At 41.6% G+C, this 72,089-nt stretch overlaps 1 protein-coding gene across 1 annotated transcript; it reads left to right on the top strand.

Annotated features, from left to right (window-relative positions):
* The first annotated feature begins 16,808 nt into the window (after positions 1-16,808).
* On the top strand, positions 16,809-70,454 carry PRXL2A (peroxiredoxin like 2A). The gene is made up of 6 exons (XM_072130448.1): positions 16,809-16,967; positions 50,334-50,513; positions 59,123-59,214; positions 61,775-61,915; positions 65,262-65,426; positions 69,710-70,454. The coding sequence occupies exons 2-6, from the start codon at positions 50,336-50,338 to the stop codon at positions 69,812-69,814; spliced, it is 681 nt and encodes a 226-aa protein (XP_071986549.1). The 5' UTR covers positions 16,809-16,967; positions 50,334-50,335; the 3' UTR covers positions 69,815-70,454.
* The last annotated feature ends 1,635 nt before the right edge of the window (positions 70,455-72,089 follow it).

Below are 72,089 nucleotides of genomic sequence, written 5' to 3'. Positions count from 1 at the left end.
TTGTGTTTTATATACTTTATTTGCATTTTATGTGTATGTGGGGAGATTATGGGACTTTTATTTTATTTATTTATTTAATTATTATTATAAAATGACTTAATCTTTTTTTACTTTTCTACATTTCCCACCTTTTGGCTTGAACAAGCGTTCATCCGAATCCTTGTTCAAGCCTTTACACTGCAATACACTTGTATTGCAGTGTATAGTGTAAGTAACTGAGCATGCCGCGCATGCTCAGTTGCATACAGCCGGGTCCTGCCAGGAGGCGGAACCCGGCGGGGAGAGAAGCTAGCAACCTCGGGGCACTCGCCGGAACCCGGGGCTGCAACAGGAGGGATTGGATCCTCTGGTAAGCACACTCATGCTTGACCGTGGTGTGTAAGGGGTTAAACACACGGAAGTTTTTTCGATACCGGGTGTTAGCGCCGGGTCTGGGCTGTGATATCACAGCCCAACACCGGCACCAGACTGACCTCATGTCCCAAAATCTTCTTCTGACGCGCCGCCATAGAAAGGCTTCGTGTCAGAAGAAGTACCCTTAAAAAGCCGATAGGGCGGTCATTAAGGGGTTAAGGTTCAAGTATGTCTCAACTATTTTGTGTCGTCTAACAAGAGATCGAGAGTATCTAGAGACATACTGTATGCTTCATATGACTGGGGAAGAGCAGGCCTTATCAAGGTTTATAATTAAGCCTGCTTGTTAGACCCAATTAAAAAAATATGGAATGAGAGTAGAAAAGAGAACTGGGTACTTATTGAAGATAATATATAAAAAATATAAAGACCAAGCAAAGAATTGATAGTAGGAAGCTGGCTGTCACGGGTGCTCCTGCGACCCATGTTCCGGGTTGCAGGCGCACCTGTGTGCCTCAGTGTGCCCCCTCACGCCAGCAGCCTCACTTACCTAGCCACACTCCAGTGATGTTCTCCTTGCTTTAGCGTGCGCGTCCCCACCTCCTAGGATGCACGCGCCAGCTGTCTGAAATTTAAAGGGCCAGCGCACCACTGATTGCTGATGGTCACCTGACAACCCATAAGTGCTCAGCCTCTTCCTGGGACCTCTGCCGGATCTTTGTACTTGTATATACCAAAGACAAATCTTTGCTCCACGCCTTTTGTGATTATCCTGATTTCCCGTTGTGACGTTGATTCCGTTCATGACTCCGATACCGTGCTGCCTGTCCTGACCTGTCCCTGACTCTGATCCTGTGCTGCCTGTCTTGATCTCCTGCCTCTCACTGACCACGAGTCCGCGGTGGTCCAGTGGGTCCACTACCACTGGCTAGATGTAAAGGCCTCATTATTCAAGTACAACAAAAAAGCTGATTGAAGTCTGGAAAAATTATTGCAGAGAAGTCCAAGGCACCATTCTCTCCCATTTCCTTTTCTGTGTTTTTTTCTTTTTCCTTTTTTCTTTTCTTTTTCCAATCTAATTATGTAGTAGAGGATATGTGTAACAGCAGGACACAAAACAAGGACAGTGATTCCTGGCACTGAGACCCCAAATCTGTCCCTACCTACTTATTGGGTCCCCCCTAAATGGAGGCCAGTAACTGGTCGATGTTCCCTCCCTTGGTAAGGCGTGAACACAAAACAATACACAATAAGGCGAGGTATACAATCCGGATCTGCAACCCCGGGGAATAACAATAACCAAATCGCAATCCAAATAGAAAAGTCAAGATACAGGCAAGAAACCGGAAACTAGAGAATACAAAAGAAGAGCTAGTCAACACAGCAAGATAGCATAACTGGCTTAAATGGCAACATTTATGGAAACTAGGCCCTGCCACCGTCGGAAGGAGCAAACAATTACAGGTCCACAGTGTTAACTATTGCAAGACAGAATCTAGAGTGAGGGGTGTGGCAGACAGAGTTTTTTTTGTCATCCTGCAGTCTGAACTGATGTCTCCTAATCCTGCCAGCAAGGATGGAGGAGACAGCAGGCGCAGATGTAACAATGTGCAATGTATGGTACAATTGACTTTGTTTCGAATTTTACAAGAAAAAAAAAAGTACAAAAGCAACAAATCTTATTAAAAAAAAAAAAGGAGAAGGCAGAAGCGTTAAAAAAACCCTTTTGCCTTCTCTCACAGTCAGAGACCCTTCTCCTGCGAAGAATGTGGGAGCAGGAGAAACTGCAGCAATCATAATAATAGTTATTTATATAGCGCACAGAGATTATGCAGTGCTACACAGCACTTGCAAAATCAGTCCCCATCTCCAATGGGGTTAACAATCTAACCAACCTACTAGTATGTTTTGAAGCGTGGGAGGAAGGCGGAGGACTTGGAGGAAACCCATCCAAACACAGAGAGAACATGCAAACTGTTTGCAGATGTTGACCTGGATGGAATTTGAAACCAGGACCCCAGTGTTGCAAGGCTGTAGTGCTAACCACTGAGCCACTGTGCTGCCCCATGTCAAAAGATTGTCTTTTGTCAGTTGGTATATGGGTCAAGTTAATAGCTGGGTGCATAAGCTTCCAAAGATATGTTTAGGGTCATTAGACCAATGATTTAGCTGTATGATATGTTACCATCTGAGTAATCTCCAATGTACTTTATTATAGAAGTAAAACAATAAAAATTACAACAGTGCTGGATCTGTTACATGAAAGGGACCGGTGCTCAATGGACCCATTAAAGTTTTCTATCATAGGTTTCTAACATACCGTTCATCTTTTCAACTAACACAAACATTCCAGGCCTTATGCCATATTGTCAAATATTTTTTCAAATTTTTGAAGGAAGCTCAAACACAGATGCGAACACCCTCCTATATATGTATAATTATTACCAATTATCCGCACATACTTAGCCATGATGTTGCATTGTAACCTTTGTCCAGTAACTTCTGAAGGGAGCACATATTTGGGACAAGAGTGAACTTGCTGAAGATAGGATAGACAGTGGTTGTCATGCAATATTTCAAACTGATAAAGATGAAAGTTTTTTTCCAACAATGTGTTACCATGCATTAGTCACTCAACAGATAAATATTGAACAAGGTTTCTTATGAAGTGTAGAAAAACACAAAATATGTACAAATGTTTTTCTTCTCCTGGGGACAGAATTCGTCCGTCACGCTAACTGAAGACCAGGTGGCACATACCTTTCTAAAATTGTCAAGTGACGCAAGAAAAAGGCATTTTTCAAAACCTCCTCATTGGTTTTTATCTAGACAGGTCGATGTAGCATCATCTTTCCTACAAAAACCCATTACTGCAGTTCTCCTTGACTTCAATAATATTTACATTTCGTATTATTGGTTTCTAGGCAATTCACCCAACAGGGTGTATCTAAGGAAAAAGCTCCCCTCATTAAAATATATACAAAGTCCTAAAAATGAGTATAACAATGGCAACCCCCCAATTGATCCACATTAAATACAGTGCTTTCATTTGAATTACAGTGAATGCAGATCGATTCTCTATTGTATGCAGTACTCCATCACCAATTAATTTTAGCATATACACCGACGGTTCATTTAGCTGTAGAAGGCCTCCTTTGAATATATTATAAATACAGCAACAGCACATAAATTCCCTTACCCCTTTTCTCCCCATAGTGGATTTACATATATATAATGCCCCTTTGTAAAATTATAAAGCCATTTACCTTTCCTGACGCCCCCCCTCCTCCATGGCGTACTTCTACTGCCAATTCCAGCCTGGTACTTATAGACTGCAATAGCAAGGGAGCTAAGCGAAGGAGTCTAGCTGAGGTACTTTTGGAATCAGTAGAACACACATCTTAAAGACCTGGATACTATTGATTAAAACACAGACATTATCACATAGTCAAGTGCATAAAGGCAGGGTGAAGTGAGTTTTTGTGGAGGAACCTGCCATAAACCATACATTCACATTAATAGTCAAAAATCTTATAGATAGAATAGTGGTTGCTTTAGCTGCAAAATTGGGCCAACTCCATATTAATGCCTAATATTAACGATTACAATGGGACAAGTGAGATGACATCATGCGAGAGGCATGAATTCAGGCCTCCTGCGTGATAGATACCTCCTTCTCTTGTGTTGGAGAGAGGGGCAACATCATTGCATCACTGCGCTCCAGCCTGCTTTTCATTAAGTCTTTTTTTTATCTGATAAAGATCAGCAAAGACAAGCACCAGGATCGATAGGAAGAAGAGAGTAGGGGGAGTATCTGTAGTGTTTTTTACTAGTACACACATCCAAGGATAACAGTCTTCATAATATATATATATATATATTATATATATATATATATATGTATAATATTGACAATGAAGTAGCCATGGCTAGGGTGACGGATAGAGACAGGACAGGAATCACCTGAGCGTGATTATTGACAGGTGCTAAGGTGGCTAGCCTAGTTAATAACTTTATAAGTGTAAAGAGGATGGGTGTGGAATTTAATAGGCAAGAGATAGACACAACTATCCATTTCAACACACAATACACTGATGTTACATGCACTGTCATGACATGCAGCTCAGCTGAGCCAACGTGCATGTTCTTGGATCAATCAGGGCTGAAAACTGTAGGATAACATTTACTGAATGACACAATGACCTTGACATTTAGGAAATTGTATGTTGTTGTCTAATTTTGATCTCCAGTGTACTGTTTACCTGAGTGCTGTATAACGTGCCTTTACCTTATGATAGGATAGCACTGCATTAGATATTTTGGTGGATTGTTATATTATTCATTATCATTGTACTGGAGCCTTTTGTGTCTTACCCTACAAGGAACCTGGTGAGGTGTGTATCTGGCTCATTACACCAGAACCCCGTGGCAACATTTTTTAAAATAGTTTGTTTTTAGAGTATACAAAATAAATATCCGATCTTTACATATGATTGTTTGGGCTTTGTTCTGTTGTTTTTCATTCTCATCATGGTGTTTACCAGTTTATTTATTTGGGAAATTTCTGGACTAGCCACTTTATATATTAAATGTTACAAACGAATGAGAAAGCCAGCTCACCAATTCGCCCTTCCTCGCAGTCCTCCAGGTGCACGGGTATGCGTGTAAGCCCACACGAACATCGGTAATTCAAATAGCACAGGATTCCAGCACTTTCACAGAGGACGCTTGTAGTATTTCAAAGTCTTTATTGCATCGATAAAAAGTCACAACAAGTGCAGCATGTAGACACGAAAAGATCTACGCGTTTCGTCCGGTTAGGACTTAGTCATGACTAAGTCCTAACCGGACGAAACGCGTAGATCTTTTCGTGTCTACATGCTGAACTTGTTGTGACTTTTTATCGATGCAATAAAGACTTTGAAATACTACAAGCGTCCTCTGTGAAAGTGCTGGAATCCTGTGCTATTTGAGCCACTTTATATAGTTATTGTCAGACCACAAGACATAATCAAAAAATTAAAACTGATTTGACAAGCTCCGTGCAGCACTATGTAATCTGTGTGTGCTATATAAATAATGGAATTATTATTAGAGGACATAAACCATCAGATTAGCTGATGATAGAGGATTACAACTCAGCTCCCCGTCCTGTCACTGGGTGCACTAATCTTCTGTTATTTTTAATCCACAGAAAACAGTACATACATACATAGTATGTATAGTATCTAAGGATGGAAAAAGACCTTCTCATAGTATGAAGGGTGGTCTTGCAGGACCCCAATAATTGAACATAACCAGCATCAAGTTATAACAGATGAATAAGCTGCAGGAATGTTCTGATGTGAAGAACAAAATTGTAGCATGTTGTAGGGATTTCCCTCACCCATTCCAATGGCAAGATAGCATACTAAAGACAGACAGGGGGAGACAAACAAGACAAGACAAACCAAACCAGACAAGACGAGGACAGGGAAGGAGGGGCAGGTAGGGGGCGGGGGTTTAAAGTGGCTTCCAAGTCATCTTTCAGGCGTACTGAGCCAACTGAGCGTAACCATACTTCCCAGTAATTTTAGGTAAAGAGATCCTGAAAGGCTGGGGTTAACTGATATTCCTCCCAAGGGGCCCAGGCCATAGTTGTTTTGCCCGGATCTAGTGAGTCATCGGCCACCAGCTCCTCCATTCTGCATGTAAAACATAGCTCACATATCCACTTAACTGTTTAGGGTGGTTGGGGGCTCTTCCAGTGTTGAGGGATCACCGTCCTCACTGCTGTGATGAAGTGGTGAAATGGAGCCTGGCAACACTGAGAGAAGAGCAATATGTGGGCTGAACTGTACAGTCTTACCAGAAACCCTGTTGTAGGTTTCAAACACCATTTGACAAAAGACCTATATCACCTAGCAACTCCACCAGACATGCAAAATGGCTCCCACCTTCCATACCTCCAGCAAATTTCCGAGCCTCCTGGATATATCCTGTGAAGGGGCACCTGTACCATCTTGAAAGTATCTTAGTTTTTTTTTTACTGCAGGGTAGGGGTAGTTTGTGGGAGAATAAGAAGGCTTTTTCCCACACTGCTTTGGTGAGGGTAGCCGACAGTTCTGTCTCCCAGGCCACCACAAACCCTGGGTTACCACTAGAGGATTCAGTGGGCAGGATACAGCTGGGATAGCACGTGGGCAAGGGGGAGCCTGAGGAGGGCCTCTAGGACAGCAGGGGATGCCCCAAATCTAGAATCAGATTTCTTATAACGCTAGCTGTTGGTATTCCAACCATGACAGAGGGGTGTTTGGTTTGGAGACTCGCAAGGTGTCCCAGGCGGTCAGGGTATCTACTCTTACCACCTGTCCCATATATTCCATCCATTCCCCATTATCCTTCCATTCCCCAGCATAGAAATCTCCTACTCCTTATCCCCAGGGGAAAAGCTGGGTTATTAAATAAAGGGGGTAAGAGGCGGTGAAGTGTAGAGCACATTTGCTCATTTAACTTTATAAAATATGCAAATTTCTCCTTGCCGTTGCAAGTTATAACATAAGATCAGTGCACCTGGGGACAGGACGGGGAGGTAAATTGTAATCATTTGCCATCAGCTAATCTGAAGGTAGATGTCCTTTTACCCCCTCCGACGCGCGCCATAATAGTACAGCAGGCGACGGGTGCGTGTACATGGAGAGGGCTCACGGCCTGACTGCATATTGCAGCAAAGACTTACCGGTAACACCAATAATCAGTGCCAGCAGCTTTGCATGGGAGCGACCATCTTGGCGGTCGTCGCTCCCCGTGACATCATCGGGGAGCAGCGATCAGTTACCATGACAGCCTCGGGTCTTCCAAAGGCTGTCTCATTTTAACCCATTTATTAAAATACGCAATTTGCACATTTTATTGATTGAGGTGGAAAATCCCCATATACTGTAGTATACTGTGGTATGGCAGTATATGGTAGGATCAATCTAGGGTTAAAGTACCCTAGAGCGGCTAAAAATAGTGAACACATTAAGTATCACAACATTTAAAAATGCCTGATCTATCAAAATATAATAACATTTTTTCTATGCATTTAACCCTGTAAAGGAAAATAGCGGCCACAGTTGAAAATACTTTTTGCAATTTTTAAAAATATAAAAAACGGTTTTACAGTCCTAAAAATGGAAGCATTAAAAACTTCATCAAACGTAACACAAAATGGCACCCTTCACAGTTCCATACACCAAAGTATAAAAAAGTTAGCAAAAGATAGCAAAATAAAAAAATAACTTTTTTGTACAGGAGGTTTTAATTTATGTAAATGTATGAAAACATTATAAAACCTATACAAATTTAGTAGCCCGGCGATCATAGCGGCCCAAAGGATAAAGTAGACATATCATTTGGGGCACACAGTGAAAGCTGTAAAAATCCAAACCCACAAGAAAACAGCGCAAATGCATTTTCCCACCATTTTCACTGCATTTGGAATTTTTTCCCACTTCCCAGTACATGGCATGAAATATTCAATACCATCACTATGAAGTGCAATTTGTTATGCAGAAAACACAGCTCTTTACGAAGGTGGGGAGTGAAAAATGGAAATGAAAAAGCAAAAATAGGCAAGGTTGTTAGGGGGTTAAGGTTTGTATGTGCATTTGCAAACATTAATCTGTCATTTTTATGTTTCTTGTGGAGTTTAGGCTTCTTCCTGGCAGAGTGGCCTTTTAGCCCATGTCAATACAGTGCTCGTTTCACCAATAATGACACACTCTTAGCAGCTTCAACATCTTCGCAATGTCTTTTGCTTCTGATGCACATTTCAGACCAAAGCACGTTCATCTCTGGGACACAGAACACGGCACTGGGCTGCCACAGTTTAAACCTCACCAGGACCCTCCACTATATTGCCTCCAGCCAGAAATGTCATAATTTGTGATTACTAGATTTGTGATTTGTGATTTGTGATTACATAATTTGTGATTACTTACTAGAGATGAGCGAACATACTCGTCTGAGCTTGATGCTTGTTCGAGCATTAGCGTACTCGAAACTGCTCGTTGCTCGGACGAATACTTCGCCCACTCGAGAAAATGGCATCTCCCGCCGTTGTGATTTTTGGCGGCCAGAAACAGAGCCAATCACAAACCAGGAGACTCTGCACTCCACCCAGCATGACGTGGTACCCTTACACGTCGATAGCAGTGGTTGGCTGGCCTGATCAGGTGATCCTGGAATAGACTAGCCCCTGCCCGCGCTGCTCGGATCATTCTCTGTCTGGAGACTGTAGGGAGAGAGCTGCTGCTGGTCAGGGAAAGCGTTAGGGTGTTCTATTAGAATAGTGTTAGGCATGAGTGATTCTACAAGAACCCAACAGCCCTTCTTAGGGCTACAATAACGTTTTATTTTACTGTTTTTTGGTTTGCCTGTGGCTGGGCTTGCTGCCATTAGTAGTGCAGCTAGTACCATATTGTGAGTAATTTGCAGGGAGTGTTTAGCTCTTAGTGACACACATATCCACCTCAAACACCGAAGTGGGACAATTTATTAGGGGTTTGATTTGAATTAAGCACAGTCTTCTGATTTATTTTTTTTTACGTTTATTTCATTTTATAACTCAAAGTAATCTGGCAAAGCAGTGTGCTTTCAGTGTAGGCTAGAAAATAGCCATAGGAGAACCCCAACGGCTTATTTAGGCCTACAATAGCGATATATTTTACTTTTTTTGGTTTGCTTGTGGCTGGGCTTGCTGGCATTAGTAGTGCAGCTAGTACCATATTGTGAGGAATTTGCAGGGAGACTTGCGACCGTTGTGTTTAGCTCTTGTGACACACATATCCACCTCAAACACCGAAGTGGGACAATTTATTAGGGGTTTGATTTGAATTAGGCACAGTCTGCTGATTTATTTATTTTTTTTACGTTTATTTCTTTTTGTAACTCAAAGTCATCAGGCACAGCACAAAATCCAGTTGTGTGCTGTTAGTGTAGGTTAGAAACTAGCCAAAGCAATAGGATAGCATCATTTTGTTTAAAAAAAAGTAAATAAAAAAATAAACAGTAAAAAAAAATTTAAAGATTACTCTTTAATTTGGAAAATGTTTAACCCGAGGGCTAGGGGTAGAGGACGAGGGCGTGGACGTGGGCGTCCAACTACTGCAGGGGTCAGAGGCCGTGGTCCTGGGCGGGGTGAGACACCACCTGCTGATGAGGGAGCAGGGGGAACGCCACAGAGCTACACTCCCTAGGTTCATCATGTCTCAAGTTACTGGCACTCGTGGTAGAGCACTGTTGAGGCCAGAACAGTGCGAGAGGTGATGTCGTGAATTGCGGACAATGCTTCTAGCCATTTGTCCACCAGTCAGTCTTCCACGCAATCCACCCATGGCACCGAAATCAGCATTCCTCCACCTCAGCCTCCTTCCCCCCAGTCTGCCCCCTCCCAGCAAAATTTGGTATTTGAACCGGCATACTCTGAGGAACTGTTTTCTGGACCCTTCCCACAGTCACAAACCATTTCTCCGGTTGCTGCTGAGCTATTTTCCGATGCCCAGGTTTTCCACCGGTCGCAGTCTGTGGGTGATGATGACATTATTGACGTAGTGGAAGAAGTGTGTAAAGAGGTGTCGGACCATGAGGAGGCACGGTTGTCAGACAGTGGCAAAGTTGTTGTCAGGGCAGGAAATCCGAGGGGGGAGCAGACTGAGGGATCGGAGGATGATGAGGTGACAGACCCAAGCTGGGTTGATAGGCCGGGTGAACACAGTGCTTCTGAGACGGAGACGAGTCCTATAGCAGAACAGGTTGGAAGAGGCAGTGGTGGGGCCAGACGGAGAGGCAGGGCCAGAGCTGGTGCATTAGCGCCAAATGTTTCCCGTAGTCAAGCTCCCGTGGCGAGGGCTAGATTTTCAGAAGTCTGGAGGTTCTTTAAAGAAACACCGGATGACGAACGGACTGTGGTGTGCAACCTGTGCCAAACCAGGATCATCAGGGGTTCCACCTCTACTAGCTTAACTACCACCAGTATGCGCAGGCATATGAATGCTAAACACCCCACTCAATGGCACCAAGCCCTTCACCTCCGGCTGGGCACACCACTGCTCCTTCCCCTGTGTCATCTGCTAGTCAGCCCCCTGCCCAGGACCCCGGCCCAAACACCTCCCGTGCGAAAACCCCATCTTCGCCTCCACGATCCTCCACAGCACCCACCAGCGTTCAGCTCTCCATACCCCAGATGCTGCAACGCAAAAGAAAGTATAGTGCAACCCACCCACACGCCCAAGCCCTCAAAGTCCACATCTCCAAACTGCTTAGCCTGGAGATGATGCCCTATAGGATGGTAGAGACCGAGGCCTTTCGAAACCTCTGTGCGGCGGCCGCCCTTCGGTATTCGGTCCCCAGCCGCCACTACTTTTCCCGATGTGCCGTCCCAGCCCTACACAAGCACGTGTCACAGAACATCATCCGTGCCCTGACCAACGCCGTTTCTGACAAGGTCCACCTGACCACGGACACGACAGCAGGCGGTGCTCACACTGCTGAGCCTAGGCGATAAAAGGCACACCGCCCATGAGCTATTACAGGGCATCACGGCGCAGACTGATCTGCGCTGAACCTGAAGCCAGGCATGGTTGTGTGTGACAACGGCCGTAACCTGGTGGCGGCTCTGCTACTCGGCAGACTGACACATGTGCCATGCCTGGCCAATGTGTTAAATCTCATAGTTCAGCGTTTCTTCAAGACATACCCCAATCTCTCTGATTTGCTCACGAAGGTGCCCCGCATCTGTGCGCATATCAGGAAGTCCAGCACAGATGCTGCCACTCTCAGGGCAGTGCAGCGCCGCCTCCAACTGCCCGCTCACCGACTGTTGTGCGACGTGCCCAAGAGGTGGAATTCAACATTAACCATGTTATCCAGAGTTTACCAGCAGCGCAGAGCGATTGTAGACTGCCAGATGTCAACTTCCACCAGAACTGGTAGTCAGGTCAGTCAGCTTCCTCAAGTCTACAATGAGGAGTGGACGTGGATGTCTGATAGCCAAAGCACCCTTAGGTCTGTTTCTCAGCGCATATCGGAGGAGGTGGAGGAGGAAGAGGAGGAGAATGTTGGCGAGACAGAAGAGGGGACCACTGTTCAGCGTGTATGGGCAGAAGAAGAGGAGTTGGAGGAGGAGGAAATGGAGAGTCAGACCAGTGAGGGGAGTGAATTCTTGCGCGTTAGGACTCTGGCGCATATGGCAGATTTCATGCATGGCTGCCTATCCCGTGACCCTCACGTTCAAAGAATTTATTCCAGCACCGATTACTGGGTATTCACTCTCCTGGCGCTGGCACGAACTGGCGCTGTACGCCTTGGAGGTTCTTGCCTGCCCTGCCGCTACTGTGTTGTCCGAGCGGGTTTTCAGTGCAGCTGGTGGCATCCTCACCGATAAGCGTACACGCCTGTCGACTGACAGCGCTGACAGGCTGACGCTTATCAAAATGAATAAAGCCTGGATTTCTCTGGATTTTCATTCTCCACCAGCTGAAAGAAGCTCAACCTGAATAATGTATGCACTCCTCCTACTCATTGTCCTCCTTCTCCTCCTCTTTGTACACTAAAGCAGAGGAAACTGGCTATTTTTTGCCAGGACTAACTGGCTCTAGCTATAGTACTCTATGTATTTAATTTTTCTGGAGGGCCACCTACCCGGTCCTCTGTTTTAAACAATTTTTGGGAGTGCCACATACAGGCACTATCCAAATTAAATTGTCTCCATAGCAGCCTCCACACATCGTCTTTTTAGCAGCCTCCACACGTTGTCTCCATTGCTACCTCCACACGTCATCGCCATAGCTGCCTCCAAAAGTCGTCCATATAGCTGCCTCCATACATGGTCTCCTTATCAAACAAACTGTGTCAGGCAGAATTTTGGGTTGTTTTCATGGCTTCCACATCAAACTTGTTAACTTTCTCGCCACCCTGCTGTGTAATCCACAAAATATACTGGCAAACTTTTAGCATTTACCGATATTATTTCAGCGCTTCTTGTGCATCTGTTTACATTCCCCTCACCCGCCATAACCCAAACTTATAAGAACACTACTACACTTGATCTTATACAAAAGGTTCTTAGAAGTGCTGTTTGGGGAGTAGCCGAGAGACAGGGGCTTGGATAGGCGAAAGTTCGCCTGGCAGCGGAGCGCCAGCTCCATCCCAAGATCCAACTAACATAGTTTTAACTGCAGCACCTTTAATCTACTACTAGTTCACTGCCTCCATACATGGTCCCCGTATCAAACGAGCTGTGTCAGGCAGAATTTTCAGGTGTTTCACCAGATACATAGTGGAACTCGGCCCATCTGTCGCCGCCATGCTGGAGACCTGAAGTTGCAATCATAGCAGAGCAATATGGATGCCTCATACTGTCGCTCTTAATCATGGAACCATTTCCGTAAAAACAATTAAAAATAGAACCACTATGCTATTCCATCATTCCTAGGTGAAATATTCAAACGACACGGCCTCCTTTGAAAATTATAATTTTTTCAAAGTAAACGCTTCTGGCCCCCAGGCCCATTTTGGGTGGGGAGGAGCCGAGAAACAGGGGCTTGGACAGACGAAAGCTCGCCTGGCAGCGGACCGCCAGCTCCATCCCAAAATTAGGCAGCCTCAGAGGCATCCATGCATGCTGCCCCTTCTGTTTCCTGTCCATTTCCGTGGTGTTTCCATCCATTTCTGAAGTTCCCAGGTGTTTGGCCAAGCTTCCCTGTGCAGAGCCTTGGTCCCCTTGAAAAATGCTCGAGTCAAGCACTCGAGCATCGGGAAAAGTTTGTCTCGAATAACGAGTACCCGAGCATTTTAGTGCTCGCTCATCTCTATTACTTACATTTTCTCTTTATCTTTAGATTATGGTGACGGCTATACTATGTGAAATATTCACAAAAAAATAAGGAAAAAAGAATACTTAACATGTGTGTCATGTTTTCTAATTGGGACACAGAACCCGTCTTTTTCCTGATCTGTAGTATGGCTGGACATTCCCCACTTGTTTGTTCTTGCATAAAATTGTTTATACAGATGAACAAGTTAACTTCAAGTATATGGAAATTGCACCCAAAGATGAAACAGAGTTGGCTGATTTCATTCGACATTTCACAAAAAAGCAGTGCGTTTCAAGTGTGCCTTAACCCCTTATCACGGACACTAGTTTTCAGCTCAATGACCAGACTTGATTTTTCTAATCTGACAAGTATCACAATAATTGGTTAGAACTTCGTAATGCTTTAACTTATCCAGGTGATTTTGAGACTATTTTCATGTGACACATTGTACTTCATGTTAGTTGTAAAATTTAAGTGATAAGTTTTGAGTTCTGAAAAAAAATAAAAATTGGCAAAAGTGTGTAAAATTTCTTCATTTTCTTCAAGTTTGAAATGTACCGCTTTCCAGAGAGGAAATAAAACTACCCAAAAAGCTTGATAATTAACATTTCCGGAACTTCTTCTTTATGTTGCGATGATATTTTATGCATCCTCTCCTTTTTCTAGGATGTTATGTGGCGCATAACTTTAGGTGCAATTTTTCTCATTTTCATGAAAATCGCCAAAACTCACATTTTGAGGGACAACTCAGCTTCCAAGTGACTTTGAAAGGCCTAAATAATAATTAAACCCCATAAATTATCCCACTATAGAAACTTAACCCCTCAACGTATGTAAAACAACTTCTATTAAGTCTATTAACACTTTAAGTGTTTCACATGGGTTTAAACAATATGAACCTGCGATTTAGAAACTTTACAATTTTTTGGGAAAATACATTAACCCCTTAACGACTTGGCCTTTTTTAGTTTTTTCACTTCCATTTTTCACTCACCAACTTCAAAAATCTATAACTTTTTTATTTTTCCACAAAAAGAGCTGTGTTATGCCTTATTTTCTGCGTAACAAATTTCTCTTCATAGTGACGGTATTTAATATTCTATGGCGTGTACTGGGAAGTGGAAAAAAAATTCCAAATGCAGTGAAAATGGTGAAAAACCACATTTGTGGCGTTTTCTTGTGGGCTTGGATTTTACAGCTTTCACTCTGCATCCCAAATGACATGTCTACTTTATTCTTTGGGTCGGTACGATCACGTGGATACCAAATTTGTATAGGTTTTATAATGTTTTCATACATTTAAAAAAATTAAAACCTCCTGTACAAAGTATTTTTTTTTTATTTTGCCATCTTCTGGGGCCAATAACTTTTTCATACTTTGGTGTACGGAGCTGTGGATAGTGTAATTTTTTGCGAATTTTGATGGCGTTTTCATTACTATAATTTTTGGGACTGTGTGACCTTTTGATCACTTTTTATAAATTTTTTTATATTTTAAATGGCCAAAAAAATGCCATTTTCGACTTTGGACGCTATTTTCCGTTACAGGGTTAAACATAGTGAAAAAACATTATCATATTTTGATAGATCGGGCATTTTCGGACGCGGCGATACCTAATGTGTTTATGATTTTTACTGTTTATTTATTTTTATATCAGTTCTAGGGAAAGGGGGGTGATTTGAATTTTTAGGTTTTTTTATTATAATTTTTTTTTTAACTTTTTTTTTATTTTTACTTTTACTATTTTTCAGACTCCCTAGGGTACTCTAACCCTAGGTAGTCTGATCGATCCTATCATATACTGCCATACTACAGTATGGCAGTATATGTGGATTTTACTCCCCATGCATTACAATGTGCAATTAGCACATTGTAATGCATGGGTTAAAACGAAGTAGCCTCAGGCATTCGGAACACCCGAAGTTACCATGGCGACGGATCGCCGCTCCCCGTGACATCATCGGGGAGCAGCGATCCACGACAAGATGGCGGCGCCCAGACCCCGGGGCTGAGGCAAAATGGATCAGATCCCCCGGTAAGCACACTGGGGAGGGGGGGCCCGATCCACAGGGGACATACTTACATGCCGCGGTCATGCTTGACCGTGGCATGTAAGGGGTTAAACACACTGGATCTGAGTTTTTCCGATCATGGGTGTTAGTGCCAGGTCTGGGCTGTGACATCACAGCCCGACAACTGCACCAGTGAGACCCGGTGTCTTCTAGAAAGGCGTTGCGTCATTAAGGGGTTAAAATACCTTGAATGTGCCTTAAAATACAGGTGTGTGTCTAATTAGGATCTTTCTAATAAACCTAGAAGTTTCCAAAGACTTAAAGGAAACCTACCACTTGAAGTGGCAGGTTTAAGAAGAAAACACTGAGCACCAGCTCAAGGTGAGCTGGTGTCGGAGCTTATTTTTGTTAGTGTTTTAAACTGCTGTATCGCGGTTTAAAACACTTTTTAAACTTTATAGCCGACGCAGGGAGGTACGCGCTCGGCGCTTACCATGCGCGCGACTCTCCTTCCTTCCTATGTAGCCGCGCGCACGGTCGTGTGCATGGTAAGCGCCGAGCGCGTACCTCCCTGCGCCGGCTATAAAGTTTAAAAAGTGTTTTAAACTGCGATACAGCGGTTTAAAACACTAACAAAAATAAGCTCCGGCACCAGCTCACCTTGAGCTGGTGCTCGGTGTTTTCTTCTTAAACCTGCCACTTCAAGTGGTAGGTTTCCTTTAATATTGGCTAACCCAAATGGTTTAAATGCATAGTAATCTTAGTATATGTAAATTTTGAACATTGAAGAAAGTAATAAAAATGCCATGAAAAAAAATCTCTCATTATTCTGGCATTTGGCAAATATAAATAATTTTGGTAATCCTAAGAGACCTAAAACAGGAAAAGGTTTATTTTAATTTAAGGTCAGATGGTAAGAAAAACATGATATGTGTCTTTTTATTCGTAAACTTTTGGTTTCTACTGTACAAGGGAGTAGTCAAGGTAGTCAAAACTTACAGTTTTGTTAATTATGCCTATTTAGACTTTAAAGGAAACCTACCACTTCTGACGGTAGGTATGAGATACAAACACCGGGCACCAGCTCAGGGTGAGCTGGTGCCGGTGCTTAGTCTCGTTAGTGTTAAAACCGCGGTATCGCGGTTTTAACACTTTTGAAACTTTCTAGCAGAAACTGCTTCGGCGCTGCGCGCGATCGTGCGCGCGCAACGCCTGCGGCGTTTCCAATGTAGGCGCGCGCACGATCGTGTGCACGAAGCGCCGAAGCAGTTTCTGCTAGAAAGTTTCAAAAGTGTTAAAACCGCGATACCGCGGTTTTAACACTAACGAGACTAAGCACCGGCACCAGCTCACCCTGAGCTGGTGCCCGGTGTTTGTATCTCATACCTACCGTCAGAAGTGGTAGGTTTCCTTTAATGTTGTATTGGCAGAATGGTCAAAGTATATTTTATTAAAAATCTAAAAACCTATTTGAAAAGGTAAGAAACTTATCGCTTTGATATAATACATATATGATGTTTAAGAATGACATATGACACAACACAAGCAATGTACTTGTAACATGAGAATGAACAGTGAGCTGGGAACTGAACTTCAGGCAGAGCCTCGGTTTGACTTGTCGCCACCCCTCCTGATGAAGCTCTATGACATATACTGCGAGAAGCAGCTCTCTTCTGTGCTGTACTGTGGATAGTGCTGGACACTGGGAGATTATGCTCATTTAGCTCCTAACCTATATAATCTGTAAGGACCCCTGCTCATGTAAGTAGTGATCTTTGTATTACATAAGTCTGCATTTATATTTTTGTACGTCTGTGATGCCTATAGGTTACATAATGAAAGCACACTATAGCAGTAGTCTGCATATGGTTTTCTGGCTTCTGTGAAACTACAACTTTCAGCATGACCAACCACAGGTGCAATGCATCTTTTGATCTGTAGTTCTTATAGATAGACAGGTAGACAGTTCCAATACAAGTAGAAGGAATTATGAAATTCTAATAAAAATACTTTGTCTATTCACATCTTTAGTTTTAAAAGGTGCATTTTCTCTCAGCTAGACTAGTGTCTGTGCCGTTTGACCTCATTCAGAAGCCCCTTCCCCCTCTCTCACCATGCACAGCTGTATATCTAGTTTAGCTAAACAATGAGTGAGCCGCCTTCATTGTGTACTGTATATGTTTTTTATGGTTACAAACATCTCATCATTTGTTAGTTACACTACAATAGAGAACATTTTTGTATTGTAGTAGCAAAAGAGCAAATGAATTTGTAACTCACACCAAAATCACAATCCAGTTTACATAATGGATGGATTCATTTTTACTGGATATACTTAAAGACATAAACCACAAATCTTACTAAGTGGTTTATGGTTTTAACTAAATAACTGAGGATCAAGAAAGCAAGGGCTACTACACAGGTTCTTTTGTTCTGTAAATATAAAAGAAGAGAGAATACTGGTGTCGTGGGTACATGTACTGTTAAAACATCCATTCATATACTACTGTAACTTGCTGAAATGTAGATCTGATCAAAGCGAAGCTCAATATAGTAAATGTGAAAGAAGCTACAAGACTACTCCAAGTTCTAAAAGAAATCAGTTCAGTTATAGTTGTGCTCCTGTTCTCAATATTTAGAGATTGTCAAGTGACTGATGCATGGCAAACGTGTTGTCCCATTTCAATGAGGGTTTAGTTTTTTCCCCCAGGTTATCCTAGAACAGTAAATCAATCTTTTATAGATATCTAATGGGTTACTTTACCCGTTGGTATACAAAGTCTAATTTGTATTCTTGATACAAATACAATATGGCTGAAGGATCACTTCTAGAAAAATTTGCTCAAATATTTCTACTTATACTGGTTCCTGGCCAAATGTGGTGGAACTCCAAGGCTCAGTCTCTCCAGATAATCCTAGTTGATGATTCCTTTTTTTAGAATAGTCCCAAGCAGGGGCGGACAGGGAATTTAAAGTGGCCCTGGAAAAAAAACATTCTGTGGGTGGACTCAAAACAAGTAGGCGTGACCCTCACACAAACTGTTGATAGATGGTCTAAATCAACATGTATAGCGCAGCCAAAGCGACTCATACTACCTCCCTTTTACAGGAATAACCCTTACTTTTTAAAAGAACACAACTTAATACTGACTTATATATACACTGCCCCCTATGTACAAGAATATAACTACTAGAATACTGCCCCCTATGTACAAGAATATAACTACTGGAATACTGCCCCCTATGTACAAGAATATAACTACTGGAATACTGCCCCCTATGTACAAGAATATAACTACTGGAATACTGCCCCCTATGTACAAGAATATAACTACTAGAATACTGCCCCCTATGTACAAGAATATAACTACTAGAATACTGCCCGGTATGTACAAGAATATAACTACTAGAATACTGCCCGGTATGTACAAGATTATTACTACTACTATGCCATATAACCGCACCAGTTAGCCCCATGTATACAGCCAGTCCCCCTCCCAGTATACAGCCCGCCTGACCCCCCCCTCAGTATACAGACAACCAGCCCCCCCCCCCCCCTCAGTGTACAGCCAGCCAGTCTCCCTCATTATACAGCCAGCCCGCCCCCCAGTATAGAGCCAATCTGCCTCTCCCTTCCCTCTGTATACAGTCTGCCACGGCCGCGCACAGAATATGACGTCGGCAAGTGGCTGATGTCACAGTCTGTGAGCCGCCAGCGCACGGAGCTGTCACTGCTGGCCGGACACGATAAAGTTGCGGAGCTTCGGGGGAACACCGGAAAGGGTGAGTACAGCGATTATTATTCTCAGACCGGCCCCATACCAGCCACGGAGCAGTCGTCCTCCTGGGATTTCCCCCGGAGGGCTTAATGGCCAGTCCGCCCCTGGTCCCAAGTTTTAGAGCTCCTCATGATGTCATCAAAGACATTCCGAAGACCTGAGGCTGCCTCGATTTAACCCCTTTATTACAATGTGCGATCAACACATTGTAATGAATGAGGAGGAAATCCCCATATACTGCCATACAGTAAAAATCATAAACACATTAGCTATCGCCGCTTTCAAATATGCCTGATCGATCAAAATATAATAACTGTTTTTCACTGCGTTTAACCCCGTAACAGAAAACATCGCCCAAAGTTGAAAATTGCACTTTTTTGCCATTTTGAAAAATATAAAAAAATTCAATAAAAAGTGATCAAAAGGTTGTACAGTCTGTAAAATTATAGCAATAAAAACTAAATCAAAGGTCGCAAAAAATGACACCACCCGCAGATCCGTACACCAAAGTATAAAAAAGCTGAAGCCGTCCTGATACGTCACATGTTGTGATTTGTGAGTCTTGATGTCGTTATTCGTGTCGAATCTAATTTTCTCAGAAAATTCGGCAAACCTGGTCGAATCGAATTTAGAAAAATGTGCCCATCTCTATATATGACATATAATATATCTGACATATTCAATTTGTCTGGATGTCAGTGGTGTTATATATTTCTACCTATACTGGCTCCTGGCTATAGGTGGTGGACCTCCAAGACTATGGGGCTTATTTACTAAGGTCCCGCGGCCGCATTTCCGTTGGGTTTTCCGACGTTTTCGGGGATTGTGTCACAAACGATTGGATTGTGTCGCAATTGCACCGGCTTGCTCGCAACACAAATTGGGGGGTGGGCTGACGGACGATCCAACGGATTCAGACAACGCGCAACATTTATCATTTAAAATTGTGTCGCAAGCCAAGCACTTTCATACACCGGGAAGAAGGTGAACTCCGGCGGACGTGATCGGGGAAGCGACGGGCGCACGCTGGTAGTGAATCACGGTTCATTCTCGTCGGGGAACGCACCTCTAGGATTGCGCCGGGACAGGTAAGTAAATCTGCCACCATAAGTCTCTGAATCATATACATGGATCCTAGTTGATAATTCCCATTATTCAAAGTAGCCCCTTGTTTTAGAGCTGTGATCATTGATTCCTACATGGACTGGTTTTTAGTTGGATGTAGTATAACCTGTAGTTACAGGTTCTTATCTATACATTATCCAAAACATTTTACAGCATCAGAAATTGTGCCTGCTGGCATAAACTTAGCAAATAAGATTCAAGTTGAATGGGAAGGGGGTGGGTGGTGTTGTATATTAACCCTATTTTTTTAGTTTTTTTGCAGTTTTGTTTTTCTCTCTGTTCTTTCCACCAACTTTTTAAGCTTTTTTTATGCTGAGTTATACGAGAAAAATTGTATTTTCTAGTGGTATCTCTTAAGACTTTGTGCCATATACTGGGAAGCTGGAAAAAAAATAAAGAAAAAACGGTTGTGCCATATTTTGATGGGCTTTATTTTTACGGTTGTCAATGTGCGGTCCAGATACAAAAAATGTGCTGAAAAACCCAAACTCGACTTATGCTCAAGTCAAAATAAAAAAATTTAAACTCACTCAGGTCCTCAGGCCTCTGACGGCCGGATTGCACAGAACACCTGAGGGGGCCACTGGAAAGGTGAGTTTTGATAATTTTTTTAATCAAATGTATAATGGGACGCGGGCAGGCACATAACGGGGTAGAGGGGCCGGCGGGCTATATACTGGGGTAGGGGGGCTGGCGGGCTATATACTGGGGAAGGGGGGCCAGCGGGCTATATACTGGGGAAGGGGGGCCAGCGGGCTATACACTGGGGAAGGGGGGCCAGCGGGCTATACACTGGGGCGGGGGCTGGCGGCTATACACTACAGGGGGCTGGCAGGCTATATACTACACGGGTCAGGCAGGCTATATACTACAGGGGGCTGTGACCAATGCATTTCCTACACTCGGCTTATATTCAAGTCAATTTTTTGTGGAAAAATAAGCAGTCTCGGCTTATACTCGGGTCGGCTTATGCTCGAGTATATACAGTAGTTTTAGTTAAGTCTTTGCATTAAAAAAGACAAGCTGACAGCTGTACCTCTTTCATACTTCAGCTTATGGAGCCGTGTAGGTAGTCATTGTATGCAGGATGTGAGGACATTTTCGTTTTTATTATTTTGAAAATTACACAACCTTTTAATTACTTTATATTCAATTCCAGGGTTTATTGCCTGGAATAATAGTTTTATATTTTGATAGTTCAGACATGTTGTGGTGTGGCAATAATTAATATATATTTTTTTAATTAGTTTTCTACTTATTTATTTTTATATGTGTTCTAGTGCAGCGGTCAACAACCACTGGGCCGCAGCCCAAGGAACTTAAATGGGTACTCCCGTTTCAGCAAATTAATGGTATTGTTTGTATGATGAAAAGTTATACAATTTTCCAATATACTTTCTGTATTAATTTTTCAGTTTTCTAGATCTCTGCATGCTTCCACTTCGTAGAAAGCTTACTTCACTACACATGTGTGCGGCTTGTTAAATCACAGAGTAATTAGAGCTGTGTGCACCTGTGTGACCATGGTCAGATTTCTCTCCACTGGAAGTAAACATAGAAGCTTTCTATAGAAGGACAACAAGCAGAGATCTAGAAAACTATGAGGAATTGATACAGAAAGGAAATTGGAAAATGGTATAAGTTTAAATCATCACACAATATCATTAATTTGCTAAAATGGGAATGCCCCTTTAATTTATAAAACTGTGTACTTACTTCTGGTGCTCCTCTTCTCCCCGGGGAAAAGAGTAACATTAGAGGAGACATAACTATGTGGGCTGCAATGGGGACATTACTATGGGGGCTGCAATGGGGATATTACTCTAGAAGCCGCACTGGGGACATTACTATGGAGGCTGGGGGGGGGGGTGCTCTGGGGGCATTACTATGGGGGCTGTGCTTCGGAGAGACACACACACACATATTTGTCATTGGTCATTTTTGGGTACTGCTCATGTGCTATTTGGACCCGCTTTCGTCTGCTTATTAAAAAAATTAAAAAATTTGTTTTTTTTATTTTGAATCAGGTCCACAGCAGGCCACCTATTAGATTATATCTCCACCAGGGACCAGCATTTCTCACTTTGTATCGTGTTGGGGCCTTGTTCACACATATGTTTTTGTCAACCTTATTACCTTCAAATTCCCAGCGGCTAAGGGTGGTGGATCAAGTGTTGTAACCACACCAACTTTATCCAATGTTCATTGGTGTTTTTTTTTTTTTAACATTGCATGTATCTTATGCTTATTTTTATTAATAAAGACCACGTTATTTAATGTTATTTGGGTCAGCTATTACACACTTCTTTTTTTATGGTAGCAAAGCTTGTGTATTTTAGTGTGTAGTCCCGGCATGCCGCCCAGCTGTGCATGCCCTTTTGTTTTCTTTGTTGGAGCTGCACTGGGGACATTCCTATAGTGGCTTCAGTAGGGACATTTCTATAAAGTGTAGCGGCTCCTTTTTCCACCCTAGTCTTATAATCAAGTCAATAAGTTTATTTTGTATTAAAAATTAGATGCCTCTGCTTATACTAAAGTATATGCAGTATATATATTTTTTTCCCTCACAGTGAAAAGACCTAAGACAAGGGAACATTGTTTAGAGGAGGGCATAGAAAAAGGGGTATTATAACGTCCCTTTTCTTGTAGCCCCCTTCTGATAAAGACATAAAAAGGGGTCTACAGAAAAGGGGCACTATCAGGGGGGCTACAGTACCGGGAGGGGGTTACATAAAAGAAAGCACTATAAAGGGGGCTACAGAAAAGGTGGCATTTTAGTTCCGGAGCTGCAGGAAATGGCATATTATATGGGTGTGATCACTTAAAAAATCTACTCCAATACAACTGTATTGCAGTAGATTCTAGATATACCCCTTATATGTTACAGTATGTTACATACTGTAATAAAGAGATCGTAATGACAGCTATGGCTATGGCTAACAGGCTCCTAGCTGTCATTGTGCTAATTGGTGCACTCCGATGACATCACAAGGGGTGCCAACTGGCACTTAAGAATAGCGGCTCCCAAAAGCAGACCTGTTAGGATCCGTGTTTGGGTTTAACCACGGCATCCAAGAGGTCAACCAGCAGTTACCAGCAAATGTCAACTGTATAAGACCCACTGCATATTGATGGATTCTTTTGAAAACTTGTTTTATGCTGTTGCACCATGTTTTCTTTATGTCAACTGTACAAGAAATCCTCTCCACACTTGTAAAAGTACTCATGGTACTTGGCATAGTGGCCCAAGATGCTTCACTGTTTGTATATGGCCAAACACACTTCTGCAACTTTTGAATAGACTGTGATTGTTCTGTTGACAATAAGTTATTGAAAACTCATTTCTTTCTTGGTGTTTGTAGTATGTTCATAAAGGCATAAAGAAAACTGATACTAGATAGAAAAACTTGAGAAGCTTGTTTTCAGGCTGGTTTCTTGACTAGTTTTACCTGAGATGACATTATGAAGTTACTTATGATTCACCTCTGACTGGGTTTGCAATAAATAATACAAATAGCCCTTCAACAGTCCATTTATTTTTTTTCTGGAACCCTGGTATTTAAAATCACAGAACCACAATTCTCTAAGCTTCCTGTAGAATACCCACAAAAACAATTGTGCTAACATTTTACATGAATTGAGAATGCTAAGTGTCTTTTAGAAATGTTCTATAAATATGTAGTATCAGTGATTTTACCATTTTGCATAACATACTTTACAAAGTGCAGGTGATAATAGTAAATGCTATTAAAGAAAAAAATTCTTGGATGTCTGATATTACTCCCTATCCTTCAGCACTTAACGGTATGCCTTAATCAGCTTTTCAAAAGGAGAGCAGATATTGAATGAGGAAAAAACCACAGCTGTTAAAGTTTCTAATTATTTATATCCTTACATGCAATCACTGGTTTACAAACTGAAATAATCAATGTGAGGAGATAAAGGGATTGTCCACTTTAAGCACATTCCAGCAAATAATTGATATTTATTATTGTGTAATGAAATTCTTAATGGTTTTTCTAGATCTCTGCTTGCTGTCATGCAACAGGAACCTTTATTCTTTACTTCCTGTAGATTAACACTGGTCCATGGTCATTTTATTCCACACAGGTGGCCAGCTTGTTAGTATCAAACAGTTCTAATGACTCTTTCTGATATAACGTCACATGACATCATATGACGTCGGATTGGTGTTCATCAACAGAAAGTAAAGAATGAAGTTTCCTGTTACATGACAGAAGAGATCGAGAAAAACCATTAAGAATTGATAGTGAGAGGATATTTGAAATTTGTATAACTTTTCATTACACAAACAAAATCAATTATTTTCTGGAATGTAGTGGACAACCCCGTTAAGCATTAGATTCCTCAGTATATATGTCTGCGGTGTACAGTTGATTTGAGAAAGCTTTCAGATTCATTGTACAGGGAGGAGAAGTAGATAAGTTGTGACATCACCTTTTGTCAGTAGTGATGTAATGATGGGTCAGTTTTATCTATATTGGGTTAATTGTGCAGGCAGGGGGAGCCGATAAGCTGTGACACCATCTATTGTCAGTAGTGATGTAATGGTGGGTTTGTGTGTTTTTTTTTCTTTGTTTTTTTTTTAAGAAAACCAGATTATTTGTGCCTAATTTCTCTTAAGGTTTATGATCAATTACTTTACAAATCTGGGAAGACAGCTGGCAGTCTTTGCACCAGAAGTCCACTAACAGCTGTAGGTCGGTGCACAAAGCTGATGAAAGTATCCTTTTACTAATGAAAAATTGAATATTGGGGAATGGGAAAGATCAAGATTCGAACATGGTGCCCTTTTTAGTAGCATGAGTTTTCCACTGAATATCTTCTTAATGTTCCAAAAACTGGAAGTAGATGCAAAACATGTGGTAGATCTGATATGAATGATGTAGCATGGAACAATAGATGGTGTTGTCATCCCTCTAATGTTATAATTGTTAACATTTTATCTAGAGATCAAGACACTTCCATCAACATTAGACCTTTTAATATTTAAAGGTTGTTACAATGGCTCTTCAGACCTAAATGACGTATTATGATAGTTTGAGTAAGTTAACAAGATTTTATTGCAGGTAGGGTAAACAGAATAGCGGCTTAATACCATAATGTTATAAACATAAACAGGAACAGGGAGGGTCAGTAGAAGGAGTCATCAGTTTTGCTCATGTGAACATCATACCATCTGTTTCCATCTGTTGTAACAAGGTGTGCACTGGTGTTCTGTGCTGTCTGGTAAGTAGAATAGATGCCAGAAAGATCAGATTGTTATTATGCATTAAAGGAAACCTACCATTTCAAATGGTAGGTTTAAGCTGTAAACACCGAGCACCAGCTCAGGGTGAGCTGGTGCCGGTGCTTAGTTTCGTTAGTGTTAAAACAGCGGTATCGCGGTTTTAACACTTTTTAAACGTTATAGCATAAACTGCTTCGGCGCTGCGTGCGCACGATCGTGCGCGCGCCTACATAGGAAATGCCGCAGGCGGCTTCTGCTATAAAGTTTAAAAAGTGTTAAAACCGCAATACCGCGGTTTTAACACTAACGAAACTAAGCACCGGCACCAGCTCACCCTGAGCTGGTGCTCGGTGTTTACAGCTTAAACCTACCATTTGAAATGGTAGGTTTCCTTTAAAGGGGTTGTACAGCCAAGACTTTCTACTATCCACAGCATTCTGCTGCTTTTTCTCACGGTCCATGGTATTGATGGAAGTAGCTGAGCACTGTGCTCCGCTATTTTGGTCAGCATTACAGACCATTATTGACCAGCTACTAATCTCTTTTTTTGGGTACAATCTACCACCATTCTACTGATCTGTGGGACACACTTTCAAACTGATCAGAAAGTTCTCTCCTTTTTATGGCAACTCCATTGAAGGGCATCCAAATGTACATCGTGTTGGACTAAATAATGCTTCAGAGGCCTCATGCCAGGGTGATCAACATGGATTAATGCAGGGCTTTTTAAAAAATTTTGTCTAAAATCTCAACAAACATGTCCTATCAAATTAGGGTCATTTTAACTATAGGGCTAGGCCCTGTAACTGCATTGTAAGATTGGCAGATAGGTAGATAGAATATTTATAAATAGACAAAAAGCTAGATAGATAAATGGTTAGACAGATTTGTAGATATATAGGAAAAGATAACTAGACAGATAGGTGATTGATATATAGACAGGAGATACTGTAGATACTATAAAGAGAAGGGGGAAAGCAGCACTTACCCATAAAAAATTTATCTTATTTCATTTTGTAGATAAAATACATCCGACATATATGCCAAAGTGGGGTTTAGGTAGGGGAAGGGTTTGAGCGAAGGCGACAGCCGTTTTGCACCGTCTGGCGCTTTTTCTAGCCTAGAGAAAGCATTTATTGAATTTTTTGATAGTCATTTCTATGAATGCAGAGCACCACTCGAGATTTTGTTATTTCTAAACACCTGTCCGCAGCTACGTTCTAGAAAACGTACAGATAGTTCCCCTTTTCGTCAATGCTCGATATTGACTAGATACTGTAGATAAATGATAAACATCTTCACCCGGGCCTTCAACCAAGGGATATTAAAGGAGCTAAACATGTTCTGCCCACACAAGCCCACATGCAGGAGTAAATCCTAAGTAAATCCCCAGTTTACCGGCCCTGATCCTTCTATCTTGAATATAAGCAGATTATTAGAACTCTTAGGCCCCTTTCACACTTGCGTTTTTCACGCGCGTTTTCTGCGCGTGCTTTTGACGCGCAGAACTTGCATTGCACTCTGACCCATTGTAACCAATGGGTCTTTTCAGACTTGCATTTTTTTTCACGCACACACGTGCGTTTTTTTAAACGCACGTTTAAATCTTGACATGCTCTACTTTTGCAAGTCACGCGCGTGAAAAACGTACCATACAAGTCTATGGAGATGCATCAAAAACGCATCGCACTCTGAGACACTTGCAAGTGCAATGCGTTTTTCACGCATCAATTGCCATAGAAAAGATAGAGCTCAGTCCTGAGTCCATTTCACGCGCATTTTCTGCGCGTGAAAAACGCATTGAAATTGCATTGAAATTGCATCAAAAACGCGCGTGAAAAACTGAGACACTGAACAAACTCTGACTGAAAACTGATTGCACTCTGATGCAAAATGTGCGTTTTTCACTGACCAAACCCTGATCGCACCCTGATCAAACTCTGACGTGATCTGCAACGCAAGTGTGGAAGGGGCCTTATCTAGTAGGTATAGTCACAGCACAGTATGATCTCTCTAAGGGTACAGTATTATTAATCACTACTATCCTGTATAAATGGGCACTGCACAATACTTGATTGGTACACCTTTGTAAAGTTTGTGTTGGGTTTATGCTTTAACTACCTCATCTGTTTTCCACCTTAGTATCAAGGGTATTAGTCTGTTTTTAGTAAGTCTGTATTTGGTCTGTTTTTTTGCATGACAAACTGTACAGTTTCCTCACTTTGCGTGGTCCATGTTTACTGCATTGTCTAGGGCAGTAGGAGGCGAACCTATGGCATGGCATGGATGCCAGATGCGGCACTCTAAGCAATCTTGTCTTGTAGGTATAGTCACAGCACAGTATGTGGGCACCAGGACCATCACCCCAGCACAGATTTTGCCAGACAGGTTGAGTGATTCTTCCTCTTGTAGTCCTGGATAGCCTAGGATGTGCTGTGTTCAGCAATATTTTAAGCCAACACTTCTGTGTCTTTCTGGGACTGCATGAGGAGCATGTCAAGACAGGGCAGGAGCAGGACAGGGCTGCATAATCTTTGTAGCTCCTTCCCTACAGTCCTCCCTGTTCAAGGCAACCCTGGAGGAAAGGTACAATGATAATCAGAATTTTCGCTCCTGACATCTAAGGGGCAAGACAGCATCGGCTTCTGCAAGCAAAAAATCTCCTGCAAATATAGAAAGAAAAGAAAGGTGTTGTATCAGAAAGAGTACCTTAACCCCTTAAGGACGCAGCCTGTTTGCAGGTTAAGGCTCGCTACTTTTTTTTAAAATTTGACCAGTGTCTCTTCCTGTGGTAATAACTTTTCAACGCTTTAAGATAGCTCTGTGATTTTGAGATTGTTTTCTCGTGAGACATTGTAGTTTATGTTAGTAGTGTCATTTCGGTGATCCGTTCCTTTTTTGGGGAAAAATTTGAAAAAAATGACTATTTTCAAAGTTTCAAATGTTATACTTTTTAGACAAAAAGTGATACCACAAATTTTTTTTGATAGAAACCTTTTGCCATTGGTCTTTTTATATCTATTATTTGTTTTAAGTTTCCATTTTTTTTATGGATGTGAGAAGGTTTGAAGTTTTAGTAGCAACTTCTCAGATTTTTTTGAAATTTGAAAAATGCGAACTTTTTGGTGATCAATTCAGTTTGGAAGTGCTCTATAAAGGCTTATGTACTATATACCCCCACAAGTAACACCATTTTATGAACCTAACATCTCAACCTATTCAAATCAGCATTTAAGAAGTCTGTTAACCCTTTAATTATTTTTCCGGAAGCATATGAAAATGGAGTGGAAATTTTGAAATTTCAATTTTTGATTTCAATCTTTCCAATTTAGCCCTAAAATGGATACATTCAGAAGGAATTTGAGGTAAATATATATTCCTAATTTCTTGCCCTGCTTCTTCAGAGTACGGCAATACCAGACATGTGGATGTCAGCTGCTGTTTCCCCGCACAGCGATGTCCAGAACAGAGTTAGCGATACTGGGAATTTGGAAGGCCAATTTGGCTGCAAATATTTTGTGGTGCCACAATGTAATTGAAGAGCCCCTGAAGTAAAAGTACAATAGAAAACCCCCCAAAATGTCACCATTTCGGAAACTAGACCTCTCAAAGAATTTATCGGTGGTTGTGGTGAGCATTTTAACCCCCGACACGCTGGTCAAAATTGAATGCAAAGTAAATGGTGTGGTTTTATCTCAAAAAAGTCATCTTAGTGCCTAATATACTGTGCCCAACCCATGCCACTTTAGACAAACACCCCAAAAATCATTCTGCGGGTTGTCCCGAGTACAGCAATACCACACATGTGCCAATAATTTACAGGCTGGGCACACGGCAGGGGCCAGGAAGAAAGAAGCACAATTTAGGTTTTCAAGCTTCGTTTTCACTAGATTGGTAATGGGGGGTACCCCCGAGGTACCAGTACAATAGAAACCCCCAAGTAGTGAACCCATTTTGGAAAGGGCACCCCTCAAAGAATGTATGTAGGCTTGTATGAGCATTTTAACCCCTAAGGTGCTGGCTCAAATGTAATACAAAGTGAGTAGTGCAGAGAAACAATTATATTGCAATTTATCAAATATGCCATTGAAGTGACAAAAGTATTTTGCCCAACTCATGCCACTGGGGAAAAACACATCAAAAATCATTCTGCAGGTTACCCCGGTTAGGGCAATACCCCATAGGAGGCAATAATCTGTAGGATGGAGACACGGCAGGGCTCAAAAGGGAATAACTTGTTGGAGCACAGACATTGTACATTTTCTTTTTGGCATCATGAAAGACTTGTAGATGCCAATAGGGGCCAGTACAGTAGAAACCCCTAAGAACTGACCCTATTTTGGAAACTACACCGCTCCATGAATTAATCTAGGGGTATAGTTAGTATTTTAACCCCACAGGTGGACTCCTGAAAAAGTGCAAAATGGATAGTGCATAGTAAAAAATATCCATTATGTCATTTTGTGCCCAGCTGCTGCCATGGGAGACAAACACCCTAAAAATCATGATGCTAGTTTTCCCGGGTAAAGCATACGGGACAGTAATCTACAGGCTGGGCACATGGCAGGGCTTAGAAGGGAAGGTGCGGCATGATGTATAAGCTGTGCGTCAGGGTAACAACAGGGTACTCTAAAAATCCAGGGATGTATGATAAATTTGGAAGCAATCTTTCATACATAACCCTGGTTTTTCTGTGCATGTCTCAGTGATGAATGGTGTCCTTCCGAATGCCATTTTTGGAGCACACCCTGCACCTCTTTTGTGACCTTCCCTTGCTGGCTGTTTGGGGAACTGCTCCTGGAAAGTGCTGCCCTGGTACAATACGTGATGTGGCCTCATTTCCAGATGTGCTAGCACTCCCCCCTTCCTGGTCTCTAAAAAGAAAGTACTTTATTACCACCTCTTGAAATTCCAGGAAAGTTCCCCTCTGGCCGGCATATCGATGCAGCACATAAGCATTATACAATGCCATCTGCATGATGTGCACGGCCAGCTTCTTGTACCACACCCTCGACTTCCGCATGGCATTGTACGGCTGAAGCACCTGGTCAGACAAGTCCACCCCTCCCATGTATTTGTTATAATCTAAAATACAGTCTGGCTTGGGGGTTTCTGTACTGGCACCTCGTACTGGGACAGGGGTGGTGGTGTGCTCATGTATTGTGGTTAATACAAGGACCTCTCTCTTGTCCTTGTACTTAACACACAATACAGAGTCGCTGCATAGTGCCCTGCTTTCGTGCCTTTTAAGTTTTTGCCCAAGCAGCGACTTAGGGAGACCTCTCTGATTTCTGCGTACAGTGCCGCATGCCGCAGTATTGCTGGAAGTGAGGCACTTGAACAGCGTGGTGCTGGTGTAGAAATTGTCCAGGTAGAGGTGGTAGCCCTGGTCCAGCAGTGGTTGCACTAAATCCCACACTATCTTCCCTGTAACACCCAGGAAGGGGGGGCATTCTGGGGGCACTATAGTGGAGTCCTTCCCTTCATATACCCTGAACTTGTATGTGTACCCTGATGATCTTTTGCACAGCTTATACATCTTCACACCATACCTTGCCCTCTTATTGGGCAGGTACTGGCGGAATTGAAGTCTCCCTTTGAATTGTACCAGGGACTCGTCTATGCTCACATGTTTGGCGGGGGTATATGCCTGGGCAAACTTGGCACTAAAATGATCTAATATGGGCCTGACCTTAAATAACCGATCATAACTGGGGTCACCTCTGGGTGGGCACTGTGTGTTGTCAGTGTAGTGCAAAAACTTATGGATGGCTTCAAAGCGCATCCTGCTCATTGCCATGCGGAACATGGGGGTGTGGTACAGTATATCTGTGCTCCAGTAGTCCCTGATTGAAGGCTTCTTTACTATCCCCATGAGGAGTATTATGCCCCAATACTTGTGCATCTCTGCTGCAGTGACAGGGGTCCACCTGTAGGGTTGTGCATAAAAGGACGTGGGGTTTTGGGCAATATGTTGTGCAGCGTAGAGATTTGTCTGAAATATAATAATATTCAGCAGCTCCTCATAGTGTCGTGTCAAAGTTAATGCCAGGATGGCCCAAAAAGTCAGGGACCTGAGGGGTATAATTATCTGGGGCTACCCATGTGGGGTCAGTGGAAGCCCCAGATGCTCCTCCTGCAGAAGTCCCAGGCACTTCTCCTGCAGAAGTCCCAGGCACTTCTCCTGCAGAAGTCCCAGGCACTTCTCCTGCAGAAGTCCCAGGCACTTCTCCTGCAGAAGTCCCAGGAACCCTACGGCGCCTTCTTGGGGGTCCTTCCAGGTCACTGGAAGATGAGCAGGAGGATGATGATGATGATGATAGGTAAAAGGGACCATCATCCCCACTAGCTGACTCGGTGTCAGAGGCAAGCATGTTATATGCCTCCAACACGGTGTACGTCTTCTGAGACATTGCACACAAAAAAAATAGAGAACTAGAAAAATTAGATAATGTGCACCAAACTACACGGATAAACCGTCTAGCAGGCACACAAAAAAAATATATATAAATGCACACCAAACTACACGGACAAGCCGCACAGATGGCACACACAAAAAATAATGCGCACTAAACTACACGGACAAGCCGCACAGATAGCACACAAAAAAAAATAGCTAAGTACGGATACACCTACGGCACTCTGGAAAAAAATATTACCAGGCACCAAAAAAAAACCTATGTGCACCGCGCAAAAAGGCGCTACAAGCGCACCTAGCTTGCCCTAAGACTAACTAACTACCGCTAAGACTGCTAAAGATTCTGTGCAGCGCTATTCACACGGCGCGTCCAGTGCAGAACAACGCTAACACAGTGCACTGAAAAGTGCGTTTGGGTTCAGAAGGGACAGACAGGGAAAAACGGAAGACACGTGGGATCACACAAGGCGATCACACAGGACACAGGAAAAAACAGATAGCAATAGGGATCAGATAAGGATCAGAACACTATTTATAGTGTAAAAGTGTATTTTGGTGCACACAGTAACGCTCTTTCCTCTCTCCAGCGATACCAAAACAAAATGGTGCCGCTGGAGGAAGAGGAAAGGGCTAAAAGCACGTTTTTTAGCCTAAAATCCGTTTAATTAGCCAGTCAGGTTTGACTGGCCAATCACGGCGATCGGCGGGCGGGACTGATTTGATTGGTCGGGTGACGGAGACAGGAACTCCTCCTGCCTCTGTCACCCAAATCTCCGATGCAGCAGTGTTACACTGCTAGTGATATCTGAACCCCCGATAGCTAGCAAACACTGCTGTGAAGTAGCATTCATGAGGGGGCGGGGCTAGGGGTGGTGGCTGCAGCATGAAGCTCAGCGGTCACCACCGGCCTATGGAGTGGGTGGGGCGGTCCGGGGAAGAGGCAGCGCCTCTGGCGTTTTTATTGTACTTCGCAGCAGTGTATGCTAGTGTTATTTAAACTAGAGAACTGGGGGGAGGGCAACTACACTTGTGCAGGACAAAAAGACAGTGTAGATAGAGAAGTGGGAAGAGTCATAGTCCATAGAGGAGGAAGGGGGGCTGGAATAAGATTGGGGAATAAGAACAAAAGGAATAGGGATAGGGAAAACCATATAAAGTGTATGTACACAAATGCCAGAAGCATCACAAACAAAATGGAGGAACTGGAACTCTTAACCCCTTTGTATCTAAGCCATTTTAGACGTTTAGGAACAGGCCTGATTTTTAAAATTCATTTTCAAAGTTGAAAATTTTCTGCTATTCAGGCAAATGGTCATAGCACCCAAGTAACTTTATAACTAACATTTCCGGAATGTCTGCTTTATATTGGCATAGGGTTTGATACATCCTCTCTCTCTTTTCTAGGTTGTTAGGAGGTTCAGAATTTTGGGTGCAATTTTTCTAATTTTTATGAAAAATCACCAAAACCCTTATTTCGAGGCACCTGCTCAGCTCTAACTGACTTTGAGAGGCCTAAACAGCAGTAAAACCCCATAAATCATGCCATTTTAGAAACTACACCCCTCAATGTGTGAAAAATCAACTTTAGTGTATTGATCCTTTAGATGCTTCACATGGGTTAAAACAAAAAGGAGGTGCAAGTTACAAGCTGTAATTTTTTTAGACAATGTATTAATTTTGGCCAAAAATTAAATTGTCACAAAGTATTAAAAAACTCCACAAAGTTTGAAACTCAATTTCTCCCGAGTATGAGGATGCCCCATATGTGGTGGTAAACTGCTGTATGGGCACACGGTCGCCCATAGAACGAAAGAAGTGCCATTCACAGCAGATCTGCAATGTCACATTTTACAGGCTATAAAATATATTTTTTTTTGTAATTTGGACATATGGGATATTATTTTTTTGTGTGGATCACATCCACATTTCAGGTACATCCTTTACGGGAAGGGGGGCTCAATAGCCAATAATCACATTTTATTAACTCTTTCTCGGTGGTGGTTAAAAGAAAAATCATTAATTCTTGTTTATGATTTTTAGCATTTTTTTCCCCGGACGTTCACCTTACCATAAAAATAATGTGTTATCTTTATTCTATGGGTCATCACAATTACAGCGATAACCCATTTATATGGCCTTTTTTATGGTTAACTTGTTTTGTAGAATGTAGAAGTCAATTTGTGATAAATTTGCTTGTTTTTGCATCGCCATGTAACAATGGGCAGAACATTTATATTTTTTTTGTTTACAGAGCTCGTTTAGAGCTTTTTTTTTTGCAGGAAAAGCTGTACTTTTTCTTGGTATCATATTTGGGTAAATTTTACTTTTTGATCACTTATTATGCGGTCAGATGTAGTAATTTTTTTTTTTTTTGTATTTTTTTTTTTACAGTGTTCACCGTACGGGTTCAGTGACCATTTTATTTTATTGTATGGGTTGTTACGGACATTGTTATACCCAACATGTTGTGTTTTTTTGGTGATTTTCACTTTTTTTTATGTTTTATTTTATTACTGCATGTGGACTTTTATTCTTTTTAAATAATTCTTTTTTAGTTGCATTTTTTTTTTTAAGGTTTAATTTCTTAAGGCAAATATGATATAGTGGGCATCAGCGAGACATGGCTGAACAGTAGCTATGACTGGGCTATTACTATAGATCAGTGGTGGCGAACCTATGGCACGGGTGCCAGAGGTGGCACTCAGAGCCCTTTCTGTGGGCACTCAGGCCATCAGCCCAGGACAGATTTCACCAAATCCATCAAATCTTCCTGCAGTCCTAGGCAACTTATTAGATGCTGCACTCAGCGCTATATTACAGCGACACTTCATTGGCTGTTTGGAACTGCTTCAAAAAAGAGAAGGTGTTGAAAGAAGTGCATTATCTTTGGAGGTCATCTTGCATGACCCTTCATTCTTCATGTACAGAGAGACTGTGGACAGAGGCTATGAGAGTCTGAATTTGCCCATCTTCTTTCAACTGTATTGGTGGCCTCAGGCGGCTGATACAATTGAAAGATGTGGAAGAACAGGTAGCAATAAGTTACTGCTTAAAATGCCTTGTTGGCACTTCATAGTAAATAAATGGATTTTGGTTGTAGTTTGGGCACTAAGTCTCTAAAAGGTTCGCCATCACTGCTATAGATGGTTATAGTCTTTAAAAATGATCGCATAAATAAAAAAGGGGGAGGGGTTTGTTTGATATATGTGAATTCTTGCCTCAAGCCTGTTCTGCGAGATGACATCGGTGACGCAAATGAAAATGTGGAGCCCCTATGGGTGGAAATAAGGGGAGGGAAAAAGAATAATAAAATATTACTAGGGGTTTGTTATAAGGCTCCAAATATAATGGAGGCAGCAGAGGAAATGCTGATAAGTGAAATGGATGCGGCTTCGAAGCATGGTGAAGTACTTATCATGGGGGACTTCAATTACCCAGATATTGACTGGGGGGCAGAAACCTCCAGGTCCTTCAAAGGTAGCAGGTTTTTGTTGACAACAAAAGACAATTACCTGTCACAACTAGTCCTGGAGCCAACAAGAGAGGGCAATTCTGGACCTTATCCTAACCAACAGACGTGACAGGGTATCAAAATTACACGTTGGGGGGAACCTGGGTAACAGTGATCATAATATCATTAATTTTGTATTATGCTTTACTAAGAGGGTAAGTGGAGGGGCAACCAACACTCTAAACTTCAGGAGGGCAAATTTTCAGCAATTAAGGGAAGACCTTATAGGCATAAAAAAAAGTCCTGTGAGAAACACATACCATATGGGGAAAAGCATAAGAGGAACAAGAAAAAGCCAATGTGGCTAACTAGTCTTGTAAGGAAAGCAATAAGCAAGAAAGATAAGGCGTTTAAGGTGCTAAAACGTGAAGGTAGCTGTGAGGCATTACACGATTATAGAGAAAAAGATACATCCTGTAAAAAGTAGATAAAGGCCACAAAAATAGAGAATGAGAGAAATATTGCCAGGGAGAGCAAACATAATACAAATTATTTTCAAAGTATATAAATTATAAGAAACTAAAAATAGAGAGTGTGGGCCCTCTTAGGAATAACATGGGGGTCTTGGTGGAAGGAGATGGGGAAAGGGCCAATCTACTGAATGTCACCTTCTCAAATGTCTTTACCCAGGAAATTCCCCTGGTTGAAGACACAATGAGGAGTGATGTAAATTCTCTTTGGAATGTCAAGAGTTTAACCCAGGAAGAGGTACGGCGCTGCCTTGCAACCACCAAGATAGATAAATCACTGGGGCACGGGTTCTACATGAACTATGTGCCGTGATAGACAGACCGTTATTTTTAATATTTGAAGATTCACTGAGGACTGGTTATGTTACCCTCGACTGGCGCATAGCAAATGTGGTTCCAATATACAAAAAAGGATCAAAAAGCGATCCTGGAAACTACAGACCTGTGAGCCTAAATTATGTGGTGGGGAAAATAGTTGAGGGGTTTGTTAGAGATGCTATCCTGGAGTATCTCACTGTACATAACCTTATAACCCAGCGTCAGCATGGATTTATGAGAGATCGGTACTGTCTGACTAATCTGATTGGTTTCTATGAGGAAGTAAGTTCCAGACTGGATCTAAGGGATGCTGTGGATGTTGTATATCTGGACTTTTCAAAGGCATTTGACACAGTACCGCATGAAAGGTTGGTACATAAATGAGACTGCTGGGACTAGGGGAAAATCTGTGTATTTGGGTAAGTAATTGGCTTAGTGATAGAAAACAGAGGGTCCTCATTAATGGCACATTCTCAGATCGGGTTGACTTTACTAGTGGAGTGCTATAGGGGTCAGTATTGGTGCCACTTCTTAATATTTTTATTAATGACCTTGTAGTGGGTTTAACACAGTCAAGTTTCAATATTTGCAGATGAAACTAAGCTGTGTAAAGTAATTAATACTGAGGTCGATAGTTTAGCATTACAGAGGGATTTGTGGAAGCTTGAGGAGTGGGCAGAAAAATGGTTGATGAGGTTTAATGTAGATAACTGTAAAGTTATGCAATTGGGCCATGGAACCAAAAAGTATAATTATTTTTTAAACAGTCAAAACTGGAGCTGAAAAGGACCACCAATAGGTGGATGGTAAACTTAATTTTAGTGAGCAGAGAAAGGCGGCTGCTGCTAAAACAAATAAAATGAAGAGCAACCAAGATTATTAGGGGATGGGGGGACTATAATACAGATTACAACATTTGTGATTATTCAGTTTTGAAAAAAGACGACTGAGGGGAGACCTCATTACTATGTAAAAAAAACCTGAACAGGCAGTACAAGGATCTCTCCAAAGATCGTTTTATACCTAGGCCTGAGACCAGTACAAGGGGGCATCCTCTACGCCTAGAGGAGAGGCGATTCTACTGTAAGAGTTGTGAGACTATGGAACTCTCTGCTGCAGGAGGTTTTTATGGCGGACTCTATGTACATGTTCAAGAGGGGCCTGGATGCCTTCCTGGAGAGAAAAAAATATCACAGGTTATGGGGATAAAACATTTTATTTAATTCTTAAAGGTTGGACTTGCGTCTTTTTCCGGCCTTGTATATTAGGATACTATGTTACTGTTAGAGGGTTCCGATAACATTAGCAATGTAACTATGCTGCATCAGAGATAGCGTTAGGAGCTGTTTACATTAGTAAGCAACTCCTAGTGCTTTTGTTATGGGTGACAGGTCCTCTTTAAGGTCTTAAAATCGCTCTGTACCAAATGAGTCATCAGTCAAATTCTTATTCAATAAACTATTTGTGTTTTTTAGGTTTTATTTTAAGGGGCCCACTATAAGAATATGTCACAGTTGGTAGGGTTTCTTTTTTATTATAGTTATATTTTTATTATTTCTCCTTTAATATTTAAAATACTATGATTCTCCTTTTTTATCCTGAAAGCAGATGCTTCTATATACTGTGTAACGGCCTGGGTGAAATAGCTACCATTCAAATTAAAGGAAGATTTATATTTTTATTACCAAATCTGGATGGAAACATACCTATTTAAAAAATTCTAAGAAACTTACTACCTCAGCCTCCCAGTAAAAAATGGGAAGCCAAAAGAGGTTAACATGGTGAAAAAACCTTAGTATGCTAACAAAGATTACATACAAGTCTTTTCTGACCTGGATTCCTCTAGCAAGTCACGGCTTGTTCACTGCCAAGATTGTGTTAATTTCTTATGCTTGAAGCAAATATCTTATAAGTACATTGTACTGTAAACTTTATGTATAAAAAGTCTGTAAGAGATGAAGTAAAGTACTGTATATACTCGAGTATAAACCGACCCGAGTATAAGTTGAGACCCCTAATTTTACCACCAAAAACTGGGAAAACCTATTGACTCGAGTATAAGCCAAGGGTGGGAAATGCATTGGTCACAGACCCCCCCAGTATATAGCCAGCCAGCCCCCTATAGCATACAGCCAGCCCCCTATAGCATACAGCCAGCCCCCAGTAGTATACAGTCTGCCCCCAGTAGTATACAGTCACCCCAGCTTGCCCCCACTAGTATACAGCCTGCCCCCAGTAGTATACAGCAACCCCAGCACGCCCCCAGTAGTATACAGCCAGCTCAGCATGCCCCAGTAGTATACAGCCACCCCAGCCTGCCCCCAGTAGTATACAGCCACCCCAGCATTAAAAAAAAAAAAAAAAACTTATATACTCAACCTCCGGTGGCCCCGCTACTCCCCCCCCCCCCCCCCCCACCACCATATCCGCACGGGTCCTCTTCTGGCTTCCGCACCTATCTTCTTTCTTCTGAAACATCGTGCTAGGCGTAGCCATTGCCCTGTCCCGGCCGGCGGGCGCATAGTATGACGCGCTGCTGCTGACGTCATACTAGAAAAACATGGCGGCATCCAGCCCGATGTTACAGAAGAAAGAAGATAGGCGCGGAAGCCAGAAGACGAGCCGCTCTGACATCTGGGCCACCGGAGGGTGAGTATATAAGTTTATTATTTTTTAAGTGCATTGTAAGTGTATTTTTTAAGTGTATTGACTCGTGTGTAAGCCGAGGCAACGTTTTTCAGCACATTTTTTGTGCTGAAAAACTCGGCTTATACACAAGTATATACGGCAAGTCAAAGGATCAGAAAGTTTAACTAAAATGGGAAAACTTATTGACTCGATACATTTTAGTAAAAGCTGGGAGAAAATGAAAGCTGAGCTGTGATTGGTTGCTATGGGCAGCCACAACAGTTCTGCTCTAAGAGGCTTAGAATAAAAGCATGGTAAACTGGTAGGACAAAAACTTCACAGTTCATAATTATATACACTGTGGGAAATGGGACCCTTCAGACAGACTTGTTGTCTGGCACAAATTCACATCCAGGCAGGTTTGTCCAAATAAAAGTCCAAACAAGAACTCAAGAAGCTTTCTTCAGCATAAAACAAAAATATAATGTCCTTAGTTTCAGGGTAGCAGTACAAAAGGAATAGTCCAACAATGGCTCTCACCCAGCTTTTCTGGCTTTTGCTCGCGCTCTGTAGTCCAGGACCTGCAGTTGGTCTTCTCTTTAGAACAACAGCACCCAGCAACTCTTGCCTCTGTCCATTTGCTCCTCAACAATCTGAACACCCACACCTGCAGCTAAAGGGTCAGGTATATAACAGGTCATGGAGTATGGAGAGGAGCAATCAAGGCAGGAACCCTGCAACATCTAAACCCTGGATCTAAAGTCCAGTTACAAAACCATGGCCCCAATAACATGGAGACCAGGAACCTTAAAGGGACATACTGCCCATCTATCACTCTACCAAGTGATGGTTTACAAAAAAACCATTATGGCATATTGTTGCAGAGAAAAACCGACTTGTACTCTCATTCATTTGGTCTGTCTGTATATAGCCCATCCATATAAATATGGATCTGAAGCTTACAAAAGACTCCACTCTGAGAAAATAGCATCACCAGGATACACCGTGACAGATTTGACTTTTGGCGATCCTCTGTTGCCACTTCATTCTTACCCCATATCCCATATATATGTATTTGTATTTCACTGAAGAGAAATACCACAGCTTTAATTCTTTAGCGTGTTGTTGATCAGTGACTGCTGAAACCAAGTTAGGACACCTGGGTGAAGGAGTCAGACAGAGATGTGGTCAAAGAACAGGTCACGTTCAGGGCAGGCACTATAAGTGCGAGTCATAAACAGGTTAGCAGAAAATGTAACAGCTGGAAAACACATTCACAGAATCTAGCAAGGCAGGACCTTATTTCTCCTGCAGTTTTTTTTGGGGGTGTAAGGTGCCTTCAATAGCCTGCCAATAGTAGATGGGAGCTCACTACACAGCCAACAGACAGGAGTACAGTATAGACTGCTACTAGAAGCAAATGTATAATTACAACAGTTTCAGAATTTGCTAACAGCAGCAGCTTATACATTTTGTAAATGTGATGTTACTTGTTTTTGTGATCAGTATGAATTGTAGAGTATTTTTCTATTCTGATTGTTTTTGTAAACTCATGGAATATTGTTTTACTTTGGAACAAACTCTGCTGATAAATTCTATATTACCGTATTTCGGAAGACGCTTCTTACTATAGGACGCACCCCAGATTTACGCAAAAAAGGAAAAATATATTTTACACCAATTAAAATATCCCTGTTGGTCGCAGTAAATCACAGCACACAAAGCTCTGCTTCATCCATAAATTTACACGCACAGCTCTGCATCATCCATACAGATGCATACACAGCTCTGCTTCATCCATACAGTTACATACACAGCTCTGCTTCATCCATACAGTTACATACACAGCTCTACTTCATCTATACATTTACACACACAGATCATGCTTCTTACTATAGGACGCACCCCAGATTTACGCAAAAAAGGAAAAATATATTTTACACCAATTAAAATATCCCTGTTGGTCGCAGTAAATCACAGCACACAAAGCTCTGCTTCATTCATACAAGTTACACACACAGCTCTGCTTCATCCATACATATACACATATAAGGAACGCTCTGGGAGCTACTCTACACATGAATACATACACAGCTCTACTATACACAAATAAGGAACACACTGGGAACTACTCTACACACACAGAACACATCCCTTCCCCTTTTATCTTGCTATAAAGTGCATCTTATAGTCAAAAAAATATGGTCGTTATTTTTTGTTCACATAATGCTCACCTGTTGAATTACAGAAGCTCTTGTTCATGTGGATGAAAATCTACTGGGCATCAATAGCAGGTGTTGGGACAGGCTGCTCCTCTGATTTTATATTCCACCTGGTTGAAGATGAATAAACCAGTTGGTGTACTTGTGAATGTCTAGACGTTGAGTTTTATAATTGAAATTATTTTTTTAACATGATACTTGTGTGTAGGTAGATAAATAAAAATCAAACAAAGCAATTGTCCAATGGATTTTCAATTCTTGCTATACTTCAAAAATGGGAAGTCAAGCAGACAGCCATTTTGAATTTGTAAAGCCTAAATATTGCCGAACAAGGGGAATTTATCAAATTTGAAAACTAAAGAAAAAAGTTCATATATTCTCCAAAGATTTGTCATTTGGGGTAAATTTTGTGAACATTTTTTATGCAGAAAGAAAGAATTTGATGAGATTCCGAATTTCAGATCTACTCCAACATAGAAAATCGTCTAGCATAGGATATGCCATGGTACGTTGAGGACTATGACTTAGTAGTCATAAGAATCCATTTTGATTCATAAAGGATTTTGGCTTATCTACCTATACTTATCTTAGACTTCTATGGGACATCTGAGTAGAATTGTTTGGCTATTTTTGAATCACATTCGAAGCAAAGGAACACTGATATAACCACCTGCAAAATGGGGTGAGGAACCTTTGTCCAGCATGAGAATACCAAAGGATATGTCCTAACTTGCTGTTCATCGGGGGCCTCAGTGATGGGACCTCACAATCACGAGAACAGGGCACAATCATGGCTGATCCGTTGATCTATATTTCACAGACGGAGATAGCCATCACTGAGACCCCCACTGAACAGCAAGTTAGGTACTATCCTGTGGATAGGGCCTAACTTACAATCACCAGACAACACCTAACGGAAAATAGAGACAGCAGGTGTCATGAATAATGTCTCTGGATCTGCTGAAGTTGTGTCCACAAATATTAATTTATTGTAAATGAAAAGGTTGTGAATAATAATAATTGTTTATTTATATAACACCTACAGATAACGCAGCGCTGCACAAAGCATGCCAAATTGGTCCCTGTCCCCATCGGGCTCACAATCTAAACAACCTACCAGTATGTTTTGGAGTGTGGGAGGAACCCAGAGGAAACCCACGCAAACACTGAGAGAACATACAAACTCTTTGCAGATGTTGACCTGCCTGGGACTTGAACCCAGGACCCCAGTGCTGCAAGGCAGAAGTGCTAACCACTAAGCTACCACATTCCTTATGTTTCCCCTTTACCTACTTCTGCTGAAAGCTATCTGGCTCCTAGTACACTTTTTATTATTGAAGATGATATTTTTGTGTTATCTGCATACTTGGCCTTTGTTCTTTATGAAAGCTGACACTTGACTAATTCTTTGTATTGTTGGAGAAAAATCTCCTTACTCAGATGTGATGTGGTTTCAAATTAATGTATAGTACGAGCTGCTCGGTGAATCACTCAGACCTTCACATGTTTGAGAGAATTCCAATTTATTTAGGTTGCAGACAGTTTTTATAGGTTTTTGAGACAAAGGAGCCTATTGACCATACCCACATTCCAATAGCCTACAGGATGTAACTGAAAGATGATCAGTGTCCTTGGGGGGATGGTGCTATTCATAGGGATCTCTTCTATCAATAGAGCCAAAAATCTTTGTATAGATACATGATAGAAGAACAGATTAAAAAATGGATTAGATTCCCTCACAATTCCTCCCTTTTTGTGAATAATTTCAGGTACTGCTCAGGTGGTACATTGACATGTGCTAGTCACACATCCAGGACTTATCTAACCTCTTCACCTGCTTCCCTCCTGAGCATCCTGAACATTATATCACAACACAATTAATTCAGTCCTAATATTAATGGTATGTTCTCTACACTCTCTTGGCCAAATTGTACATAGGTATAACCACTCCCTCTGTAGAATTAGGTGTATACCTAGGTTGATATCGCACAATCCTTGGTTTCCTTCGCCACAGTTTTACAACAAGCCAGATTACTACTCTTATGCAGATATAAACAAATACACATAACAAAATGATTTGAAATATTGCTTGCAAAACTCCCATGAGCCACCCAAAAATACCCTTAAACCAATTGGCGGGGTTTAAGGATGCGAATGTGTCAGACCACCAGCTGTCCTTATTACTATCATGCTCCTTGAGCCATCTATCTCTAAAATCAGCAATTTTTGCTAAATTTGTCTTAATTTGCATGTTGCCTTGAGGATCGATGTAATGACAACATGTTGGCCCTATGACTTGACACATGCCACCCTGGGACGCAGTGATGTAATCTAAAACTAATGTATGTTGGTTGGTTACCACAATTAACTGTCTCTGGGTGACATTTGTCTTATTCACAGCCCCCAAAATCTGAAAAATTTGTTGATCTAGATAATCTGTGGCTTCTACCAATTTATCCCACATCTGCATTATCATAGGATAAATAAAAAGTGTGCTGAAGATTGTGTTAGCTGTTCCCATCTCCACCACATGTGGGCGTCCGTCTGGTCTAGGAAGATTATCTGCTTTTCTCTTGTGTAATGTGTGCTTGGGAATAAGATTTACATTCCATGAACAATGTCCAATATAATGACCACGCATATAGTTAAGCACACATAGGTTTCTTTACTTCAAACATTTCAACACATAGATTCAAAGTGTTTTTTCTGTTCCATAGTAGAAGGCATCATAATAAATACAATATTCTCACATTCAGCTTGTAACAATAGTAACTAGGATCCAAGTGGTCTATTCCATATTCAAGGTATCTAATACATCATAATTTCGTCGATCTGAATAGATTCAATAGAGGTTAGACTCACAATTTTAGTTGGATCCCAGGGCAGAGACGCTAACTCCTTTAGACGCCGAGCAGCGGTCTCGTGAGCGCCATGTTTAGCTGTGACGTTTCGAGGGACACTCAGGAAGGGGGCGTGTCCCTCGAAACGTCACAGCTAAACATGGCGCTCACGAGACCGCTGCTCGGCGTCTAAAGGAGTTAGCGTCTCTGCCCTGGGATCCAACTAAAATTGTGAGTCTAACCTCTATTGAATCTATTCAGATCGACGAAATTATGATGTATTAGATACCTTGAATATGGAATAGACCACTTGGATCCTAGTTACTATTGTTACAAGCTGAATGTGAGAATATTGTATTTATTATGATGCCTTCTACTATGGAACAGAAAAAACACTTTGAATCTATGTGTTGAAATGTTTGAAGTAAAGAAACCTATGTGTGCTTAACTATATGCGTGGTCATTATATTGGACATTGTTCATGGAATGCGTTAATATGGGAGAAAAAGAGGTTCCCCCGTCCTAGACCACTATATTCAAAGTTACTGTAATACTCCACATACTATTTCATATTCTTGTGAATAAGATTTACATTTACATTGGTATGGGGGACAATAAAAGTGGCAGGAGTAAGGCGAGCCAGTGTACAAACTCCTGTAAAATTGCTAGGAAGCCATTTATAAGCCTGATGGCCACATACAACATATATGTTTTTCGGTACTCCAACGACAGTGCCATTAAAAAGCTCTGCTACCCATCTGACTAGCATGTTCACCTTCAGGATTTCACTCACTTCCTGTTGGAAAAAGGTGTCATTTGAAAGGAAACCTGCAACAAGGTTTTGCAAGGACATGCTAACACAGGGGAGTGTAGAATTAATAGTGGCATCGACTCCTACACATTGAGTGATGTCAGATTTGTTACCATCACACTCTGTATAGTTGGAGTTAGAGAAAAACATTCCTTTAGATCTAATTTGGATACAACTGCAAGATGTAAAATTGGGATAACAGGCAAGATTAACATTATTTAAAGCCCAAGGAATGACAGTCTGCTCTAACGGTGGACCGCTCCTATTAAATATCATCCACGGCTCTTCCACCCACGCAGCTACAGGTAATGGTACAGTCATCTCCTTATGTTCACTTTCCAGCACAGCTATTACTGTATTGTTACAGATAGAAAATATTTCCTCTAAAGTCACTGGGATAGCTAGATAAGGCATACTGCTAGAGCTGACAGGACTGTGGGTACAAATCCAACAATCTTTGGGTAATACATCATCTCTCATATCTTTTAAAAGGACTTGGTGATGCTTAATGAGCAAGTTATCCCAATCCCCACTCAACATCTCGTTGAAAGTTCTTCCAAGGGGTAATATCAATAGTATCTTAAGTAATATTAACATTTGGAGATACAGATTCATCTTCATGAGCAGCTGGATTCAATACTCTTTTGCAATGGCTGGCGTGAATCCAATTAGGCTTCCCTTGTAACTTCACGGAAGTAGATGTGGTCAGAAGGACTTGAAATGGTCCTTCAAAACGTGGCTCAAGGCTTTTTCTCACGTGTCGCTTCAAGACCACCCAATCTCCAGGTTGTAGATTATGTGATCCTCCTACTGCATCAGGGTCTGGAATAGAAGCAAAAACTTGTTTATGCACCATAGCTAGATGTTTTTGCAGGGCTTGGACGTATCCTGTCAATTCTCCATGGTACATCTGTAAAACTTGTGGAAAATATAAGCCCATTCTAGGAGCAGATCCAAAGAGAATCTCAAAAGGTGAGAGGCCTGTTTTCCTGTTGGGAGTGTACCTTATGGAAAATAAGGCCAAAGGAAGACAATCAACCCAGTTCTTCCCTGTCTCTTCCATGGCTTTCTGAATTTTTAACTTAAGAGTCCCATTTAACCTCTCCACCTTCCCACTACTCTGTGGATGATAGGGGGTATGGAAGGCCTGTTCAATCCCAAGTGCTCCCATTACCTCCCTCATCACCTCCCCTGTAAAGTGGGAACCTCTATCACTCTCTATGGTCTCTGGAATCCCAAATCTACAGACTAGCTCCCTCATTAACTGTGCTGTGTTTTTTGCTGTGGCTTTTGTCACAGGATAGGCTTCAGGCCACCCAGAAAAGAGGTCCACACACACAAGTACATATTCATAGCTACTTACCTTTGGTAGCTGTATATAGTCAATCTGCAACCTCTGGAAGGGTGAAAGCGGCTTTGGAGTGTATATATGAGGGTCTTCACTACTCTCCCTACATTGTACTAGGTACATATAAACATACTTGTGTAAATGGACAGTAGCAAAAGTGAATGTAAGTGATACTCAATACTTATCCACCACGGAGCATATAGAGTCTTAGCCTGGTGAACCATCATAGGGTAAAGGGCCTTTGGCAGACATTGCTTGTCACCTTTTTGCCATAGTCCACCCTCCGCCTCTTGGGCCCCTATTTTGCTCCAATCTTGTTTCTCACCTTCTGGAGCCTGTTTTTGTAAAGTCTGAAGTATAGACAAATCTACTGGGCCAGCGAGGGTCACGGACTGTACTGATCCAGGCTCCTTTCCCCTAGGCTTTCCTAGTAACCAGTATGGTCACTTCATGTGTTAGAGCTTTATAGGTTTTACCTTCTAGGATGGACCTTTATGTAACACTAAGGCCTCTATCAGCTATTTCAAAGTCTCATAGTTGTTGATATACTTACTATATGAAGTTAGGAATCATAAGGAATCCCAAAAGACTCACAATCTTCCCCTCTGCCACTTTACACTCCTCCATCAGTGCCTTCACCTCCGCCTCCTGTACAGACAGGTAGGTCAGGAGTGGTTCTGCTGCTGTTACCTCATGTTGTGTGACCGCTGCACATCTGATGTAGAATTAACCCCATTCCTGGTTTCTAAAGCCATCTACAAAAAAACTCAAAATGCAGATTAATGATACATTAAAAGGAAACTGGTTCATTAATCATTAAGTTAATAGAAAATTTTAAATACAACCCGTCTACCTCATGTCTCCCCTCTTTGAATCTAGCGAAAATAGTGGAGCTGGATTCAATGTAATACATCATAAAGAGGGCACATTGTAACCAAGGTTTCTAGTCATGAAGAGGTGAAATAGTAACAGGATAGTCCAAAACTACTACAGAAGCTTTTTATACGTAGGCAGCAGTAGGATACAAAACCAAGAAGGATCCAGGTTGTCATGTGACACACGATCAGCAGCTTCCGGCCTGTGTCCTCTCCTCTGAGGTGCTTGGCTTAAACTTAAATGAGAACAATAGAAAATGAGCAATATACTCCAGAAAAACACAGTATTGGGACCAATGCCGATGTATCAATGCTGCATAATAGGAGACATACAGAATACAAATTCCTTAGATCTTATAACCTATACAGTCATACTGGGGGCACATACTTGGGACATATACTGGTGGCACATACTGGGGACACATACTAGGGGCACATACTGGGGGCACATACTGGGGGACAGCGTTACTGAGCAGAAGCATCACTAGAGACAGTGACGTAGGAGGCTTCTAGGGATGTTATAACTTCTGCCTAAAAAGCTCCTAATAATAATTTCAGTCATAGCTGCTGAATAGGACTAATAGTATGGGATCATAGGGTTATCATGAACACACATTCTCATTGTTCCTTTCTTCTCTTAACATTCCATAATGTGCTCCCCCTCCCCCCCCTCCTGTGTTCGCTGAGACAAGGGGGGGAGGCAGCCCCCTCCTTCTCCCTGTGGTGTCTGTAGTACTACGTGTCCCAGCATACCAAGAGAACAAAGAAAGAATCCAACACACCATTGTAACATCTAAGTTCACTCCATCATCCTACACAAATTGCAAAAACTTTTGACCACACCCTTCAAACTTTAGGTGTATTATAAAGTTTTACACTACATTTCTGATGTTATTAGACATAAATCACAGGATTTCTCAGGTCCAAGCCTGCAATGAACAATGTCCATAATTGTGTGCTGTGCTTTCCTCACATCTGGTAACTGATGAAATACCACTAGCACTACACGTCATATAGGCAAAACACATATTTATATCTCTGCCATAATCTGCAGGACTGTATAAAGGAATAAACTCATAGAACACCTACAGTATCTGGCAAGGGTCAGCTCAGGGAATCCAATTGGGACTGCACAACCGTCCAGGAGCTCTCCCCACAGAAGACCAAAATCCGTAACAAATATGTTACTACCCGGGTTTTTGGACTTTGTAGTTCTGAGAGGTGACTCTTAGATAAGCAGCAGTCTCCCACATGTATTCCCTGGGTACTATATCTTAGTTGTCTACTAAAGTTACAGCAATACAGCTAAATACAGCTGAGCGGAGTGTGGGTGCAAATCCAAAGATCTTTAGGCAATGCATCATTACCCATACCACTGGTCTACTAAAGTATATCAAAGTGAGAAACATCTGCCCCCTACAGGAGAAACATCTGAACGCTACTTCTTTGTCCTGTTGGAGCCCGCACTTTTTCAAATCTAGTCTTGACCGGATATATTCCAGTGTGGGGGTTGGGTCTAGGTGCCACATTGCATGCACATGTCTCCGCCAGTCTGTTTCTTTGTTTCCATACATCAATTCATCCACCATTTTAGGGTGGAGGCAGCAATTTTTCTAAATGTTGTCTTTGTCTTCCAACGTTTTTGTCCGTCATCGTCATAACACTCATACAACACACAATTTCCTATGGCTGTTTCTTTATAACCTCCTCTGGTCACTTCCTCTGTAACTTTCTTCTATCCACTTGCAATTTCCATCATATCATTATCATTATGCAACCAGCCTTTGTTCTTTTAAGAACCTTTCCATTTACCAACATACAAACAACCATCTTTTGATATCCTTGTCCTTTTCCAACATTTTCTGACATCGTTTTACAGCTTTTTTTCTCATTCAAGATCCGTACGTCTGGTTTCCCTCTGAATTGCCTCTCATCCTACCTAGCAATTTTTTCCATCATTTTCCTATATTATATCTCTAGTGCCGGCACACACTCGCAGTCCCCCACTCTTCCTTAGGGCAGTTTTAACCACTACTAATTCTAAATTTTTTTTTTTTTTTAAACCGTTTGCCCGTCAAGAGATGACTGCAGTCCCCTTCCTTGAAGCAGCTCTGGATCCTACCACACAAAATACATTTATAAAGTCCGACTGTCCAAACTCAGTCTACTTTGTCTCAAGCGAATTACGATCCAAAAAGCAGCTAGCCTAGGAGACTCTTTAGGTAGGGGCAATCCCTAGAATTTTACTCTCTTAAAACCAGTACAGTACAGTATCACAATAGCGCTATCAAACACACATGCACAAACACACACAATACCCATATACACTACCACACATCACATGGAGTTTTCAAATAAACTAACAAGATTCTTTGGACTGGACAATATAGGCATGCAACTCACCGGACGTGGAACAATCCAATCAAGAATAGACAGAACAATTTTGTAAGAATAAACTTCTTACCTTTTATTTGTGCAGCTGCATGGTCTGTCTGTCCTGAAAGGATGATCCCCGAAATGTCCGGTAAGCTTCAAGCAGTGGTCCAGTCTCCTCTCGGGTAATTCGGCACCAGGTTGTTGGAGAAAAATCTCCTTACTCAGATGTGATGTGGTTTCAAATTAATGTATAGTACGAGCTGCTCGGTGAATCACTCAGACCTTTACATGTTTGAGAGAATTCCAATTTATTTAGGTTGCAAACAGTTTTTATAGGTTCTTGAGACAAAGGAGCCTATTGACCATACCCACATTCCAATAGCCTACAGGATGTAACTGAAAGATGATCAGTGTCCTTGGGGGGATGGTGCTATTCATAGGGATCTCTTCTATCAATAGAGCCAAAAATCTTTGTATAGATACATGATAGAAGAACAGATTCAAAAATGGATTAGATTCCCTCACAGTATGAACTCTCCACTCACATATTCCATGTGTCACATGTGAATCTGATGCCACCACATCAGACCATGAAAGAAACATCATCTAGAAGCTGCTCAGCTGCTTGACAACAGACTGGTAGTGATTTACCAGTAATTAGTGAGTTAGGCCAATTTTTTATGGCAGGTTCCCTTTAATGATTTTCTGATATATTGGACAAGATTTATCATACACCAGTACTCATGTGCCAGCATATGATAGCCCAGCTGCTGCATTTTGGTAGAGCGATACATCAAGAGGCTTCAGCTTCTTGATGTATTGGGCAGGATGCTGCACAGCGTCTATCCTACGGCACAGAGGCCCTGATAAATATGCCCCATTGTCACTATTCATTTTCATCTCAAAATTTCGCAAAACACACCACAATTTGTGTCTATTTCCCCTTAGAACAACAAGAGTTTCTATGTAAATAACACATTTTATTATAAGCCTAGAGGGGCTGTTTTCCTCAAACACAAACCTGCCTTAAAGTGATTGTCTGTATTAAAGGAGTTAGTTTGCCTTAATTTGAATTATTTTAACACTCATCAGTATTACATGTCACTAGGAGCTATGCAGTGTAAATAACTTTTTGGAAAATATTTTGTGTTTCAGAGATGTGGGTGGTGCCAGAGTCTGAGATTTTCACAATGGGATTATGGTCAATAAGCATTGGAGCTTTTGGTGCGGCAGTGGCTGGCATTATACTTGCCAACACGGACTACTTCCTTCCCACTACAGACAAAGCTACTGTGGAATATTTAGAAGAGACAGACCTGAAGCCTCTTTCAGATGGTAAAATATTTTATGGTCTTAATATAAGTAGAATCTTAAACTGCAAATACTTTCATATCCCATGAATAATAAATCTGAAGCCTTATTTCTCACCACTCTGACTTGGACGTTCCTCTGTAAGTCCAGCAGCACATCACATGGTCAATCCGTTAAAAACATGTTAGGGGGAGTCGCGAACCCTCTATGAAGGTTCTAGACCTGGTCATTGTGTAATAGCAGCTGTAGCCTCTGCCTGTAAAGGCAATAGTTACTGTATTTTTCAGACTATAAGACTCTTCTTACTATAGGACACACCCCAGATTTAGGCTTCCAAAAAAAAGGAAAGATATATTTTACACCAATTAAAATATCCCTGTTAGGCGCACTAAAGCACAGCACACACAGCTTTGCATCATCCATACAAATACACACAGCTCTACATCATCCATACAGTTACACACAGCTCTACATAATCCATACAGTTACACACAGCTCTACATCATCCATACAGTTACACACAGCTCTACATCATCCATACAGTTACACACAGCTCTACATCATCCATACAGTTACACACAGCTCTGCATTATCCATACAGTTACACACAGCTCTACATCATCCATACAGTTACACACAGCTCTGCATTATCCATACAGTTACACACACAGCTCTGCATCATCCATACAGTTACACACACAGCTCTGCATCATCCATACAGTTACACACACAGCTCTGCATCATCCATACAGTTACACACAGCTCTACATCATCCATACAGTTACACAAACAGTTCTGCATCATCCATACAGATACACACACACACAGCTCTGCATCATTCATACAGATACACACACAGCTCTGCATCATTCATACAGATACACACACAGCTCTGCATCATTCATACAGATACACACACAGCTCTGCATCATTCATACAGATACACACACAGCTCAGCTGTACACACAGAACGCCCCCACCCACACACACACACACACACACACACACTTCCCCTCTTCCCCTTCTTCTTACCCTGTTCCAGCCCAGCATGTCCCCATTCTCCCAGTATCAGTTCCTGTGGTGATGTAAGAAGCATGTGATTAGTCACATGATGATGACGACCTCATCGCAGGTCCTGTAGGACACCCGGGAGATGAGAGAGCAGTACGGAGACTTCTCTCTGAGAGATCGGGTGCAGTTCTATATCAGGGCATCACCCGATCTCCATTACAGAGGTCAGGAGGGTCTGGCAGTGCTGGATCCTCCTGACCTTCGGTCTATAAGACGCAAGCACTTTTTAGCAAAACTTTTTAATTGCTAAAAAGTGTGTCTTATAGTCCAAAAAATATGGTAAATGAGTGTAAGATGTTATCCAGTTCTGTGGCTGTATTGTAAACTGGAGTTTGATTGGATAGGTGCTACTACCTGACCCAGGGGAGTATAAAACCCCTGTGGAGCACATGGTCCTTCAGAGTCTGTCAGCAGTCCAGACCACATGGTCTTTCCACACAGCAGAGAGTCAGAATGCTGCCACTGAGCCCAATCCCAGGAGACTCTAACACAGAGCTGAAGCTTCCACAGTTTGGACACAGATCCATCTCCATTATCCCAGCCTGCAACTACTACCAGGCTGGTGCTTTATTCCTGAGGACTATTCACAATGACCACTCCAGTACCAGAATCCAGATCTGCTGTTTGATCGTTTAGGCCCGTTGTCTGCTACCTGTTGTTCAATAAAGAACCATGGGTTGATTTGCACAATGTTGCCTCCGTCTGATCCCTGGATACGGCTATCTACCACACAGGCTTCCCTATCCATTACCCAGGGACTTATCTTACAGACACTCTGGGTTGCCCCACGGAGAAAAATGTACTTCAGCCTCTCCCTCCATATTTGTTGCACAAACCACCTGCTGGAGAACTGCCAGGCTGTAAGACAGCCCTTCGGTCCCCATACCAAGCACCGTGACAATAGCCAGCCACTCTGGTATTTTGGGCCCCGGCTGCCTCCAGGCCCACAATAAAAGGCTAGGCCCTGTGGGGGGTGTTGCATATAGTACAGTTTAACGCTGCTGTTTAGCAGTGAACAAGGAACTCCTTGAATCACATATGACTATGATGTATGGAGCCCCGTCCTTGGTAGTGAAATAATAATGTAAGAGAATATTGATTTCTTACATTGTTGGATACTTAACCGCAGTGCGCCTGCGCGCACCGAATTGTGGTGCGCATGCGCCAAATCTTTTTCGCTCGTACTCCTTGCGAGCCTCTATTGCGCAGGCTCAACTGGCAGGCGGGGATTCGTTGATACAGAGGCTGACGTGGTATGACGAGGAAGGGGAGCGATCGGCTCCATAACTACGGATTGGACAATCTTCTATCAACATCCGGTTTGAGGTACGAAACACTGGGGCTTATTAGCCTATCTCTAAGCCCCAAACGGAGTTTTACACTACATTCTCTCTAACAACCACATCCATAGGACTGCGTCACTTTGGATGAGCGGCGCGACTTGATGAGTCAGTAATAGATAGTTTATAAAAGCCCGCACTGCACGCCGATCGCGTAGCAGTCAGCCCCAAACCCCTGATGATGCCAGTTCGGCGAAACATGTCAGGTGGGCTTGGTTGAGCGGCACGTTTAAGTTTTAACTCAGCAGCAGTCAATATATAGGATAGGGCAATTTACAGTTATACAGGGTCAACTAGAGGAATTGAGGTGCCTAGAATGGGGCAACCGATTATATAGGAATTGACAAGGTGGCTTTTACGAACACTTAATAGTGACATCTTTGAGTGAGAACTGATCAATCTCCCTCTAGGAAACTGACATACTCTGTATCACAGTCTAATGAAGCATCCTAGCAATATTCCACCCCATTGACCTTTCCCTCTATCGTCTGTCTGCAAATTTTAAATGAGTTTTCGTTATCTATGAAGTCTTAAAACTCAACTTTTATTAGATATTATATTATTACCCAATCTTGGTGGCTAAAGGGTATTAGTGGTCGCTGGCCGTGCGACCCTTTGGAGTTTGAATCAAGTAATTTAATTACCCAGCCACCATTGGAATATACACTAACGGGGCCCACAAATATATTTTTCCCCCTCCCTCCTGGAAGGGGAAACCTTGTTATAATAATGCATATTTTGGATGCAATACCAGCCAGTGGTCTCCTGTGGCTCCGAGGCTGAAGAGGATCGATGTGGAAAAACCAAATGGAGGCAGGAGTGTTGGCGCTTAGAGAATCCTCGAGAATGAGCATAAATGGCTCAAAAAGAGCACTTTTTTATTTTACAAAATAAAAAATGTTTTTCTTTTAAAAGATTGTTAAAATGTATAACAATAAAATGCTACGCGTTTCTGCTCCGTACCAGAGCCTTCGTCAGGCATAAACTGTGTTGGTGGAGAGCTTCTTTATATAATGGCATCTTTACAGATACGCCCGGTGTGCCCCGGGAAGCTAATGGATTCCATTCATTGCTAAAAAGGGTTACTTTGACTAAAACTTAGAAATTAATTACAATAGTCCTATTACATAATATACACAACATTCTGAATACTGACAACCTGGTTAATAAATGTGTGGACAGGATTAATATAGAGGATGTAAAAGCCGGGAAACGGGAAACCCGGAAGGGAATAGGTGTTTCATAACGGGAGGATTTTATGAATGGCTAGCGGGAGACCGGCTTTCGGCAAATTGGATTGCGTAACAGCATAGTCAGTTGTAAGGTTGCTAGAAGATGGAATGACGTTTGTTGGACTATGGAAGCCTAGAAGGGACAAATTTATGGCAAAGCTGCTTATGATGTATTGAGTTACTACTGGGGCCTGCATTGTGAGAATAACTGCTTTGTGAGTGATACTGAATGCTGTATACTGGGTGTTGGGAGGTAATAAAAAGCCGAAGGATGTTAATGAATACATAATAAGTGGGAAGAGAGGTAAGTACGTAAGAGTGGAATTAAATAGATTCCAAAACGGCATTGAGGCCGTTTGGGTGCAATGTCCCTAGCTTAAAAATCCAATAGGATTCACGTCTGTTAAGGGTTTTTACCCTATTGTTACAGTTTTCAGGGATTTGTTCAATCGGCGTGAGTGTGAGTTTTTCAAAAGTACAGTTTTTTCTACAGTGAGATGTTTTGAAAGGCTTTGCCTTAAAAACCCGGTCTTCGCCTTGTGTCTGTGGTCGTTCATTCTCACTCTGAGCGTTTGAATCGTGCTTCCCACGTATTGTAGACCACAAGAGCAGTTGATTAAATATATCACACCTTTTATATATGTACCTTTTATAGTATTTAATATTAGAGGACCAGTCTCTTCCCAACATAACTGGTCCTCTAATATTAAATACTATAAAAGGTACATAGAAGACCTGTTTCTCATATGGGACGGGGAGGAACATGAAGCTCTGAAATTCATTATTTATCTCAACAGCAACAATTGGGGAATCAAATTTGCCATGAACCTCGAAAAAACAAAAATTGTGTTTCTGGACCTGTTGCTCTCTCATAATAATGACAACCAAATTATTACAAAAACCCACTTTAAATTAGTTGACAGTAACAGTTTTTTAGATTACCATAGTGCTCATTATCAAAAATGGCTGAGAAACATCCCATTTAGCCAATTTTACCAGATTAGAAAGAACTGCACAACCACTCAAGATTTCGTAGAACAATCAACTGTCCTAAAGAAACGATTTCTGGACAAAAAATACCCAAAGAAACTAATTGAAGAAGCCTTTAAGAGAAACTTGGGGCGCGAACAGAGCGATTGATTGAAAAATAAAGACGAAAGAATTGAAAAAAAAAAAGGAAAAAATGAATTGTTAACTTCAAGAAAAGAATATGCGCTCAGCTTTATCACCACATATGATAAAGGCAATAAAGAGATTCGCAAAGCCCTGAATAAACATTGGGGTATTCTTTTAGAAGATCCCCATCTTAAAGGGATCATCCCAAAAAAAACAAAAATAACTTTCCGGAGAGCAACAACGCTTAAAAACCACCTCGCTCAAAGGAAGCTGAAAACTATCGATTCTTCTAACAAGGACACCACTCAGAGAAAAGGAATCAAGAGATGTGCCCATAAAAAAATGCCTCTGCTGTAAAATGTTGAACCCAGGCTGCTTATCCTTTAAATCTTTTAATACGGGGGAAACTTTTCAAATAAAGCAAGAACTATCGTGCGCCTCCGATTTTGTGATATAGTTAATCAACTGCTCTTGTGTTCTACAATATGTGGGACGCACGATTCAAACGCTCAGAGTGAGAATGAACGCCCACAGGCACAAAGCGAAGACCGGCAGAGCCTTTCAAAAGATCTCACTGTAGAAACAAACTGTACTTTTGAAAAACTCACACTCACGCCGATTGAACAAATTCCTGAAAACTGTAACAATAGGGTAAAAACCCTTAACAGACGTGAATCCTATTGGATTTTTAAGCTAGGGACATTGCACCCAAACGGCCTCAATGCCGTTTTGGAATCTATTTAATTCCACTCTTACGTACTTACCTCTCTTCCCACTTATTATGTATCCATCAACATCCTTCGGCTTTTTATTACCTCCCGACACCCAGTATACAGCATTCAGTATCACTCACAAAGCAGTTATTCTCACAATGCAGGCCCCAGTAGTAACTCAATACATCATAAGCAGCTTTGCCATAAATTTGTCCCTTCTAGGCTTCCGTAGTCCAACAAGCATCATTCCATCTTCTAGCAACCTTACAACTGACTATGCTATTACGCAATCCAATTTGCCGGGAGCCGGTCTCCCGCTAGCCATTCATAAAATCCTCCCGTTATGAAACACCTATTCACTTCTGGGTTCCCCGGTTCCCGGCTTTTACATCCTCTATATATTAATCCTGTCCACACATTTATTAACCAGGTTGTCAATATTCAGAATGTTGTGTATATTATGTAATAGGACTATTGCAATTAATTTCTAAGTTTTAGTCAAAGTAACCCTTTTTAGCAATGAATGGAATCCATTAGCTTCCCGGGTCACACCGGGCGGATCTGTAAAGATGCCATTATATAAAGAAGCTCTCCACCAACACAGTTTATGCCTGACGAAAGCTCCGGTACGGAGCAGAAATGCGTAGCATTTTATTGTTATACATTTTAACAATCTTTTAAAAGAAAAACATTTTTTATTTTGTAAAATAAAAAAGTGCTCTTTTTGAGCCATTTATACTCATTCTCGAGGATTCTCTAAGCGTCAACACTCCTGCCTCCATTTGGGTTTTCCACAAATACAAATTTAAAAAAGTCACAAATACCACAAATATTTTAATGGTCTTTTCTAGAATTAGCATAATATTGCTTTTTCCCCAAACAGTTTTAAAGGGAACCAGAAATGCAATTTTAGCTGGTGACAGGTTCCAATAGTCTATGCTATGCTGATTTTAAAAATTCCTTAGTCGGCATTCTGAGATATTCAGCAGTTTACATTATACATGTGTCGCTTCCCCGCTGAAAGCCGCCAGAGTTCACCATCTTATTCCCGGTGTATGTAAGTGCATTGGTTGCGACACAATTTTAATCTTAAATTCCGTGCTTACTCCGAATCAGTCGGATTGTCCCACGGCCCTCCCCCCGATTTCTGTTGCATAAAAGCTAGCACCACTGCACCAAAATCTGAGTGCATGTGTCACAATACCCTTCTAAATATTCGTCCCAGCGCCACAAATCCCAAATTCCATGAACAGTCCGACAGTAATGCGACCCTTAGTAAATAAGCCCCCTTATGTTGTCAATATCAGATTGCAGTAGCCCCACAGATCTCCTGTTCTTACAATTACAATTGTAGAGTCCGCATAACGACCGATGTGTCGGCGGACGCCGGCGGCTGTGCAGTGAGGGAATCTCAGCGCGCGCGCCCGAAATGAAGTGACGTAAGCGTGACTGCGAGTCAGGCGGCAAAGGTAGAGGTGCACATGCGCACATCCGCAGGCTGGTGAGAGAAGCAAGTGGGAGAAGCGAAGCGGAGACCGAGTGGAGTACGCATGCGTGGGAAATGTTGGGGCATAGTACTATACGGCTGTGATGCGGTGTTAAGCCTAGGAAAATAATGATGCCAAGATATATATATATATAAATATATATATAGATATACACAAAAAATTTATACAAATATATATGTGATGGATGCTGAATGAAGCCCCAACATTTCCCACGCATGCGCACTCCGCTCGGTCTCTGCTTCGCTTCTCCCACTAGCTTTTCTCACCAGCCCACGGATGTGCGCATGTGCACCTCTACCTTTGCCGCCTGACTCGCAGTCACGCTTACGTCATTTCATTTCGGGCGCGCGCGCTGAGATTCCCTCACTGCACAGCCACCGGCGTCCGCCGACACATCGGTCGTTATGCGGACTCTACAATTGTAAGTACCATTCTCTCACTGCATCTATTTAATATGGCTTTTCCTCCACATATGTTTCAATCTGCTAATTAACTTCTCCCAATCCCATTGGGTACATTTTAACCACTCCTCATCCAACTAATTAGGTTTGTGCTATATATATGTCACTACCTGGGAGTGGCGCCATATGTCCATTTTCAGTCAGAAGAAGGGATTTTTTTCCCGAAACGCGTCACTTTTCTGGACTAAGTCATTTATATTATAGACTCCAAACTTCTATTGTTGTTATTTGGATAGTCATTTTTTAATTGTACTTGTAGTTTATACTGAATAAAAACGTCCACTGCCTAAAATCTTTGGTGTGGGTTGAATCAGTCAAATCCATCTGCTGGTGTAGACACTCCACCAATTTAGGCCGTCCAGCGCCCAATACTTGAGCCCCGATTTTTTTTTAGTTTTTTGCACATTGGAACAGAAACCTGACAGGTCTGTCCTTAGAGAAGTGATCAGAGCAGCTTACTGCAGATTAGCTCCCATTACTGTGAATAAGATTTAGGATGCAGAATGGTTCTCCCTGTTCTATTGTATTTCTTAAACAGCTGAGCTGTACAGGTGCTGGTTTTTAGACTCTTATCAATCTGATGTTGATCACCTATTCCCAGAGTAGGATATCCACTATAACCACTATAAGACTCTACTACTACTACAATCTAATGACAGCTTAGTCTTTTTAATTCTACTTAATCTGCTTTAATCCTCCCAGTCCTGTGTCATCACCATTATCTCCTCCCAGTTCTCCCTAAACCTCTTCCCTCATGCATATCTGAGCATCAGAATTGCTTGTAAAAAGGGGTCAGCTCACATATACATGAGGTGGGGGGAAGGGAGAAGGAAGGACGGGGAGCTGTGAGGCACAAGATGACACAAGATCTTGGAGGAATCCCACATGACTTGATCCAGTGAGGGAGCCAGATATACTTTTATATTATTCTAAAAATGAGTGGAACTTGTAATGTTAATTCTAAAAGTAAATTGGGAATTAATACTAAAGGAAATCTACCACTTTGGTAGACATGATTTGAACTAAAAAAACACTAACAGTTGGGCCTTTTCTAATTTGTTCAGGAACTTCTCTTCATTTAGTCTAAGCCAGCTTCTAAACTGAGACTTGGACCATGCATGCGTGAGACCTGTCACTAGGTGAAAATGGATATTGTATTATGGAAAAACATTAAGTTGCCTTTCTCCCACAGAATCAAAGACTTTCAAAGCAAAAGATCTCTGGAAGAAGACTGGAGCAGTGATTATGGCTGTGCGGAGACCAGGTTGTTTTCTATGCAGAGAGGTAACCAGATTAAGAAGAGAATTACTTATAATGGAGAAAATATATTGACCCCATAACGGCTTCCTTTTTGTTTTTGTTTATCCATTTTCCATCTTTTGTTTTGTGTATCCATTTTCCATCTTTTTTTGTGTATTTTGCATCTACTAAAATCCATAACATTTCTATTGTTCGTGTGCAGTGGGCATGTTTTCTTGCGCAACAAACTTTACATCCTATTGACAGTATTTAAAGGGGCATTCCCATGAAGACAAGATTCTTAAGTATTTTCAGGATAACACTAACACATTCTCAAATTCACTGTTATCTAACAAAATATACATTCTCTAACAAAAATACAGCATTTCACAGATATAATTCCAACCTATCTCTATAAGTCCTGGTGCTTATAATTTTGGGTGCCCCTGGATCTGACCGTAAATCTTCTGACTATGGTCAGATTCTTCTCATTAATAGCTTCTCTTGTCTACACACTCCAGTGCACTCTGCCTCCTGCCTCTCCCCCCAGAATTACAAGACCAGTTCAGACATTTCCTGCTGGCAATAGACAGAGACTTACTCTACAAGCTACAGACAGATAAGGTCTTTATCTGGGAGGGAGGCATATAGCATTGCTGTGTTCTAGGTGAGTTAGCAGATCTGAGAATGTCATTGTGTTTTATATCCATCTCCTAGATCTCATCTCTGATCTGTAACATCTCTTTCTATGTGTCAGATGCTATTAGAATGCTTAGAAGCTAAATAAAAGTTTAGGTAAACCCAGTACCCTAATAATCTAAGAACTTTGTGAGCACACAGCATCTCATAGCACAGAGGATTCATGAAGTGTGCTTAGAGAGTCCACACTCTGGAATTTTAGGAGCTAAAACAGCAATTAAGCAGAGTAAAATTGTAAAGTAAGGGGGTTAAAAAGTATCTTTATAGTAGGGGTTAAAATTTGAGAACTTTCTTTCATGGCAAACCCCTTTAATATTTCTTGCTGTGTACTTTAGACCAAGAAAACAATTCAAAATGCATTAAAATTTGCAATGTTTTTACAGCTTTAAATGTGCACTCCAAATGACACCATCCCTTTGTTTTTTGGATTGGTATGATCACAGAGATAGAAAAAATGTATATAGGTTTTAACCACGTGTGATGTAGTAGTACGTTACACGTTGGCTGCAGGTGTTCGGAGAGGGCTCACGGGCTAGCCAGTGAGTGTTTGCTGCATATTGCACTTCCAGCACCGTTCACAGTGGGCCGGGCGCATGGGCATTGCCATCTTTGATCGCCGCCCCCGTGACGTCATTGGGGAGCGGCGATCTGCTACCATGACAGCCTTGGGTTATACAATGACCCAAGGCTGTCTGGTTTTAACCCTTCTATTACAATGTGTGATTTGCACGTAGATGGCAAAAGAGTTTTTTTTTGTACAGGAGGTTTTAATTTTTATGAATGTATGAAAACATAAAACCTATATAAATTTGGCATACCCATGATCATACAGACCTAAAGAATAAAGGAGACATGTCATTTGCGGTGTGCAGTAAAAGCTGTAAAATCCAAGCCCACGGGAATATGGTGCAAATTCGTTTTTTACCAATTTCTCTGCATTTGGAATTTTTTTCCCACTTCCCAGTACATGGCATGGATTATTACATACTGTCATTATGAAGTGCAATTTGTTACGCAGAGAATAAGCCGTCACACATCTCTCATAAAATTATAGATTTTTGAAGGTGGGGAGTGAAAAATTAAAAAGCAAAAAGGCCTGGTCGTTAAGTGGTTAATAGATTCTGTATACAGTAATACCTAACATGTTTATAATTGTTTTGTTTATTTTTTAAATTTATTTTAATGGTAATAGTAATCTCTGAGCTGAGTGGTTTTGCAGAAAAAACTATTCTAAAATTCAGGACCTTGGAAAAGCTGGATGCCTACATGAACACATTACACACAGTGCTTCCTGAACTGTGCAGACAGAACTAATCAACCTGAGCTGGATCACTCACAGCAGCTGGGGGATGGTGCAGTGATAGATTACTTCTGCCTCTCAGGGATAACATGGTGATTACATCATCCTCTGGTGCAGTGCATAACTAATGTGGAGAAAAAGCACAGAGCCAGGCAAAGAAGCGAAGGAGCTTTATTATCATAATTTTATAATCGTTTTTTCAGCAAAACCACTCAGCAAAAGCACAGGATTAAACATGATATGTGCCTGTATCAGTCTAGATACAGCATTCTCAAGGTATGTTTGGTTCATAATGCATCAAATGAAATGGTAGATTTCCTTTAAGCATTATTTCTTTCAATTGCTGAGATTATGTGAACAATAAGTCATGTCATAAAGAGCATGTGAGAGATTTGTTCAAGTAAGAATGAAATTAAGGTAATTCTTAACTTGCACTGCCAGCACCGTTCACAGTGGGCCGGACGCATGGGCATTGCCTCCTGTGAACTTTTGAAAGAGGTTTTGAAAGAGAACTGTGTTAGAACAAGTGTTTACTTAGAAAAGCTAAACTATACAGTCATCCACCACTAGTAATCTGCTTCAGGTAATATGTGTCTTAACCTGCAGGAGGCCTCTGAGATATCTCAACTTAAGCCTGAGCTTGACCAGCTAGGAGTTCCACTCTATGGGGTGGTAAAGGAGAATATTGCAACTGAAATTGAGGCATTTGAACCTTATTTTAAAGGAGACATCTTTCTTGATGAAAAGGTACTATGTTTCTTCTACTTTTTCTATTGTTATGATACTGATATAATTTATTTATGAAACCTTCAGTAGCTACCCTTAATTGAGGACCATCGCTTTTGTTTCCTTTCCTAGATATTTGTATTGGTGATATGTTGGAAGAGGAATGCTTGTGTGGTTCAGTTTGTTAGGTAGTCCCAGTTTTCTCTCTAATGCCCATCCAATCCATACTTAACTCTGCTTGGCAAATTCATCTGTCTACTCACTTCTCCTCTGCTTCTTCTCTTTGCCAGTCTCTCCACTGGTTACCCATTACACGGATTAATATTTACCATCACTTACAAAGCCTTTTACAACCTCTCCCCTTCCCACACACGGGACCTTGTTCTTCACGCTCTTACCATCTGCTCTTCTCACAACTGTTGCCAGGTCTTCTCCCGTACATCCCTCATACTCTAAAACTCTCTTCCAAAATTTCTTCAGATTGTCCCCCAACCTTCCAAACATTCATATAACATAACCTGAAAACCCATAAGTTCAGGATTGCCTACAACATGTAATAACTCCTCTGCTTTGCTCCCTCACCTCGTGTCTCTATCAAATGTCACATGCAGCTTCCTTGCTCCACTTCTTTCAGATCTCTGTAGTTTTTGTACTTTTGTTTGTTTTTGTCTTTATGCAATGCATTGGGGGCCATTTTTTACCTTTTTTGGAAAATCAGCAAACCAAGTATTTAGATGGACCTGCTCAACATTTAATTGACTGTGAGAGGCCTAAATAATGGCTAGACTCGTAAATTACCCCATTAAGGAAACTACACCCCTCAATGTATGAAAAAGCACTTTTAAGAAGTTTGTTTAACCCTTTAGGTTTTTTTTAGGGGTTAAAACAAAACGGAGGTACAGTCTACAAATTGTAATATTTTTTGACAATACATTCATTTTGGATGGAAAATTAAACATCTGAAATGGATTAAATGAAAAAAGGCTACACAACGTTTGATACCCAATTTCTCCCCATATGTGGTGGTAAAGTGCTGTATGGGTACATAGAAGACGGGCATAGAAGGAAAGGAGGAGCCATCTAGAGCAGATTTGCATTGTCACATTGTACAGGTTAAATTTTTTTCCTTTTTTAATGCGGACCTATAGGGGCTTATCTTTTTGCCACATGTTACATCATTTTGCGGCATCTATAGCTAATTGGTGAGATTTTATTAACTCTTTTTAGTGGGGGAAATGAAAATCATCAACTATTTGGAAGATTATTTTTTTTGGGGGGGGGTTTGGGCCGTTATACTATAAAAATAGTATATTATTTGTATTCTGTGGGTCGCCACAATTAAGAAAATGCCTCATTTACATAGATTCTTTAATTTTTTTCCCCAAAATTTTACTGAATAAAAAGTAATTTGGCGAAAAATGTTCATTTTAGCATCACCATCTTTTCATATGCAGAACTTTCTTATTTTTTTTGGCTGATAAATCTGGTTAAGGGCTTACCGTATATACTTGAGTATAAGTCGACCCGAATTTTACCACCAAAAACTGGGAAAACCTATAGACTAGAGTATAAGCCGAGTATGGGAAATGCATTGATCACAGACCCCCCCCCCCTCCAGTATATAGCCAGCAAGCCCCCAGTAGTATATAGCCAGCAAGCCCCCAGTAGTATATAGCCAGCCCAGCCTGCCCCCAGTAGTATACAGCCAGCCCAGCCTGCCCCCAGTAGTATACAGCCAGCCCAGCCTGTCCCCAAGTAGTATACTGCGAGCCCAGCACTAAAAAAAAAAAAAACGAAACTCATATACCAATATATATATATACTCAATGGGGGATATTTATCAGGACCTCTGCGCACCGCCAGTGGCGCAGAGGCCCTGAAATAATCGCAAATGCTAGCTTATTGCTAGATTTTGCGATTATTTTCCCCAATCCGCCACCTTCACGCCAGTGGGGCGTGAAGGGGGGGGGCGCGGCCAGCCGAGCAGGGGGCGCGGCCGGCCGAGCACGGGGCGCGGCCGGACGGGAGTGGGCCGGCGCGGGGCGCTACTGTCCCGCGTCTGTGCACTCGCTGCTGCCGGCGACTTTTCATAGGTGAAAAGTCGCCGGCTGCGTTTTTTTCTACGCTAGGCCCTGCCTGACGTAGGATAAACGCTGCGCAACTGGCAGCCCGATACATCAAGGGGCAAGCGCCAGCGTATGATAAATATCCCCCAATCTCCGGCGGCCCCGATGCGTAGCGCTGTCCGTGCGGCTTCTTTTCTGTCTTCCGCGCCTGTCTTCCGTCTTCGGTAACATCCTGCAGGGCACGGCCCCGTTCTTCCCAGCCGGCAGGTGCATAGTATGACACGGCAGTCGCTGAGGTCATACTATGCGCCGGCCAGTAGAAAAACATGGCGGCTCCCTGCAGGATGTTACCGAAGAAAGAAGACAGAAGAGGACCCGCGCTGACATCAGGGGAGCAGCGCTGCGCATCGGGGACGCCGGAGGGCGAGTATATAAGTTGTTTTTTTTTAAGTGCTGTAGTGACTCGTGTATAAGCCTAATTGAGGATTTTCAGCACATTTTTTTGTGGCGCATGCGCAGACAGTTTACAGTCAGACCCGGAAGGGTACTGAGTGCTCAGGACATCGGGCAGCCCCGTACATGCGGCAGACCACGGGGCTGCCCAGAATAGGATTGGATCCCCGGGTAAGCTGATCGCGGGTGTTACAGCGCAGTGTTAGCTGTAATAGACAGCTGACTGCCGCTGCTTCTGGTGCCGGCTCCATTCATGAGCCGGTGCTAGAAGCGGGACTTTATAAACGTCCCTGTGCGGGAAGTATCTACCCGCAGGGACGTACTATAACATCCTGATGCGCGTTGGGGTTAAAGAGTCATTCCTTTGAAAGTAGATTCATTGAATTATACCTATTGCAGGGCAAAAAAAAGGACATAAGAGGTGGAGCATAACTTATGTCTTTTTAATTCCATAGAAATATTTCAGTCGTGCGCCTACGCCTACACTATGAATACAATGAAGTCTTCCTAATGATCAACCTTTAGAAAATGTCCTAGAAACTGCTGATATAAGACATATTAAATAGGAACATTGGAGGAGATTTATCAGAAGTGAAGAAGAAGAAAGCTGAACTGTTCTAGTTGCTCATGGCAACCAATAAGAGCTCAGCTCTTATTGGTTTTATAAACTGTTGTGGGAAAATGAAATTTGAGCTTTGTTTGGTTGCCATGGGCAACTAGAACAGTTCTGCTCTCAGATGCTTCTAATAAATCTCACAGAATCGTGATCAAGTTTATGTTCAATTGAAACTTATGTAAACAGCATGTAGTATATTTACTTATCTTTCTCTGCTCATTTTATTGTTCAGAAACGCTTTTATGGACCCCAGAGAAGGAAAATGATGCTTATGGGATTCATACGACTGGGAGTTTGGCAGAATTTCCGTCGAGCCTGGAAAGCAGGATATGAGGGAAACTTAGAAGGGGAAGGCTTTATTCTTGGTGGCTTGTTTGTGATTGGCTCCGGAAACCAGGTAAACTGTTAGCTTATTAAGTGTCCACATGTCATATGCAGTTATATTTCTAACATGGTCCATCCAGAAAGTAGATAGCAGACTATCCATCCTTATCCTTTTCTTCTCACACCAACTGCAGTCCCTGGTAACAAAGGATGTGGTGCTTTAAAATAGCACTGGGTCAAGCCCTGTCTGGCAAATTGCATGCTGGGAAAACAGCCTGGGTTCCCAGAGAGAGGGCCCCAAGTGCCATAGTTTCTCCAACAATGGTATAGGGTATAATATATAGTATTTATAAATATTATCATGATTTTGATTATTTAAGACTGTGGAATAATGTAATTTTTTACAAAGGCTATCCAAGCATTATACTATTGATGGTATATACCAGTGGTGGCAAACCTATGGCACTGGTGCCAGAGGTGGCACTCAGAGCCCTCTTTATGGGCACCCATGCCATCACCCCAAGACAGGGTTTGCCAGACAGGACTCAAGGCCTTTTGCAATCACAGGCAGCCCAGGACCCTAGAAGGAAGCTACAATGATGATCCAAATTTCTTCTCCTTCTTTCTACTGTAATGGTGTCCTCAGGTGTGACAGAGCACGGAGTAATAAGTTCCTGCTTAAATTGTGGCTTTGGCACTTTGTGAAAAATATGTGGGTTTTGGTTGTAGTTTGCGCACTCTGTGTCTAAAAGGTTTGCCATCACTGGTATATACCAAGAAGAAAAAGGCATAGTAGAGCTCATTAGTGTAATAAAATAAACCCAATGAAAATAATGTTTGAATATCATACCTCCCAACTTTTGGGTTAGGGAAAGAGGGACAAAAAGCCCCTTCCCCTATTCAGAAACCTCACCCATTGTCCCACCACCAAATATAATGTAATATCAACCTTATTGGCCCCCACATAGTATAATGCCCCCTTGCAGTGGCCAACCTCACTGGGAAACAATTTATTACCGTTTAATGCAACTCAGCAACATATAATACCCTTCTTAAATTGTATCCTCCCATTAGTTTTGTGGTCTCCTGCACTCCTCCATCTCCTCTCATATAGTGGCCTCATGTTCTCCTCCATCTCCCCTCAACTAGTGGCCTCCTCTCCTCCTTATCCCCTCATATATTGGCCTCCTGTCCTCCAACATCTCTCTGCATCAATATGGCCTCCTGTCCTTCATCTCTTCTCATATTGTAGCCCTCTGTCCTCCCCTGTTCCTGGGTATTCAAAAACAAAAAAACTTTGTTACTTAATTTTCCTCATTCCCTTGCAGTCCTGCTTCCTGCTCTCCCTGGAGCTCTGAGATGGAGGAGGTGGCAGTGCCAGTCATAGCTACCTCCATACATTGCTGCTGCTGCACAACAGATGCATGGCGACAGCAGGATAAAATGGGCTATTCGCCCAACCACCAGGAATAGCGCCCAAAAACTGGATGCTATGGAATAGGTCACAGATCTCAGGGGGTCTGACTTTCGGGCAGCTTTTAGTAGCAGCTGCAGTGTAATGGAACTAGTAACTCTCTTCGCACTGTGTAATAGCCAGGGAATGAGCTTCACATTAATCAGTCTTCCACCAATCGGATATTAATGTCCTTGTATAAGTCTAAGACGCATCTATTCCCCCTTAATCAAGTCCATATGCTTAATAAAGGTCAAAATGTATAAAAAACAGTGTTCCAATCCACAATGTATAATGCATGTACTTTCCCTCCCTAGAGCCAGTGGACAGTGCAGTCAGCTGATCACAGCACCAACCATTATTATTTAGGCAGTTGTCCTGATGGAAAAGTACTTTTAAGCTATAACATTCCTTCTACTGCAGTTTCTTCCAAGGTTTAGTTAAAGGGAAACTGGCACTTTCATGTATATGGGGCATAATTTACTGATACATTACCCGCTATATTTATTGTCCGACAGTCACTGATGCTTTATCTGTCACTTCTTTCCTGGGTGGTTGTCTGTTTGACATGGATCAATCATGCGTCCCATGCCTCTCTTGATTTTACAGCCTACCTGTAACCTGCAATGTGGTTTTCTAAGTTGTTCTTCTAGATTAGTGGGGAAACCCCAGAGTAGATTCCACTTCTTAAATGACCTCTCTTATTTCTAACCCAAAGAAGTTTGAGAATTAATCTACTTTAAAGAACATTTATTCTTGTGTAATCTACAGCATCCCTGAATTTCAAAGAACTGTGTGGCTCCTGTGGATCCCGGGAGTCCTGGTTGTTCATGCACAAAGTACTTTTTTTCAGCTTGCAGCAAAAAGGACAGACCAAACCCATCATTCATGAGTCTCTTATTGTCTCAAGGCCCAAAATTAAAATACCTTAGGGGGCATGGCAAGAACATTTCACAGCAGTTAGATTGGCGAAGGTTTCTGACCCCTAAGCTAGTTCTTTCTGATCTTCAGTATAATAGATTCAATGTTCTCAAGTGGGAGCTACTTGTGGGTTCTTAAAGGTGACTGTAGGAGACCAATATTTGCATTCCGTGCTATTCTCAGGAGTACCCGTAAGTAATACTCAGTACATTGTAATACTATGTTAAGAAGAAATGCCAAGAATTATAAAGGTATTTAGACTATGTGTCCTCAGAGAAAGTAAGGGAGTTCAGAGTATTTAACTAGGTAAATGCCACTTTACGCAAGTTTGTTAATTTTAAGCTTACTTTGAAAACTGATATGGACCTTTAAATTGCATAATTTAATTTACATAAGTTTTTGTATAGATGAAATTTGATTTATATTAAAATAGTTTTTCAATATTAAGTTTTAAACGGAACCTACCACCAGGATTCTACCTAGGGTAGATCGGGTGGTAGGTGGATGAATGGGACGTGAGGATAGCCCTTTTTTGGGCTAATCCTCACGTCCCGGCTATCTTTAAGTAGACATTAATAAGCAGATATGTAAATTTTTTTAAGCGGCTACTGAGGCGTAGAGTACGCCCCAGTACGCTCTGCGCCCCAGTAGCCTCTTTTCTCCACCTACCAATCCATCGACCAGCTATAGCCTGCTCCTTCTCTTAGATTTTTGCTGCTAGGGTCGGATCTGTCTACCTTCCTGTTCTCTTTATACAATTCCAGTGCCTGGACATGCCCCCTGCAGCCTCGTGCATGGGGATTACCAGAGTTAGGGATAAGGTAGAAGTCTCAGGCTACTGGATTTGAACTTGTATAATTATTTTGTTTGTCATATCCAGGGGTTTATACCAATACCTTACTTTATTCATAACACATTAAAGGAAAACTACCAGTTATTATACCAAAAAAATAAACCAGACTTATTCACCTGTGCTCCTCTTCATCCCGCTGGTATTCTTTAATGGACTTTTTTAATGTTGACATGCGGGGACTGCCTAGAAAAAAAGGACTTAAAATTAGCAAGTTTTTTTTCCAGGCAATCCCGGCACGTCAATATTAAAGAAGACCAATGCCAGGATCGGGATGAAGAGGACTTCAGGTGAGTATGTCTGGTTTATTTTTTGGTAAACTAACTGGTAGTTTTCCTTCAAGGCTTGATTGAATCTGCATGTAAATAGATATCAGAATAATAATTGCTGGGCCTTCTTCAATAAGCTTGTGGTACATTACTTTGTCACTTTGTAGCAGTTACTAGCTGGTCTCTACTTCCTTTCACACACAGGGCATCAACTATTTACTTCAGTGACAAGGAATTTAGCTGACTTCCATAACCCATTTCAGTTTAAGGAATTTTTTTACATAAGGAAACTTTTTACTGTTTTTCATGTAGATGTGTCTTTTTCCTACATGAAGAAATGATAAAACCCTCATATTTTAAACTCATATTTTAACTCCTATAAAAACAAGAAAATGCAATAGTTAAAATTACACACCCCCATTCTTTCCACAAGATTTACTATTTGCATTTACATTCCCTAGATTTACTATTTGCTTAAGGTTTATTTTATTTGGTATTTCCAGTCAAAAGCTAATGAATGGTACAACTAGCCTATCTCATTGTCCCCATTACTAATGAGCTTAGTTAAGGCATACAAAACTGGTAGTTCTTTGTGGTCATTTTGGTCTCTGGTCATTATGTGTATACTCATCACTGCCCAGCAGCTCCCATCTCTGCCCTCTCTGTTTTAATTTCTTCTGCGCTTTTGGCATTAGAAAAAAGATGGAAGATAGTAGGAACCAAAGTAAAAGGAGAAAAAAGCACTTTGTAGTATATGTTATCAGCACAAAGTTTCTTATGCAAAGTTTGTTGTAAATCTATTGTCCATTAGAAGTATGCATCAGCCTTCGCTTATCATTTCCTTTTCTTTTCTCAATTTCTAGGGAATTCTCCTTGAGCATCGTGAGAAGGAATTTGGAGATAAAGCAAATTTGACGGCTGTCCTTGAAGCTGCAAAGAAGATAAATAGGAAGACTGAAGTCCATTAAACTTGCGAATAGTTTTCCATACAATGTAGTCCATGCAGTAGATTGCAATTAAGATTTTATGGGCAAGATTAATTTTAAGCATCATATTTATTATATTGGTAACAGAATCAGTTGCGGTTTTAGTCAAAATTGTACATAAGGCAAATTGGGGGTTATTTATCTTTCGGAAGGCTCCTTGTGATTTTCTAAGTGCCTTTGGAGCTCCGCTGTCTGTCAGATTTATGTGGCGATGGCCCTTTGAAAAAAACTCTCGTTTTTTAATCATCACAAAATAATTTAAAAAGAAAGCAGCACAAAAATCAAAAGGGGATAAGAGTGACTATGCGTTTTTTTGTGAAATTAAAAGAAAATTGCAAATTATAAGTCAACATTACATAGCGTTGCATTAACAGTGGTTCTATGTAGTAGTAGAAAAAGGTCATTGTTTTTTGTTGGCATCAAAAAATCACAAATAACCCCTTGGCAATTTTTTGCCACTATTTTGCACCAAAAAATTTGGAAAATCCTATAATAAATGCTTCCCATGAAGCGTAAATTTTGGGCAATTAGCCCACTTTTCTCTTTCTTCCTCATGTATAGAAATGCTGCATTTCATTTCATTGACAACAATAGCAATAAAGTTACATTCTCTCTCTTTGTAGTAAGTGTACAGTGCTCTGCTTTTCTCTTTGCTTTTCATGCTAAGTGCTGTTTTTTATCTAGGGAGATGGAATCTTACACCGGTTTTCTGCCCTAGATGTGCAAATAGCCTAAGCAGAACATGCTCACAACCGCTGTCTTTGGCCGTGCGCTTGCTCTTTTCTTAATCGGCTCATACACAGCCACATTAAATGGAATGATATCATCCTCATGTCTAGGCCAGGTGGTTGATCTGACTGCCCGGGCATCATAGGGCAGAAATAGGACCTCCTGCAGCCTTATATTAATTTCAAAATACACAGGCTGTAAAGGGGCTAACTCATGCCCACAAGGGCAACTGAACTCAACATGTCAGTTCAGTTCTGGTTTCTGAGCGCGGGCTCAGACGTTCCAGCAAGCTCACAATAAGGCCCCTTCCACACTTGTGTTGCAGATCACGTCAGAGTTTGATCAGGGTGCGATCAGGGTTTGGTCAGTGAAAAACGCACATTTTGCATCAGAGTGCAATCAGTTTTCAGTCAGAGTTTGTTCAGTGTCTCAGTTTTTCACGCGCGTTTTCAATGCAATTTCAATGCGTTTTTCACGCGCAGAAAATACGCGTGAAATGGACTCAGGACTGAGCTCTATCTTTTCTATGGCAATTGATGCGTGAAAAACGCATTGCACTTGCATTGCACTTGCAAGTGTCTCAAAGTGCAATGCGTTTTTGATGCATCTCCATAGACTTGTATGGTGCGTTATTCACGCGTGTGACTTGCAAAAGTAGAGCATGCCGAGATTTAAACGCTTTAGGAAGAATAAATAGAGACCCTGTAATATGTATTTTAAAGAGAAACTGCCATTCAAATTAACCCACCCAAAATACTTAATAAAAAACTGATTAAAAAGCAAGCATTTGCATAGAATAGAATAAAACCTTATTAATCCCATGGGGAAATTGTTTTGTGCACCATTACTTCAGGCAAGGCATATACAGTGTTTCAAATAATAACATAAATAACATAAAAATGACTACCTTAATTTTTGGTGGGTGGGGGTTAAATAGTTCTATTGCCTTTGGGATGAAAGAGTTCTGGAACCTTATCGTATGGCAACACACCTGGCGGTAACGATGACTTCTATTGATCCGTTGCTGTAGTAGTGTGTTGTGGGTCGGTGCCATTTTTAACAATGGCGTCAAATTTCCTAAGGCATATGATTTGCCGGACTTCCTCTAGTGAACGCAGCATCTCCCCAATAGTGCTTTGAGCTCTTCAGATAACCTTTTTGAGGCAGTTCATTTCTCTACTGTTTAAGCCTCCTCCCCAACAGACAACTGCATAGAATAATATGCACGCCTTCATTGGAATGACCTCAGCTTCCTCAACAAGTGCAACCTGGTCATTGCCAAATACCCAATCAATATTGGTCCTCCATTTAAGCCTGTCATCAATGTACACCCCCAGATACTTGTGGATATTGACCTGATCTATTTCTCAGCCGTTGGTCATCGACCTAAAGAGTAGCAAGTAGGATCATCTCCTTTGTTTTTTCGACATTGATCACTAGAATGTTGCTTTCACTCCACTTAACAAAGTTGCTGAAGGTATTTCTCTACTACTCATCGTTGTCCTCATTGTCCAACTGAAAATAACAA

Source organism: Engystomops pustulosus, chromosome 11 (genome assembly GCF_040894005.1).
Source record: "Engystomops pustulosus chromosome 11, aEngPut4.maternal, whole genome shotgun sequence".
NCBI lineage: Eukaryota > Metazoa > Chordata > Amphibia > Anura > Leptodactylidae > Engystomops > Engystomops pustulosus.
Note: the sequence above shows the minus strand (reverse complement) of the source record. Positions and strands in the feature narration are given on the sequence as shown.

Excerpts from the sequence above, each read along its gene's own strand:
- PRXL2A (XM_072130448.1), top strand. The coding sequence starts at position 50,336 with ATGTGGGTGGTGCCAGAGTCTGAGATTTTCACAATGGGATTATGGTCA. Across the intron at positions 50,514-59,122 it reads CCTGAAGCCTCTTTCAGATG|AATCAAAGACTTTCAAAGCA; the intron begins GTAAAATATTTT and ends TTTCTCCCACAG. Across the intron at positions 59,215-61,774 it reads GTTGTTTTCTATGCAGAGAG|GAGGCCTCTGAGATATCTCA; the intron begins GTAACCAGATTA and ends CTTAACCTGCAG.